This window comes from Pogona vitticeps, chromosome 3 (genome assembly GCF_051106095.1).
Source record: "Pogona vitticeps strain Pit_001003342236 chromosome 3, PviZW2.1, whole genome shotgun sequence".
NCBI classification, from domain to species: domain Eukaryota; kingdom Metazoa; phylum Chordata; class Lepidosauria; order Squamata; family Agamidae; genus Pogona; species Pogona vitticeps.
The window spans coordinates 84,755,495-84,814,009 of NC_135785.1; the positions used below are offsets into that span (position 1 = coordinate 84,755,495).

The window sequence follows — 58,515 nt, forward strand, 5'->3', positions numbered from 1 at the left end:
ATGGGCGATCTTCGCTGGACAACGAGGTAATTTCCCCATTGTAAGGCATTAAATGGGTTTAAATGCATTCCAAGGGAAACTGTTTTCGCTGTTTTTGCTTAACAGCGATTTCAGGGGAACAGATTATCATCATGGTGAAGAGCTAACCAAATCACTAGGGAAAGGCACAAGCAGGGCATGAGTGCCATACTACCTTTGCATTTCCAAGCCACTAATATACAGATTTCACACATCTCATTTACCTGAGGTGACAGAAAAGCACCATGACTCATAGCTGTAGATAGCCTTATCCTTCTCTCATCTGTCCATGTTTGTGGCTATCACTGTGAAAGCCATTTGCACTGGGTGAATATGGAGGATATGCTCCCTATTGTCTATCTTTAATTATTCTCTGTTCAGCTTCATTAGAAACAAAAAGCTGCCTCATGTTAAGCATAGAATATAGGTGGGCCGGGCTTCATGAGCTGGATTCTGAAAAAGGCCAAAATAATGTGACTAGTCTGGGCTCCTGTGTATTTCAATATGGGGAGAGGGCAGAAGAATGTTTTCTGCCACCCTGTCAGCATTGCTTTCCTCCTAGTTTAGAAGAGGAAAGCTCTTTTAAGGGTTCAAAACTTTAAAGACTTATATACTGATAAGAACTAGAAATGGGGGTATTCATATTAGTATATGAATATACTATTCATATTAGTATATGAATATACTATTCATATTAGTATATGAATATCCCAGCACAGCTGGAGTTAACCCCCTGGGGCCGGACTGTCCATTTACATGCCACTGGCAGCCTTGCTCATCCTTCCAGTCACTCCCAGAATCCCACTCTCTTCCTGCTCGGCTAGCCAGTCCAGGAAAGGGGAGGGAGGACAACTCTCCCTGCATGGTTGCTGAGTCACTGGCCGAGCAGGAAGAGAGCAGCACTCTGGGAGTGATTGGGAGGATGAGCAAGGCCGCCAATGGCAGCTGCATGAGTGGACGGTTCGGCCCCAGGGGGCGGACCCTCTTTAACTCCAGCTGTGTGTGGATATCTGTATTCGTATGCAAATACCCCCATCTCTAATAAGAACTGTTTGACAGTTCAGTGGTTTAGGCATCTGTCTGCAGAGCCAGAAGTTGGCTCCCACACTGTGCCTCCTTGACAGGGGCTGGACTTGATGATTCAGAGGGTCCCTTCCAGCTCTGCAGTTCTAAGAATATTATTATAAGATTTCCTCATTTTCATTTATATGTTTACATGTTTGCTGCCATCTGGTGGACCCTTTCATGAAGAACTGAATAAATGACACATCACTAAATCACTCTGGATAAAAATTATTTCACACATCACAGAACCATTGCAGAATATTTTGATCTTTTTTTGAAAAAAAAAATTAACTTGTAACACAGTAATTCAGCTCAATCTTTACCATTAAAATATGCCCAGAGAGGTTGACATAGACGAAAAGCCAGTCTGAGCTAAAGGTAAAATGGTGGACATGGAAAAGCAGATTGATTCAACCATGGAAAATGAGTAACTGCAAAGGGAAAACAGATTTTTGTTAGCATGTTTCACATGGACATCAAGAATGGCACAGTATGTTGCAGAACTAACTGCCTAAAGGGATTTAAACATCCTGTTAAACTGACCACAAGTGATTTAAAAGATACGTGGCTGCGGAGCCAGTGGTTAGGAATTTGACACCCCACTGTGCCTCCTTGACAGGGGCTCGGCTCAAAGATCCACAGGGTCCCTTCTTGCTCTGCAGTTCTAAGAGGATGGTGACAATGATGATCCCTTTAAATTTGTTTCAGACTTCAAGAAAAAAATGGCCTTGGTTTTGAATAAGGCTATTTGCAGTGAAAGACAGCATAAGGGCACTAAAAGTAAATGAAAGATCCAGATATGAAATTGCTGAATGAGCTTGTCTTTCCATGGTTGCTAAGGTCCCACGCTTGATGCTGACATTTCAGTGGATAAATTCTGGGCCCCGTTTTCTCATATTTTGAGGCAATGACATAGGATAAATTAAATCTAAACTGATTCCAGACAGAATAGCTCTTCTGTGTAAGAAAGCATGTTGTGATATCTCTGAGCCACCACCTTCGCTTTTTTTCCTGTAATAAATTCTAATTTCAAGTGCCACTTTGTACAGCAATCTGTATTTAAGTCCATGATCTCATGCTGCACAGCAGAACCAAGCGCACATAGCGTTATACCATGCTCATTCTCAAACCCAATGTTGAGTTTGTGTTGCCTTTTACATTCTCCATCTTAAGGAAACTGCTCTGGGCCATCTCTATTTTGTCTTTTACAGTCTGGCTATGATCCTACTGTTCATTCAACCAAATTCCCTAGTTCTTGCATTTGTGGAGTTTCTCCCCATCTTCCTTTTGAATGTTTTGGGCTGCTGTTTTTTAATTATTTCTCACTGACCCTGTTTTCTTAATGATTCTTTTCAAACCATGTTCACTATTTACCTCGTTGGCTAGTATTCTATTGGTGCTGCATTTAAGGCTGATGAGGTTGTAAAGCATTAGTCTTTTATCTCCATTAATTAATTAATTATTTCCAGTTCCACCTGTGTGAGCCTTTGGGAGCTCAGGATTGGGGGAGGGGTAATCTTTAATGTCCAAACCCCGTCACTATTGGTCCCGGTCCCAGTTAGGAAGCTTACAGGCAGGACAGTTCCCTTTCGTTTCCCATCAAATGATATTCAGATTATGGAGGCATTATTTCATTGAAGGCACTGAGGTTTGTGGCTCTATCCTTCATATTCTATCACCCCCTCTTACAACCTTCAAGGGCACATGTGAATACAAGGGTGGAAGGTTTGTGATCAAATCTGAGAGGTGTGTGCTTTTTTTAAAAAAATGGCAAACACAAGCTGCATTTCAGTCAGCAGTATAGCCCTTTCTCGCCCATAGCATCTTTCCTAGGTTAGGATGCTACAACTGATGTCCTGTGTTGTTGTTCATCCCACATACAAGTATGTGCTGCTGTATAGGTTGCTGGGCGAAGCAAATAGCAGTGTAGAAGTGAGTTTTCAACTTTAAAAAATTGTTGGGAGAATATTTTCTCCCTACCCACCATGGTTGCAGCCTAGTTTACCCTCAGTGATAGAGATTCTGCATAGGCCATGTGCCATCCTATCTAGTTTGGAACTAATCCTCTGGGAATCTTACAGTCAGTTTCTTGAATTCATTATGTATTGTGCAACAAAGGACTTTTGCCAGTCCTAATTTTTCTGCTAAGCAGACATGGAATTCAACTTTATGAAAAAGGAAGAAGTTCTTTTCTTTCTCTAACCCACCCCCCTCCAATCCCTGTGGTCACAGATCCTTGATTCTCCATACAGGAATGTTGTTTTACTGACATGTTGCAATCTGTGGTCCCCCCCTCCCCCGTCTCTAGTGAATTATTTTGTCATTCGAAGAAAGCGGCCACTCCGAATAAGATGGTGAAGCAATAGAGCACCATTTCTTTTGCTGTGAACTCTTCAAGCAGAAGTACTTCCTTCCAGTAAAAAGCATGATAACTTCATGGGGGATCATTCGTTCATTTTGTATCACGTGTAGGCCATCTTTCTCCTGGTGAGGGTGCCAGTTCTAGACCAAATACGGGTGCAGAAATAAAGACAGCCAGCCAAGTGTTGCTTGGAGGAGAAGAGAATGTTTAGTCTATACATATGCATATGCGTAGGTGCTCACAAAGGGGAAGTCAGAATGGTCCAATTACAAATCTTATATACTTTCAACCTGAAACAAGGGGAATGTAGCGTAATTGCCAAATAAGGACCTTAAGCCAATTGAAACGATCCAATTAGCTAAAGCCCACTTTTTGCCTTGCTGTTCCAAATAGCAACAATTAGTGCATGCACAAAGCGGCGTCCACCTTTTGACCTTCATAATCAAGATGGTTTTGGTTTGGTTTACTGTCAAGGGGATCCAAGGCAGCTCACAATCTATACTAAATCTCATAATACTAAAAAAAAACAAAAATTATGGATGAAAAAGCAATTAAACTACAATAATAATTCCAAATCAATTAATGAATGAATTAAAAGCACTTAAAACTTCCAAGGCAAACTTAGAAAAGCAAAATAATCAGGACTCAGGGATTCACATAGTTAAAGACTGCTTGAAGACGTGAAACAGACTCTTGTGATCATCCATTCTCTGGGATAATTCACACACTATTGCAACTGATTACAAAGAAAAGCTTATAGGGGAAATATTCATTCTGTAAATAGCCTGTCCAGTTAACATTCATGTTACTCTACCACGGTTATTTTACCATTGTTAATTTATAGAGGTTCTTCAGTTTAGAGCACAAACTTCTACTAAAGACCTGAATGTCAAAGACACTATCATCACTATGTTTAACACCCACTGAAGAAGTGGATTGTAACCTACCAAAGCTGACACTGAAATAAATGCACTAATTCCAAATGGCGCCACAATACATTTGGTTTTATTTCATTTTTCATGCAACTTTGCTGTCATATGTATACTTGGTGTAAAGTTATGCCTTCCCAGCATCTTGCTCAGATGCAAAACAGGGAGAAATACAATCACAATAGCTCATAAGTAATTAAAGACCTCCAGAACATGACCAAACAGCCTGAAAAACCTACGACAACCATCGGTTGTTGAAAGCCTTCGAGAATACACATTCACATATAGTTCATGCCTTTGACTCCCTTTCTGTGCAGCAGAATCTTTGATCCATACTGCTTGAAGAGCCTGGTGTTTTGCATGTAAATCAGAGTGGCACGTTTTCTTGGGAATGAATAACTCATTGCTGACAACGATTTTTAAAAATGTGTTTTAATAGCAGTGGTGGTAAGGGAAATTCCAATCTAAGTTAAGATTGCACCACAATTGCATCAGTTTGTGTCACTTTTCTTTGCTGTAGAAGAGTTGGCATTAACTTCAGAAATATTTGAACCACTTCCTTCTTCCCCCTTAAGCTTCATACAAGTACAGAGCAATAGCCAAACTAGAAGTACCATTATTAGCACAATTACTAATCCCATAAATGCAGATGCAAGGGGCCCAATTGCAACTATGGGGGTGGGGTGGGGCGGGGCTTTAAACCATCCTCTTCCTTGTGGTCCCAACCTGGACTACTACCCAATTTCATTTTTTATCTGCAGGTCACTGTGAGGATTTTGGCCTGGAGAAGGACAGGCTTTCAGCCCTGAACTCCTGATCTCCAGGGATTATTTTATGTGAATTGGAAGTGAGTTCATATAAACGCATGTGAGTTCAGTTTAAATAGTCTACCACTTTTCTTGATATTAAGTGCAAGCAATCTGGTTTCACTCTGGTACAAAAGTGGAGCCTTTCACAAAATCACAGAATAATGGAGTTGGAAGGGCTCTATAAGGCCATCGAGTCCAACACCCTGCTCAAGGCATGAATCCAAAATTTCCCTCCTGGGTAGACTTAACTTGTCTCCAAACATTAGTTAGCACCTAGCAAATAGGCGCCACACCATCATCTCATAATTTGAAACCACTGTTTGATCTCTCTTGTCAACCCTTTGAGGGGGACATGCAGACTTTCACATGCTACATCAAAACTCCTGGCTTTACATCTCCTTTCTTACACTTTAATTATGACTTACAGTCTTCATGACTACATCTCCCTGTGTCAATCTGTTGACACGCACCACCACCACCCCAATGCTGCCTAAGTGGGATTTTTAAATGGGTTGTTATGCATTATTGCTTTGACTGTGTTTTTAGTATTGCTTTTGTCTACCATTTCCCAGAGTGGTATTTGTTCCTTTTAAATATCTGTAGGCACTATCTGCTGCACATGGGATCATGCAATTTAATATGCAAAATATAATGTAGATAAAGCTTTTTTAACTTCTGGCATGTAATGTGATTTTCCCTGCTTCTCTGAATATTAAGATATTTCAGGGGCGTTTTAAAGTATTTCCTTATCAGAAGAAAACAACCAATAAATATGGTGCCTTTTCTAATAAATCATTTACATATTTACAGGCTGAACACATGGTTTTATTTATTTACACTACTCACAAGGAGAAGTAAAACTATTTAAAAGTCAATAGCAAAAGCAGATAAAGATCAAAGAGATGTGCATAGAGCAAAACAAATCCCATGGAATAAATAAAAGCAACTAAAACAGCTTAAAAGGCCTGGGAAAACACAATAGCCAGCAGCCCGTGCACTGCAGATGAAACATGTCACTCTGCACATACAGTTTCCATGATCTTCTCTCCTTCCTCAAACACAGCAAGCAGATGCTCCATTTGATTGCTTGAGTGCAGTTGCTCAGGTAATGGGAGGGGAAGCTGGCTGCAGAAAAGCTTCCACTGGCCTTAAACATATCACCCCCAATGCTTTAAGAAGGCATTGCATTTTTCACAAGGCGATAGAGAGGATGACCTCCTTGCACAAGGACTGAAAATACTCAGCAGGGGCCATAAAAGCAAGGGAATGACATATAAGTGGAGAGTAGCAGAGAAATGCAGAAACAGAGAGGATGATCAACTCTGAATAAACTCATATTCTATCCAGATTTTCATTGTTTTGAAAAAGCAGGGACATTTTTTGTTCAATCTTGTCAGCTGCTGAACGCAAGTGAAGTTTTCTGAGCGTGGTAATTAAAGCCCCATAAGCACCTGTTATCCCCTTTTCTTGGTACCAAAGTTCTAATAGTTTTATTTTTGCTTCAGCAGCATTGTTTTGATTATCACTTTTGACTACTTCTATGCGACTGGATAACACACCCAGTTTCCGGACAAGCCTTAGGACGTCTTCTAGGTTCATCTCTTCTGCAATGTCAGCAATGTGACTGCTTAAATCAATATCTAGAAGGGAAAAGTGGTGGAAATATAGTGAACATTAGTTTTTCTTTACACATGAATATGCAAATAACACCAACTATGTCAATTATCAGGCCTGTGCTAAATCATAAAGATGTGGACAAAGTTGCTGTAACTTTATATCATGTAAGATTTTCTCAGGTCCATTTTCACCATCACAGTGTTGCTGTCCACCTCTTATTAATGTATTTATGTGCTATCTTTTCAGCTCTCTTTTCCACTCAAAAAATAGGGCTCAAGATGGCTTACGAATGTCTTAAAACAATAAAAACAAAGACAAGTAAAATCAAATTTAACTTTTAAGAATTAAATAAGCCAACCCTATTGTAAAAATTGGTAACATTAAATAACTACATGAACACCAAAGGATGTACTTAAAAACTACACTATGAGGCAGATTAGACATTATACGGCAGTCTAAAAATATATGATTTTACTTTCTTTGTAAAATCAGTCAGAATGGAAACAGATCAGAATGCTGAAAGGAGTACGCTCCACACTCTGAACGCCACATAGAAGAAAGCTCTTGCCTATGTGCATGTTAGACAGGCTTCTAGATCTGTTGATATTTTAAAAAGGGCCTCTCCGGATCATCTTAATGTCTGGACAGGCTCATAATGAGACAGGCTGCAAGCCATTTAGGGCACTGAAGGTTAAAACCAACACTGTGAATCGGACCTAGTAGGCAACTGGCAACTAATGCAGGTCTTCCAGTATCAGGGTGATACGATCACAATACTGGGCTCCAGCTACATGCATCTCCCATCTACCTTTAACTTTCACAGTCTTGTTTTAAAAAAATATGACCTGTTTTCCCTAAATATTGCTTAGGGAAACTAATGCTATATGGTAAAAGCAGTAGCATTTAATTAGACAATGAAAACTTTAAAAAGCATAGAGAAGGCAAGATAAAAACATATATGATGAAAAAAAGAGCACAAGTAATAGCATCAATGTATTGACGAGTAATTATCATGTTACATATTCTTAAAATGGTGCAGAAACAAAGAAGTTACTGTGACTAGAAATGTATTTGTAAGACATTGGGAAATGACTGTTTTGTACCTGGGTATTTTAGTGGCACCATCTCCTAAAATGACACAAGAGGGGAAAAGGTGAATGGAAACAAAGCAGCCACAGCATATGATTTTTCTCAATGACACTGCTGGCACAAGGTCTCACTAGAAAGTACTGTACTGTTTACAGATATTTAGGCAGGGTATTCAATACTTCTTTGCTCCAAAAAAAGTTAAACTGCACACTGTCTGAGATGGAGCTACCACCAAAAGCAGCACCATCGTGTTTGAATTCTTTCCCACTCCCCCATGCCAGCTAAGATGTGTTACACTCTGTCCTCACATCAGTCTAACACAGTATACGTTGAGGTAAACAGCTCTCCTGATATGCTTTGGATTATTTCACAAATTCTACCCCACTTTGCTTTGCTTTTTGCTTAAAAAAAAAGGTACTCACAATATTATGTTTAGTTGAGATGGTGTGTTTCTTCTGTTGATTGTTTCCTGCAGTTACAATCACAAACAACTACTTACTGGCCAGTGTTGAAATAACAAGAGCGACATATTAGAAACAGACCTAGAATTTTGCACTACTGAGCGGTAGCCACAGTATGTGAAGCACATCCACTTAATAAACAATTATTAATTAATTGATAGTTACACACTTAAGAATGTTCTGTTTTATAATAATAGCTTAACACCATGCATAACAAAAGGGAGAAACAAATACTTTGTTCAGTTCATATTTTAGTTCAGCCTAGAATTTTAGTTTATCATTCTTTCTGCCATTATTTGATCCGTGCATTCAAAATCGAGCCTGAGGTAAAAATTGTTTCATGTAATCATTTGACTTGGTTTTTGCCACAACAGCAAAACCATATGCATGTGTTGAAATGAAACTGATGGTAATGGATCATTCATAATCATTTGCAGATGTCTTACTGAGAGAGGAGGCGGGCACTTATCTGGTTCACCTTTTGAAACTAACCAGCCTAATTCACACTATACAAATTACAACACAAACAGGAACACTATTAAGCCTCTATTGTTCCATCAATGTTGTGATACTCTTCTCTGAGCTTTATTTCAAAAAGTTATACATTAGAGAACTTTGCTTGGAAAAATATATATATATATACATTCAGGGAAATGGATATAAAAGGAGTACAGATTTCTGTGCACTGTGTATATTATTATATAATAATAATAATAATAATAATAATAATAATAATAATAATAATAATAATAATAATAATAATAATAATAATAATAATAATAATAATAATAATAATAATAATAATAATAATAATAATAATAATAATAATAACCAACTTGCAGAAGGAGTTATTCTAGACTCAAAGGCTGTGTATCAGAATGAGAAAAATCCCTAACTATGAACCAGATCAGATTGAGTTGGACTGATTTTTACAAGAGGTGAAGTGGAAAGGCCAGATCGGCTACTGAGGTGAAATAAAGTAAACTGGAAAATCATTTTGTGTCCAGAGCACAGATTGGAGCAGATGTGGTACAAATGGCTTCAACCATTTTATTTTTTCTAAACCAACAAAATCTAATGGCATCTACTATGCAAACTCATGAAGCTAGCTAGCTGAAATTTGGCAGGCCTATGTCTTTAATCCATGAGGCGTTTTTGTGATGTCTGGTTGGGCTTTCCCACATTTCTTTTCAAAAATTTAGAGCATTATCTTTACATGGGCCTAATTTCTTTTACTATGCATTTTCTCCTAGTGATGTATAGAACAATAGTTGATTATTTTGAAATTGCGTGTTTTCTCTATATTGTTTCAAGCTTCATCATATCTTTCAATTTTCTTTGCTGTAGCCACTGCTTTAATCCTTCCGTAGTTTCAATGATTGTTTTTCTTTCTAGATCATTTATTCAAAGACAAATTTTCCATTTTGGAGTGCCAGGAGTTTTCTTTTCTTTTTTGGGGGGGGGGGGGTGGTGGCGGCAGCAGCTTGTAACCAAGTTCCATGGTTATTATGGTAGCTGTGTTATACATGAGCTTGTTTGTTTCATTTAGCGTGTTGGTTGGGATTGTTCTGATGACTATATTTGCACCACTCAGTAGATCTTTTACTGGTTTACTTTGTAACTCGTGCAAATGGGGGAGCCTTTGACTTTCTGTGTTCTGGCCTAATATGAGTTACTATTTTTTCCCCTCAGTGATGTTTACTGTTCTGTCAACTCATAATTTCTGGGTTGTTCCTCTATTGATATATTTTCTTCAACTACCATGTCTACCTCTAGACTCTATTTGTCTTCCATACTATGGTCATTGTTCTGTGCTGATTTTTCTTTTGCCACCTTTTCTAGTTCTCACAATGCGAGTTTCGCAAACACTTTACTACAGGTGATAATTTAGCCACGCTGGCCACGTGAGCACAGAAACTGTCTTCGGACAAACGCTGGCTCTATGGCTTGGAAACAGGGATGAGCACCGCCCCCGAGAGTCGGACATGACTGGACGTAATGTCAAGGGGAGCCTTTACCTTTACCTTACAGGTGATAAGCCTTCTCTGGTCCATTAATTGTTGTTCAGTCATTATGTCACTGTTGGGTGTTTCCTTTTCCAAATTTCCCTCATTCGTTTTTTAAAACCACAGGCTATAGGGTTTGCCTCGCAATAACATTTAATAATTTCTTGATTTTTGGCAAGAGTCCAGGTTTTGCATTTACATTGTTCCAGTAGCTTTGCAGCAGCCTGTCCTAGTTCCTCAACAGGGTCTGCTGAGCCCTATAGCCCATTTTTCACCAATGCCCAGGGGCTATAGCATCTGACGCAGTCCTTGTTGAACCGGGCCATGACCAATTTGATATGGATTTCTTCTTTATTTCCTCTCATCATAACTGATAGCTGGTGGACACAATTGGTCTGGCTTCTCAGCTGAGACCTGTCTGGTTTGGGATACCCTTCAGCATAGCTCTTAACCTCACTGAAGCGCGCAAGCCCACTCCACCTCAACAAGGCCTGTGGCCATGGAAGGGATGATGCTGATGATGATGATGATAAAATACCATACACAGGCAATCCAAATTATAAAAAAAAATTGCTTGGTATTATATAACAAATACAAGTTTTAACAACAAAAAAAATCTAAGTATCTGTTAAATACCAGCTAAGTATATATGCTATTCCTAATACTGCTGTTTTTTTTGTAGCTCTGATGGTTTGATTTCTGAGATCTGCAACTGCTTATAATACTGTGTGAAATTTCTAGACATTGTTCCCAAAGCCCCAGTAACTACAGGGACCACTATTTTTTTTCCCAGAAGGGAGATGTTTGGATTGCCAGATTGTTGTATTTTGTTAATTTTTCCAATTCTTTATGTTCAACTCAGGCATCACCTGGAAATACAGTGGTGCCTTGCTTAACAGCGATAATCCGTTCCAGGAAAATCACCGTTAAGCGAAAACATTGTAAAGTGGAAAAAAACAACCCATTGAAACGCATTTAAACCCCTTCGATGCGTTCCAATGGGGTCAAAACTCACCGTCCAGCGAAGATCCTCCATAGGGCAACCATTTTCGCTGCCTGTCTTGCGAGGTATCTGTCCCAGAAAACAGCGGGGAGCTGTTTACCCGGCGGCCATATTGAAACCGCTGATCAGCTGTTTTAAAATCATCATTTTGCAAAGAATCGGTTTCCGAAGCAGGGAACCAATCATCACAAAGCGAAAAAACCCATTTAGACCATCGTTTTGCGATCACAATTGCAATCACAAAAATATCATCGTAATGCGGTTTCGTCATAATGCAGGGCAATCGTAAAGCGAGGCACCACTGTAAAATGTAAATGATTTACACATTTCTTCATTGTATTACTACTACATCTGGTGTCTTATGTTCAAGGTATCTATCAGTTTGGATCCGGAAATCTCACAAGATCTTGACTTCTTGACTGTTTCTTTATGTCTCACAAAGTGGGCATGTCCATGGAAAGCTCACATTAAAATGTAATAGTTAGTCTTTAAGATGCCACATGTTTTTGTCTTTTATTTTGTTTCTTTGGATATTGCCTGTATTTTGTTAGTTTTTTTCCAATTCTTTATTTTTGACTCTGGCATTCCCTGGAATTGCAATGTCAATGATCCTGACATTTCTTCATTCTATTACTACTACAGTGGGGTCTTGACTTAAGAACAGCTTGAGTTAAGAACATTTTGACTTAAGAACCGCTCTCATAGGAAAATATTGACTTGACTTACATACTTAGATTTGAGTTAAGAACTGAAAAAAACCATGTGGGAGGCAGGGAAAGTGCAAAATTTGAACTTTCAGTTAACTGTTGGCCAGTAAAAAGGGTGCCTGTCTGCTTCCTCACTCCTCCCAGCGTTTAGAGAGTGGATTGGGAGACAGTCTTCGGACTGCCTGGTAATGTACTGCCTGGACTGTCTTTTCCCTGCCTTCCCTGAACCTTTCTTGACCTAAGAAGAAAAGAAACAAAATATCCCCCTCTAGTGGTCGAAGGCGGAATAGCAGCTTCCCATTAGTTTCTATGGACGGAAAAGAGCAGATACGGATCAAATGGTTTTCAATGCATTCTTATGGGAAATGCAGATCTGACCTGAGAACTTTTTGACTTGAGAACCGCCTTCCAATACGGATTAAGTTCTCAAGTCAAGACCCCACTGTATGTCTGGTGTGTTATGTTCAAGGTGTTTATCCATTTGGATCCAGAAATCCCTTCATCATTTTCTGACACCTTCTCTACCTGATGTTCCCATGGGTTTTTGGAGGTTGACAAGTTGTTGTTATAAAGCATGCCTTTCAGTTTGCCAATGTAAGTTATTTAGCAGTTTAGAAGAAAGCATTGTTTTTAAAGAAGGACATCAGCTTACGTTTCTTTCGCAATAAAAATACCACCACAATCACCAGCACAAGAAGTATAATCACACCTATAATTATGAAGTGTTGGCGTGACTCTCCTGTTAAGAAAAACAATGTAATGTTTTATACAAGACTAAAAGCGAGCTAACAAATGCACCATAAACAATGCAGGTATAACTGACTGGTACAAGTGCAAACACAAAACTTTCAAAGTGATAATACTTAGCAGTGTATTCCCATGATTGCTTCAGAATATGTCCAGATTGGCCCTTTTGGTTATGGGCCGGTGCAGTCCAAATAGGGTTGGTTGAAGTTGGGGGAAGCAGTGACAGGCCATTTAGTGTGATCATCACATCCAAATGGCATATCAGCCTCAAACAACCCTATTTGTGGTGTCCTGAAGTAGCAAGTTTGTGAAAAGCTGGAGTTTAGGAAAAAGAAAAGGGGTGGATGAATTCAAGTACAGCTGAGAAGGGCAGGCAGCAGATGTGGAGAAAGAGAGAGGCAAGCTAGGCATGGAGGCACAAGGAAAGAAAACAGCCAATCATTGGCCAAAAGCAGACAGATACACAACTGGGAAGACAAACATTGTGCAAAGAAATACAGTGGTGCCCCGCATGATGACGATAATCTGTCCCAGGAAAATCGCTGTTAAGCGTAATCGTTGTCATGCGAAAAGCCTTTCCTCATTGGAATGCATTGAAACCTGGTTTAATGCATTCCAATGGGGAAATTACCTCGTCGTCCAGTGAAGATCCTCTATAGGGAAGCCATTTTGAGAGTGCTGATCATCTGTTAAAATGGCTGTCCTGCGAAGCATGGGTCTGGAAAACGCAGGGCAGCCATTTTAGGAACCCAACGATCACCTGTAAAGATCGTCGTCTTGTGAACAAACGGTTCGCGAAGCAAGGACCTAATCGACGTCCAGTGAAAAAATCCTATAGGAAACATTGTTTTGGTCACCATCCTGCGGATTCATCATATAGCGGGGTCATCGTCATGCGAGGTACCACTGTATTACAGTCATCTCTGATCCCAGGGCTGAGATCTGGTGAAGGCTTTGCTTCTGAGGAACAAGCCAGGATAGTGATTTTCACCAAATTTCCCTTTTTTCCTTGGACCCCCCAAGTACCCCCAAGTATCTCCAGAGGATTCCTCCAGAACAGTGTAGGAAGTAGCACAAGAGATTGTGGGAGGAGGAGTAATTTGCTTCACTCCACCCCTTCCTCCATTGTTATTGGAATTCCCTGAAGGGCATATCTGGACCCAAGCCTGTACCATACATTCTTACGAAGAGACTCGTGGCGCAGTGGTTAAACCACTGTACTGCAGCCAAAAAACTGTGCTCATGACCTGGGGTTCAATCCCAGGTAATCGGCTCAAGGTTGACTCAGCCTTCTATCCTTCCAAGGTCGGTAAAATGAGAACCCACATCGCTGGGGGGGGGGCAATGTGTAGCCTGCATAATTAACTTGTAAACCGCCCAGAGAGTGCTTGAAGCACTATGGGGCGGTATATAAGCAGCACGCTTTGCAGCACACTTTTTGGGCACCCACTCATGATCACTACATTTCAAGTGTCCTTGTTCACTGAACAGAGGGGTATACTTCAGATCAGGAGAGAGATGACATGTGACACATACGGCCTGTGGCTAAACACACAGACAGGTGGATGCAAAAGTGTGGTTCCCATAGGATGAAAACAGTTCTGCAAACATGACCTCCTTCAGCTCCAATTTTACATGATCCCCGTGAAATCACTTCCTTACTCAAGACACATTTTAGACCAAAGTCAAAGATTTTGATAGTTACCTGTCTCTTCACACTTGGTGTTCTTCGTGTCCGTGCAGGGTTCTAAAACTCTGCCATTTGCACAGCTGTCAAAATAAGAAAATAATTAGATGGTTTGCTAAAGAATCACAGACAAATATCTGCCCCTCCATGTCACTGGCTGAATTCTTCTAGTTGCAGTAATAAGCTGCAACTGGAGTAGGCCCACTGAACCAATGGAATTTACAGGAGGTGACTCACCAAATTCCCACTGATTCAATGGCCCACTCTAGTTGTGACTTACTACTGGATTTCAGCCATTATGATTTAATTTTTAAGTTCAGTTCTGGAAAAATATCCCTTACCTATTCCATTAGCAGTGTTCGGTCTGGCTGGAAACACCGAAAACTGTGCTTGCACCCCAAATCTACATTTTTAGTTTATATGTATCATGCAGCTACATTAATAATTTTTGTCTTATCAAAAATTAAATCTAGGGGGGTATTTAGGTTTAATGGGGAAGGACTAGATAATGGATTACATTGTCCTTGATGACTGCTCAAAAGTTCCAAACTCTGGGTGTCTAGTGACAAGACGCTTGCCAAGTTTTCATCACTTAAGCTGGCTCAATAGCTTGTTGAGCTGGAGTACCCAGGGGTTTTGCAGGAGAAGAGCTGTGTGGTCTTCTACAACTTCCCAGAGCATCTCCAGATGAAACCACTTCTGAGTACTCTGTCCCCCCTCCCCCCCAAAAAAAACCCTAGAAAGGCTCACTGTAAATTGGGATGTAATTATTATTTTAACTGCCTCAAATGAAGATGAGTTCAGCACCCTTACAGAACTTGCAACAGATAACATGGTGGGATAGTAAGGGTGCTATTCACATTGCCTGTTGCTACCTGCCAGCAGTCTTCTGGATCACTGTGGGCTGTAGGGCATCAAGACCTGTGCCTTGGTTGGGCCCATGGGCAATCTAGACATGATATTGAATATGCCTTTTGCTACCATAAGCAATTAGGAGAGATATGGCACACAGGTCCTTTCAGGTCTTTACTCCTTCCGTGTGAATGCTGCCAAGCATAAAAACCAAGGATTCAGTGCTTTGTACTAGTATTTTAATGAACTGCAAATTCTTGACCTGAAAACAGTTTGAGCATGAATACTATCACTGAGTGCAAAATTATAACCCTCATCACCCAAGCTGTCAATGTAAGGCATTGTCAGTATAATCAGATGCGACAAACTAAATAATATTCTAAAATAAAGTCATTATGTACAGATGCGGCAGTCCACCTAGTTATTTTTCATGCCTCTTTCACAGGCTTCTACTACTCATAATGCAGTTTCCACATTTTTAGTGATTCCAAAAGTGCTGAGGGTGCATCTTCTTCCTAAAGATGTACTGCTCAAAAAAGCATCCTCAAGGAATGGATTTAAATAGTCCAAAGCATGGCAACAGAGAAATACATATATTTTCAAAGGGCGCCACCTGGTGTCAGAAAAAGATTGTGCATTGCTTTTCCTCTGGGAGAGTTCGGAGCCAGTAGCTGTGTTATTGCAACAAAAAAAGAAAAGCACCAAAAATTACATTGCAGCAAAAGGATCAAAGAATGTTCTGGCACCTGAATGACTAACATTTTTTTTAATCTGGCATGAGTTTCCACATATTCCAAGCCTGCTTTTTCAGATGCCTCTAGAACAGGGGTTTTAAACTCAATTTACCTGGGGGCCGCTAGAGGCAGAGTCTGGGTGAGGCTGGGCCGCATCAGATTTTCCGCCAAGCGGAGCAAGAGACCGAGGAAGCCGCCCAGGAGTTTCCTTAGCCAACAGACAGGTGGGCTGGCTGGCAGGCTGCAGTTCTGGATGGAGGGTGCAAGAGGTGCTGTCTTGGGAGAGAGCCGGCGAGCGAGGCAAGGCTTTTTTTTTACTCTTGACAGCAGAGGATATGTGGAAACTTGGGGGGGGCAGGCAAGGCAAGGGCCACAAACTATCATCTGGGGGGGCGCAAATGGCCCCCGGGCCACATGTTTGAGACCTCTGCTCTAGAAGAAGATGCACCTGCCAAAGCAGGCTACTGTTTGTGAAAGCTTATGCCAACTAAAAGTTTATAGTTGTTAAGGTGTCAAAAATTCCTTGTTGTTTGCAGCAGAAAAGTGAACTGAAATGAGACTCTCCTAATATATATTATACTGCTTTTCTTCCAGATGGATGTCTTCGACTTTTGGACTTCCCTCAAGGACTGATTTGTGACTTGCACAACAGTTTAGATTATAACGCGAAGGGTCTCATTCATTTCTTTAGGGACAGGGGTCTAATTTCTGCTCAGATAATTCTGTCAGTGAAAACTCTTTGACTCTCCCTCCCCCCTGCTGCCTGCTTATTCACCACAAAATCTTGTGTGGTTACTGCAGGTAACTTTTCATATCTGCCTTCTATGGCCCAGGAAGCCTCTTACTTTCTGTAGCAGGTCGAAGCACTTCCGGAAGGAAACCATTTTTCCTGTTACACTGTCACAAAGAAACAGCTGCGTGGTACGTTTACATAGCCATGTTTCACAGTTTAAGTCTACAGTGACATGAAGCTGACATCACCTGCTGACATAAGGACCAGGCCTGTGTGTTCTCATCTCTAAGTACTAGGCATGAGCAGAAGGCAGTATTTGAATCTGAGTTTTTGCATTTGTGTTTGTATTCAGATACTTGGATATCTAAAAGCAAATATGGATACGAACACCAGATACGCCGCTCTTTTAACATGCTTCTATGGCCTCTTTTGCCATTTGCATTCATCAAAGAAATAAGTATTAGGAACTACCAACAGAAGCAAAAGAAATCTTGGGACAGGCCACATTACTCACTGGGGCTACTTGCTACCACTCCACTGAATTTGTGGCTTGAATTCTGTCAGCAATTGAGATGAATAACGATCAATTCACCCACTCTTTTCCCATGGATCTCTTTTTGGGGTAAACACCAGTGCTCAGATTATTGGATGAAGCAAGGTTAGCATAAACCCTAAAACAATAATGAAGAAAGCTTCCTAGGCCACCTAAACTGAGAGCAGATTCCCAGGTTCCAGTGTGAGATCTGTTTCAGAGATGCTTGGGTTATATATAAGAATAAAAATACTATTTTTGCTGAACACCTTGTTCTCTTTGATTTCGGCTGATTCAGCACAGTAAGGCATCTGAACAAGGAACTTCTTCATGGGATTCATTTTCTCCAGTGCAAGAGCGAGACTGGGGCAGATCCCCTCCCCGATCAAGGTTTGTCCCAGCCCCGGATTAACCATTAAGCAAAATAAGCATGTGCTTAGGGCATCAATAAGGGAAGAGGACACCACAGAGGTTTTTTTCAGTGCCAGTATTACCATGGACCATGATCCAAATGGTGCATCCTCCTTAACAAACCGCATCCATCCATCCGCTCTCTCTCTCTCTCTCCCTCCCTCTCTCAAGAGCCCCAAGAAAACCCTTCCCCTACCTAAAACAACGGGACGTGGTGGCGCTGCAGGCTAAACCGCAGAAGCCTGTGCTGCAGGGTCGGAAGACCAAGCAGTCGTAAGATAAAATCCACGTGACAGAGTGAGCGCCCGTTGCTTGTCCCAGCTCCCGCCAACCTAGCGGTTCGAAAGCATGCAAATGCAAGTAGATAAATAGGGACCACCTCGGTGGGAAGGTAACAGCGTTCCGTGTCTAAGTCGCACTGGCCATGTGACCACGGAAGATTGTCTTCGGACAAACGCTGGCTCTACAGCTTGGAAACAGGGATGAGCACCGCCCCCTAGAGTCGAACACGACTGGATAAAAATTGTCAAGGGGAACCTTTACCTTTACCTTTACCTAAAACAACTGAATACAAACCAGTAAAAACTAAAGGGCATAAAGATTCACCTAGGGAGAAAACTCATGGTTTGAGTGAAATGATCACCCATCATCATCATCATCATCATCATCATCATCATCTCCTGATTTTTTTTTTTTACTTCTGTACTTTGGGAGGTTGGGTGGGGATGAGAATAAAATGAGCGGCTGGTCTTTTAGACCTCTGGCCTCTGCTATACGTGCAAGCCAAAGAAATAACAGTCACTGTTAAAATGCCCCCAAAGGTGTTTTAAGCTCTTGTTTGAGCTCTTCAGTTTACAGATTTTGACAAAATCTCGTCTACATTAATCAAAGTGTGAAAGTGCAAGATTTGGCTGAAGCTGGTAATTGGACCGACGTATGATTTTGCACATGATACATGGTTCTTTTTTGTCACATGCTATGTTCTTAAACTACTGTATTTTTATGTATATAATGTGCTCATTATATGGTTCTTTTTCCAAGCAGTGGGACCTGCTATGCGTTATATTCGTAGGGGGCACCATAATCTTTTCACTTCTTACGGTTTCTAAAGGTCTTAATCTGGTCCTTCTTTGTGCAATACGTAACTCTGGCAATCTGTCTGCAAAAGACATGGCAAGCACAGAATAACTGGCTGACTTCCTAACATATCTGAAACTACTAACTAAAAGTCCAGGCAACAAGGCAGCTGCTACCGTAGTTTCACAGTTTGCTCAAGTTATGCAAACGGTGCAAAAATTGTCAAGAAGACACATCTTGGCCTGTTGCAGGGCAAGGAGATTTTTTTTTTTTTTTTTTTTTTTTTGCAGTTCCTTGCCATCATTTGTGAGGACAAGGCCAAGCAAAAAAGTACTCCATTTTTTCCCTTCATTTTTCACTCAAATCCAATTTAACTTTTAGGTCTTAGTAATGGTACATACCTATCACATGGAGCACAATGATGGCATGGTGCAGAATCACAAAAGAAGTCAGTTTTACATTTACATTTTGTATTCTGGTTGATGGTACAATTGTTCTCTATTTCCATACCTAAAATAGATTAAAATATTTTGTAAAATATTGCTTGGAGAAGACCTAGTTGTTGTTTTTTAAACCAAGTTTTGGAGATCCTTCAAGAAAAAGCAAACACTCTGCCTTGTCAGATAGGAAAAGATCGAGACTTATTTTTCACTATTCCAGAAGGAAAGACTAGATCTTGCATGCTTTTGCTGAACATTATGAGAAACATTTGGAGGTTAACAGAGTATGAAAGTGGAACCTAGTGAGTGATATGTTTGTCACAAAGTGTTTTAAAACATAGGCTTTTTAGCCATCCGGGGATGTGGGACTTTGTATCTCTCGATTTCCTGCATCAAACAGGGAACTGGAAGAGAAAGCGTATGAGAACTCCTTCAGATCTACAACTCTACAACTTCTGAAGGATGCATGAAATCCAGGGTGGCTTGAGGACAGGCTCAGGTAAGTGACAATGCAAGAATCCTCACTTTTCTCAAGAATACTTTTCTTCTGTTCTGTTGTGCTGTCTGTGTCTATATATATATTCACCAGAATAACATACATAAGTGCATTAAAGCGAAGTGTGTGCTGCTTATGTATCACCCCATAGTGCTGAAAGTACTCTCTGGGTGATTTACAATTTAATTATGTAGGCTACACATTCCATGCACCCCCAGTGAGTTGGGTACTCAATTTACCAACCTTGGAAAGATAGAAGGCTGAGTCAACTTCAAGCCAGCTACCTGAGGTCAGGATTGAACTCAAGTTGTGAGCAGAGTCTTCACTGCAGGACTGCAATTCAACCAGTGCATCACATTTTTTCTGTAGGGCTCTCTAAACAGTGAGGACAACCTTGATTTCCCCCTCCTATATGGAAAGCCATATGTACACACATTTTGGCAAAAAATAACCCTTTTCACACTGAACCAATACTGACAGTGCATCGCCAGGAGTGTGGACAATATACATAGTGGCATCTGTGCATGGGGCTGGTCTATATGCTTTGGAAAGCCTCTTCAGGATGTAAAGCTTCATGATCTTCTTCTTCTTGGGGTGAGCTTTATCATTGCTATTGTAATAATGTTGCCAATGAGAATACTAATAACGATAATACAGTGGTTTAGTGGTTAAGAGACTACTGCAGTGAAGATTCTGCTCATGGCCTGAGTTCGATCCGGGCTCAGGTAGCTGACTTGAGGTTGATTCAACCTTCCATCCTTCTTAGGTTGGTAAATTTAGTAACCAGCTTGTTGGGGTGGCAATGTGTAGCCTGCATAATTTAAATTGTAAACTGTTCAGAGAGTGCTTTAAGCAGCATATAAGCAACAGACTTTGCTTTGGTTTTTAAAATAAACTTTAGAGCTCATCATCATCCAACAAGCTAATATAGAGAACCTCCATAGGCTCCTAATAAGAATCCCATGTAGTGGATTATCCTGAACAAAAAATGCTCAAGCCTAGCCACCCTGTGAATATAGTAACCCACATGGTGACTTCAGCCCAGAACTCTCCATTCCAGCACTCTCACCACTATCCGTGCCAACTATTAGTGACAGCATATGTCCTGAAATATCATTATCCTTATGACACCCAGTACATGGACATGCTGGGAAATGTAGCAGAAGGTCTTCAATTTGCCATTTGTCTTTGGTAAGACACTTAACAACTGAGTGACAAGCAAAGCTTTGCTCTCTGGACTTCTCTTTCTCTTAACCAATTGAGCTGTTCTTACTCTTTCACGTCTTTTAGCTATTCCAAATTAACACAGAAAATATACATTAAATGCAGTGAGGCTAAGAGCCATGCGCTTCCAAGAATAAAAATGCAGAAACTGAGATCTACCTTTTAGCATCATGAATTTCCACAATTCTTGGCACAAGAGTGGTGTGGTGCTTGGTTATGTTTAAATATAGGTAAAGTGGTGCCTCACTTGGTGAGGCTAATTCATTCTGTTCAAATCGCTGTTAAGCGAAATCCTCGTCAAGCGAAATTGAAAAACCCATTGAAATGCATTGAAAACCGGTTCAATGCGTTCCAATGGGTGAAATACCTGCTCGTTTTGTGAAAATCCTCCATAGGGCGGCCCTTTTCTGGTGCCTGTAAAGCGAGGAATCCGTCCTAAAGCACAGCAGGGAGCCATTTTGCAATAGAGATCACAAAAACTTCATCGTAAAGCAGTTTCATTGTTTAACAAGGTAATCATTAAGCGAAGCACCACTGTATTGATTGTTTGGCTTGGTGAATATGTGTTGGGAGAGGGTGGAAAGGAAGCATGGGATGTAGGCAAGAATGATTCTGAGTGGAGTGTTTGGTGAGGCTTTTGAGTAGTCTGGGTGCAGAGAGATCAAGGAGAGGGTGATCAAAGAGAAAGACAGGAAATAAGTGAAGATTGTTAAAGATAACGTGTATTCCTTGTGGTGACTTAAAGAGTCTATTATGTAAACAGAAAAGTGATCAGACAAAGGGAGTTTTGACATCAGTATATGAGAGATGGGTGCAGCAGGTGGGATTCAATAAATTCTGTTTTTGAGATAGTGCCACTTTCATATAAGCTATAGTCTGTACACGGCCCTATTGTGGTGCATGGCTTCTGGTCTGCAGCTAGCAAGCAAAGGATGGAGATAGGCTTAGCACTGTGACACAGCTCAGCTCATTGGCTGCCCCTTCCCTGCAATAATCTAGCCCAAACTGGCTATAAAATGCTGCTCTGTGAGCAATGTGTGGTACCATGCCTCTGAAGCCACAAATTAGGCTTTCTGCAAAATGCAGCTGTCATGTTTTCTGTTGTGCAGATATAGTAATGTTGTAACAAAAAGTTATAGATGCCAAACATACCATGTTGTTCATCGCAACCACGGCATCGCAGACATTTTGTATTATAATTGTAATGATCCATGTACTCTTTCCCCAGTGTACACTTTTTACAACTGGTTTTAGGATTTTCCTTTGTGCAGCCAACATTTTCAGCAACATAACCTGTTAGAAAAGAAAAGAAGCATGAGGCCAATATAATCCTCTTCAGTATTCCAGATGTTTAGGAAAATCATTTTGCCAGGAAAACGAACACTGCTAAGTTAAAATAGGTGTCTACAGTATTTACATATCATTCAAAAATGTGTCAGGCTGAACTTGAAACAAAAATGATCAACAGTTTTCCTTTTACATGAACATATAAAGATACCACAGAAGACTGAACAGATTTTTCATTAGCAGATTTAAAGGAGAGAAGCCTAAATATTTAAGAACTAGGTGAGTTTGGACACATTTATGATAATAATAATAACCTTGGAACTGCAGAATTGGAAGGGACCCTATGAATCATCAAGTACAGCCCCTCTCAAGGAGGCACTATGGGGAATCCCAACCTATTAGTTGCCACATAGCCTACCTCTTGTTTCACTTGCTCATTTGGTGACATTACTGATGCATTGCCTTTATTCAGAATGGGAAGCAATGGATATGGGCTGGATCGATCCTTTCTATCCTGCCGTGACACAATGTGCTGTGAGAGCTTCTTGGAGCTTGGGATAAACTACCCATTAGTTAGGCTAATCTATTTCTGGTTTTGTGTGTGTGCATGCGTATGTCTGTGTGTTTGCAGTTCGCATTCCCTGAAGGGTCCTGGAGATAATAAAAGCCTACATACAGTCATTTCATGACAGGCAGGGGAATTTTGAACATGTTTTGGCAATGGTAACAAGAGGTATTAATATTTTAACTTCTCAGTCCATATTTTAAGAAGAAAAACAGGTGCACGTCAAGGTTATGTTCGCTTTCTAAGCCTATAAAAGAGCACCTACTGAATGTTTCAAATACTGTACTGTATCACAATGCTACATAGTCATTAGGGACAAATAAAGCTCCCCTAGACTAAACTGATAATAAACATAGACTGCAATTAGAGATGAAAGCAGATTAATGTTCCATAGAGGTTACGGTCTGCCCATGTTTCCAAAATCATGCTTAAGTCTGAGATCAATTGCCAAATGAAGCAAGCTAATTTATATATTTATATAATCCCAGAGGTGAGTGAAGTTTATGCTGTGACAATCACTTTAGTAAAGAATTTCCCTTTTCCAATCACACGCTTTCTCTAACATCTGTTCTTGGTCCCACTGGCCTCATTTTAATCCTATGGGGAGCACACATCCCTGTTTCCAGGCAACTGGATGAACACCCCCTGACCAGTCATACTGTATGAGCTATTTCATTGCTCACTAGTGATGTGTGGCAAGATTTTCTACCCTTATCTAACTCTGGTTGCACACATTTTTAATGTGGCCCTAAATGTGTATCCCACTGAAACTCAGGAAGGTATGGAAGCCAATTATTTAGTGGGATGTGCATTCAGATGGGACTCCAAAAATACATCCCCATGATCTCTATTCCACTCCAACTGGTTGACTACATGTATCTGGATAAAGACCAGAGAGGGTCTTCTTGGCTTCCTTGAAAACGGAGACCAACCTCCTCTACTCCAGCATGCTCTGCCATGTGACCACTGTCCGATCCTTCAGAAATGAGGGGGGAAATTACTGAAAAGGGTCAGTATTTTATAGGATTAAAATAATAAGACTTAGCTGCATTTTGGCAGCACATGCTGACTACAATCTCTTCTTTTACTCATGGTAATACCTACCAGGCGGACAAGACTCACAGCAAAGGACACCAAGAGATGTATTGAATAGATATTCTGTGTTTTCATGACAGCTAATAAGGTTCCGCTTAGAAACGCGTTTCACAGCAGTAAGCTTATTATACACACGGTGTATTCTAGGCACAGAATCATTGTTATGTGATGGTCCCGTAGCAGTGAGGCCACATGCCTATGGTCAAGAGGAAGAAAAGGGAAAAAAAGTGAAAATACTGAACTGCAATGTGTTATGGGTACAGTATACCATTTCATCTTTGAGGCGGTACCACAGCTTCCATCTAAAACCATAAACCTTTACTTTACTTTTACTTCTTTATATAAGATATTATACCCACGTATACCACATCATCAGTGCTATGACATATGATTTATGCCGCGCCACCAAGAACATTGTGACTTTTAGAAGAGCACTGTGGCAGTGTTACAGAAGCAGTGTGTGAAGGAACGCTGGCTTATCTGCCTGTGTTAGTGACAGGGACAATCCAAAGGTAAATGGCAACCCCAAACTTGGTGGAAGGATTTGGGGCTGCTTGTCATTTGAGGAGGGTGGCACTTGGAGGTAGAGATGTTATGGGGAGCCACCTCAGGCCTCAAGAGGACTTCTGTTTTCCCAAGATGGCAGCAGGAGCTTAATTCCTTTTTAAGGCCCATTTTCCATACAGAAACTAGAATAGGTCCAGATATGAAATGACGAGGGAGCCAATATGTTTTTGAAACTAACTCTATTTTGCATATGTCCAAAATGTGACACAGGCTTTGCAGTAGGTTTCCAGTTGTCATGAGCTGAAGGAAAAAAACTAAATGCCACCTTCATAAAATGAGACATCTCAGCTTTTTCTATGGTACACAAACATTTTATCAACCTGTCACAAGGAAGGAATTATACACTTTGGCAAAATGCATTTGGCATTTTAATATAGCCATTTTGAGCACTCTATTTCTCTCCTGCTGTTGTTTATGGCTCACATTCACCCACTTTGACTCTGTGAATCTTGTCCCAAATTGCTTCCCGGGGCTTGCGTTTGAAGGACCTCAAAGAAGGGGATGGGGGAGAGAAACAGAAAAAAAAAAAAAAAAGACAGGCACACACCCACTTTCAAAATTCATTCTCTTAAGAAAACAAAGATCCTACACAGACAGTCAATACAGAACTGGGGTTTTGCCCAGACATGTCTCTTGTGGTTAGCACTGTTAGAAATAAAGAAAACTGAAGCTCTTAATACATTCTGTCCATAACTGATTTCTCAAAATCTACAACAGTGGTTCTTAACCTTTTTGAAAGAAACACCCCCTTGAGCCATTGAGGAAGTTAGCATCGCCCCCCTCCCCCGTGGTGATGATATCTTATTTATTTATTTATTTATTTATTTATTTATTTATTTATTTATTTATTTATTTATTTATTTATTACACTTAAATCCAATGACCCCTGAAAACAAAATTAAATTCCAAGAAAATGAAATGCCCCCCCAAAAATAACATTTAATGATTTAGTTGCAAGTGAATTTTTAAGACGCAAAAAGAAATATAAAAAGGGCATAAAAACAAATGCAGGAACTAAAAATTTCAAGACATAAAGTCTGAAACAAAATTAAAATTGGAGGAAAATATATACATTCATGCACACTGTAAAAAGGCTGCAGCCATCTTCACAGGTTTGGCTTGCTCCAGTGCCCCCCTACCACCCCCCCTTCTGCTCCAGCGCCCCCACGCTGCCCTTTTTGGTTTTACCGCCCCCCTGAAAAATGAAATCACCCCCTGGGGGGCATTATCGCCCATGTTAAGAACCACTGATCTACAAGATTAGTTATCATTTTAGTTATCATTTGTGCATTTTAGCAATTCTATTGGGCATGGATTTTATATATATACAGGTGGCCAGACTGGCTACATCTTTGCTGTTTTTCTGCAAGGAGGCAAAGAACTTTCTCTTCAGACAAACTTCTCTGAGTGACTGGCTGCCTGAGTGGGGTTTTTAAATAGATGGTTGTACCTTTCTGCTTTGAATGTGTTTTGGTGTTGCTTATGTTTTTTTTAAGCATAGTATTCATTTGATCCTTTTTTGTATTTGTATACTCACTATTGTTAGCTTTAATTTTTTTTCATGAAGTAAGCTGCCTTGGATCCTTTTAAGGACAAAGCTGAGGTAAAAATATTTTAAATAAATAAAAATAAAGCACCTGTGGATCATTTTGTCCTCAAGCACCCACTTTCAATAAATTAATTTTTGGAATCTATCATTGATCTATGTATTATTTCAGCCAGTCACTCAGGGAGGTTTGTCTGAAGAGAAAGTTCTTCACCTGCTTGCAGAAAAACAGCAAAGATGCAGCCAGTCTGGCCTCCTGTGGGAGGGAGTTCCAAAGTCTGGGAGCAGCAACAGAGAAGGCCCTCTCCCCACCAAACACCCCTGTGAAGATGGCAAGACCGAGAAAAAGGTCTCTCTTGATGATCTTAACACTCATGGAGGCTCACAAAGGGAGACGCAGTCCTTGTGGGCCCAAGCCATTTAGGGCTTTATAGGTTAGAATCAACCCTTTGAATTCAGCCTGAAAACAGACCAACAGCTGGTGGAGCTGCTGTTATAGAGGGGTTATGAGATCCCTGTAACCAGCCCCAGTCAGCAATCTGGCTGCTGCATTTTGGACCTGCTGGATGTTCCAGATAGATTTCATAGGCAGCCCCATATAAAGAGTATTACAGTAATCCAGCAGGGATGTAACTAAGGCATGCACAACTGTGGCAAGATCAGATCTCTCCAGGAATGGGTGCACAGCTAGCACACTAGTTTTAATTCTGCAAAGGTACTCCTAGCCACCACCAAAACATGGGCATCCTCACCTGAACTGAATGCATCCATTACAAAATTTACCTTTTTTGGACCACAATTCCCAAAATTCCCCAGCCACCACTGCCAAGTGGAAGTCACTTCAAATTATAGTTCAAAAAAGTAACTTTTCCAAACTCTGACTAAATAGAACACTCATCTGGAGTTGACATTCACCGCAGGTCTTCCCTACGATTCATTTGGAAAAAGATAAAAATGCCAAACAACTGTCTATACTGAAAACAATGACCAATTTCCTGCTCACAAAAGTTACTTTGGGGTAACAGTATGTACATACACAGCATACTGAGATTCTGCCATAAGGGACTGGGAAAACAGTAATGTATTTTTTATTGCGCTGATATTTGCACAACTTCAGTGAGATCTGAGGTAATAAAATAAACTTTTACTCTTCACCCTGCATTTGATACCTATGAATTAACGTTCGCAACGGGTGGGGGCGCTTTGGCAAGCATTCCAGAGGTAAAAAAACAAACAAGCAGACAAAACGAAAGCAAAAGTCCTGGAATATTTTTTTAAGACTAAACAATTACTTCCAAAGTGAGCTTCGGTGTCTTACAACCCCCTTCTTCAGAGTTTATAAAAATCTAAACTCAGAAGAGTCCTCGCTTCCTCTCCTCCCACGCAAGCAGCAACAACGGAACTACTTCTGTTACTTTGCCACTCTTAAAAGCCCCGAGAAATGTCAGAGCTCGCTATCAGATCCTCAAAGTTTTCCTGTCAGACGCAAAAGTGGCTTCCGTCCTCTTTTCTTGGTTTTACCAGGAGAGTAAAAACAAGAAACCTGGAAGATCATTCTACCAGGACTGAACTACAAGAGTCAACTCTCTGTACAGCAGAGATGTGTGCAAAACTACTCACAGGACCCACCGTTAACAAGAGGCAGAGAAGGAGCGTCTTGATCATGCTGCGTTCAGGCTGGCTCCTGGTTGAAATTTCTGTATGCAAGTAGCAGCTACATGTCACCGTTTCGAGGAAACACCCTCCCCTTTTCTGTCAGCCGGGTGACACACTCTGCCCAGGAGAACATGTGTGATTGTAAGACGGGGGGGGGGAATGCCCATACGGGGGAATTCTCCTGCCCTGCTGCTTCTCTGTAGAAGCATTTGTTGCATCTCAGGAAGTGGGCAGAAAGTTTATGCTAAATCAAACTTTATGCTATTTAGTTTATGCTAAATAAAACTAGCCTTCAAGGGGCTACATGGCTCTGTTGTTGTTGCTTGCTGCCACATGCTAGCCTTCTCAGGAGAATCTAGTCAATTTGTCATTTCCACGGTGTGTGTGTGTGTGTGGGGGGGCGTTGTAATGGAATTACTCAAAGCAATGCTTAAAAGAAAACATTCCTAAATCTATCTTTGAGCCAGTACGGTTATCCAGGATGACAAAACGGTGTGCAAGCTTTCAAGCTTCTTCCTAGCATGCTTCATTGCCACCCAGAATAGACCTTTGGTCTAGATGGGTGGGGTATAAATATAATAAAATAAATAAAATAAAATAAATAAGGAAAGACAGTAAGCATGGAAGAAGAGGAAATGTACATTTAATTGCAGCAGGGCGGGGGAAGCTCCCATTTATAAGCCAGGTTTTGTGTGCCTGACCAGACCTGACCATTACTATTCCCTACACTTTGAACCAAGATGAGCTCAGGAAAGGAAGGGACAATGACTAGGGGCTCCACTGATTAGAAATGGAGGAGAATGCAAACTGTCTATGTACTTACTTGCCACTCTAGCCTGAATGACTGCCCTGCAATGGTTCTTAGGCATAGTTAATATATGAATATGCTTATCTATGCAGGCTACTTAAATAGCTCAGTGAGTTGGGTACCTGGCTGGAGAGCCAGAGGTTTGGAGTTTGATTCCCTACTGTGCCTCCTTGGGGAAGAGCTATCCTGTGTAGCCTTGGACAAGCTGCATAGTCCCAGGACTCACTCAGAAGAAGGGAGTGGTAAACCACTTCTAAATATACCTGATGGGGAAAGGGGCTCCGTAAGTCAGAACTTACCTGTCAGCATGAAATTATCTTTACCGGTTCAGCTGGTATTCCAGCCCTAAGATTTGCTTTCTAAGCAACAAAGTTCAGGCCCAGGAACTTTCCCAACAGGACTTATTGGTACTGCTGTGCCTAAAGAATACTTCTGAGGACCCACATATTGTACTTCCTTTGTTCCAAGGCAGAGGCAGAGAGAGAGAGAGAGAGAGGGTTAAGCCTTTCCTTGGGCAGCAAGAAAAGTGGAGAAATTGAGGGTATGACTAGATAGCGCCATTACCTTAATCTAAATTATTGTGCTAAACAGAGTTGGAGGTGCAGTATATCATTTGAAGCAATTCTTGTGTGTGGACCACACTGTACCTGTGGTGAGCCTGCTGAGCACAGTCTAAACCAACCAATCAAACAAAAATCCTCCTGTTTAATGATCTTGAGAAATGTGAAGCTTTCTTCCTGTTCCCCTGTGATGGGGACGGGAGAAGAAGTTTTCCATTTCTTTTTAATTGCTGATCTGACACAGCAGATCAGCAATGAATTGAAAGACATTTTTAAAGCAACAGTTAAAAAGAAATGGAAAACACCCTTTCCCTTCCTCTCTGCAGCTGAGCAGCCAAAAAAACTTCTCATTAGGCAAAGGGACAATTTCAGCCATCTGTTTTGGTTCCATCCCAGTGAGCACACATGCTAGAACCAAACCAAAATGGAACCATCCTACCCCCCCCCAACATAAGTAGCCCCTGAGAGCGACCCAAAATGTGTGACTAGGCATCAGTCAGTATGGACTGCTTTGCAATGGCACATATATGATGTGGTCACTGAGAAAACGAGTAAACCAGCCCATACCCAAGCTGGACCAAAGAGTGGGACAAATGTCTGTCTAGTCACACCCTGAGTCTTGAAGGTTCCCTTAAAACAGTGGTCCTCAACCTTGGGCCTCCAGAGGTTCTTGGACTACAACTCCAAAAAGCTTTCATACAGACTGCTGCCAGAAGGCTGTATAGAGTATTTACCTTAAAGGTGGTGTGTCAGTTCCATTATGAGAAATGAATAGACCAATAAAATGAACTGCTACTCTTGCTTTAAGTTCTTCTGTTGTCTGCTAGTGTTTCTTGAAGATTAGACAAGGATATAGATACGCTGGATGTCCCTCTCAGCAGAAGTAAAAATATCCATAGAATGGTACTATCCTTTCACGCTGGTTTTATGTGTTGTCTGCACAAAATTCGACAAAGTCATAACATGAACCTCGAAAGCACTAAAGGATGCCTTTAATTAGCAGCAATCTGATGCTGTTGATGGATGTCATTCCTATCATACAGGCACAGCTGCCCAACAGAATTTCTGCAATCAAAAATAATGAAATGTGCTAATGAAAAAAAAGGAATAGAATACAAAAATATTTATCTATGCATAAGCTTCAGTGACAGGCATTCCAGTGTCCACAAAGCTGTCTTTATTCCACATGTTCAAACACTGAAAGGGCTGTAAATTTCTCATTCTGTTGAATAATAGTAAGCAAGCATTTAACTTAAAAGCATTGCCGTTTCCGCCACAGTATGTTGTTTGATAGCCATGCTTCTTCTGTTATTACTTTTTCATTTTTCTTTAATTTGAGATGAATATCAACAACATGATCTGAATGTATGCAAGCAGCCAGACAAGTTTTCACCAGTTTAACAAAACATCTGATTAAATAGGATATAATCTACAGTATTTGCTATCTTACAATATTGCTGCTGGTGCCATCTTGTGGGAATGTCCATGGGGACAGTCAGTCTCCTTGGTAGTAACTGGAATTTGGTATCCGTAACAAAAAAGCCTTCTTCTTCACTGCATAATCCACCATCCATCTTCATTTCCTAATCTATATTTTCCACCAAAATCTTCATGGTTTCCTTTGCCTGTCTTAGCATAGACACATACACCATCACAAAATCTAGGTGTTGCTTTTTGTGGGATGTGTGTGTATGTGTGCTTGTGTATGTGTCATCAAGTCAATTCTGACTTCCAGGGTTTTCTAAGTAGACAACATTCAGAGCTGGTTTACCATGCCTTTCATCTGGTGTTGCCCTGGGACTGCATGGGTTGCCGGAAACACAGAAGGGGAATTGATCTCCCAAACTCTGTCTCCTGCTTTGTGTGATTTATAGAAGCTTTGAATTCTTTATTTCCTGTGCTCCCTACATGTTTATCAGCAATTGGGATGTCTTGCCACTAGGTGACCCCATACCTCAGTTCACCAAATAAGTACAGTATTTCATTTGAGGAAAATGTGCACAACTAAAAAACTGAATTACCTGACAGAGGGTCAGCTGCTTCATCATCAAGGATCTGTAATATATGATTAACATATAATTTTGATACAATATATTGCTGAGGAGCCAATATTTCATTTCATCTCTGTGTCTGACTCCTTTTTTTTAATGGGGCAAGGAGACACAAAGGTGGAGGAACCATCTTATCCAAAGCCCCTACCCCCAGGTTTGTAAATAAGGACAGAAAGGAGGAACAACATTTTTCTTCCTTCTTTTCTTTCCTCATTTTCAATGCCCACCCCCTTCAATTATATCTGTTCTATTCATTTCAATGGAAGAAATATTTACTATGGTGATTCAAGGGCTTGTGTAACTCTTCTCATGTTCTGATGGTGTGCTGGCGTATAGGTGGGCATTAGAACCTCTCTAAGACTCCTTACACAATATGCAGAACTTGGATGTAACACATTAGCAACAACACGACTTATGGTAATAATTACACAGACATTTATCCCACTATTTGGTCCATTCTGGGGACAGGCTGGATCACTCCTTTTCCCAGTGACACCATGATATAAGTGCCAGAGCAAAGCAGCCCATCCCCAGAGTATTCCTACCTGCACCTTTTTGGCTCCCTGTCAGGCTACTCTTTCTTGGGTGCAGATGGGATTACAGTATTCCATTTTGGTTCATTTCCAGTTTGTGGAATTGCTGGGATTGAACCAAAAGAGGATGTCTTACTATCAATTTCCCATCCACTTTCAATTTCCCAATATTGTTAAGTGGCTTAAGAAGACAGCTTAGCCACTTCATGATACCGAGAAATTAAAAACTTTTTCTGCTGTTCCATGGAGAGGGAGAGGAAGAAGGCAACGTTTGTTTAAAAACTTGTTGGGGTAATATTGAGGTACTGCACCGTTTAGAAAAAAAAATTATAATAAAGATAGTTTCCTCCCAGTGGGAAGAAGAGACAGACAGGAGCAAAGAGGAGTATTTTTTCTTTTTTTTCTTTTTTTTTCTTTTCCTTTAAAGAAAGATGGGCCAAATAGGATGATTTGAGGTGTGTATGCCATGTGGATGCAAGGACTGCACCAAAAGACATAGCACAACTGTATGTGATCTTAAGTAACCCTTGTTAGCCCAATCCAATTTAGCCAATTAGCCAAGCCTGAAACTTTTATGTATTGTGCTAATTCTGGGGCTTGGGTGGTTCTTTCCCGGATGTGGTACCGTGCTTCCCCAAAAATAAGACAGGGTCTTATATTAATTTTTGCTCCAAAAATGCATTAGGGCTCATTTTCAGGAGAATTTTTTTTTCATGTACAACAATCTACATTTATTCAAATACAGTCATGTCATCTTCTTCTGGTTGCTGCACAATGGTGGAGGGCGGGGTTTCACTTAACTGGGGCTTATTTTTGGGGTAGGGATTCTATTACAAGCATCCTAAAAAATCATACTAGGGCTTATTTTCAGGTTAGGTCTTATTTTCAGGAAAACAGGGTAGCATGTGTAGACATGGGAAAGCAGTCAAACCTACTGATCTATAACCTGCCCAGGGAATACTCTTGAAAGACACAGAGCTTTGATACAACATCTTATTTCTTGGGTATCAATGCTATAGATATCATTATTTTTTTAAAGGCAGCAATGACTCTTAATGTATTTTTTCTGGGGCATAATATGTAAGGTGTACCCATTACTCCTAAAATATTGTTTTTTAAAATGATTTTGTTTATGTGTGTGTATATATTCATAATATTTAACTATATTATATATAAAAAACTATATGTAGTTAATATATATGTGCGTGTGCATATATAAACTGTGTGTGTGTGTGTGTGTATAATATGCACACACATATATATTAACTATAGTTTCTATAGTTTTTTATATATAATAATATAAACAATAGTTAAATATTAACTGAAAACTACTTCATTAATGATAGCCATTGTACTGAGACTTTTAAAAAATAAGAAGTGACAAGTAACATGTTAAGATGGACAAGGTGCTTTTAAACCCATGTTAAACATTGTTAAACAAACAGAAAAGAAGATCTTTCCTATCATGTTGAGACAGAGAAGGTCATGATTCCTGGTCCCATCACTGCATTTCTTGCTGGCTGTCCCCACCTATTGCTGATATATTGGACAGAGCTGCATCTAATAGTTTTGGGACCCAAAGTGAGTGGTGCCATGTGTGGTACCCCATCAGCACACACACACCACAAGTAAAAGGAGGAGGAGAATATGGCGGAACACCCCCCCCTTCAAAAAAGAGAAAATATTTTTATAGGGAAGTGAATGCTGGTGGGAAATGTTGCCATTTATTTTCCTAATAGTCAACAACAGATTGTCCTTTAGATTTCAGCAGCCCCTTAAAGAATGACACCTTGGGGCAAAGACCCACTTGCCCTGCCTTAGTTACAGCCCTGGTATCAAGAGAGGAGAGATCAGCTGCTCTACAGGAACAAGCTTCCCATGTGATTTGGAACCCTAATTGCACAAAATGTCTCTCTCTCTCTCTGTTTGTGTGTGTGTGTGTGTCTGTCTGTCTGTCTGTCTGTCTGTCTGTCTGTCTGTCGAATGGGCTTCCTGCTTCAGAGCTTCCTTTGTGAATGGATATGAGTGGGGGAAGCATTAGCAGTGGGGGCAAAAATATGAACCGTCCCATCATAGGATTCTCGACATGAATCATAATGCCTGACCAGGGTGAAGGCCATTAAGGTGTGTTGAGCTCAAGGTTACACAGCTTCAGTCCCAGCTTGTGAATCTGAGGCCACTGACCATGGCACCCTCAACGTCAGCCCTACTGTAAGAAAAAGTGAGGCCTGTGCCTCAGGCAGCAGATTTAGCAGGAGAATGTCTTGGGGCAGCCTTTAGTCCCTCTGAACTCCGTGCAAGCGAGAAACCATGAAAAACTATGTTGTCCTTATTTGGTCCCTTTTGGGGCCAGACGATGGGTGGATCCAATCAAATATCCTTACCACTCTTCTACTGGATAAAAACTAAACTGAATCTATGTTGTGTGGTCTATTAAACTTCTTTGCTTCTAAAAAAAAAAAAACACCACAAAAAACAAGCAAACCACCACAACACTTTATAACACAATTCAGTTGCACAAAGTAGAACTGACTTTTTACGCCAAATAGCCCAAGTATTTCTTTAGACTGGAAAAGCAGTTTGGCCTAATGCCTGTATGCTTACAGCCAATCACTGCAGTGTTAACCATAAATGTAAATTCCTTTTCGTTTCAGAGTGGTGGACTAAAAGATTATTTATTTTTAGTCGTGAGGCTCCTTTGCACCGTTTTGTGTTGCAGCAAAGAACCCCTCCCTGCTTGGGTTTTTCCAACGACTGCAAGCTTTGCATTTCCCACCAGAAAAGTACCATTTTGTCTTAAAGCTCAATGAGCCTCTCTTTAGCCTTGCTTCTCAGAAAAGCAGACAACACAATTCTTAATACTGCAGCAAATAGCTTAAAATGTGCAGCAGTCTTAGGCAGGGCTGCTGTGTGATAGGACAGTTTGCTCCAGCAAAGATGTTGTCCAATCACCATCTGTAGGAGAAAACTGGCCTGTCCCTGCGGTGGACCAAACAGCGGGTTAAAAACCCATGTAGTCAGCCTCTTAGTCTTACTAAGAGCAGGGCTGGTCCTGGATATGAAGATAGTGAAGTGAACATTTTAGGTCTCAGATTAACTTAACTGGAAGAGGAGATATCCTATTAGATGAGGCTCCCTGCAATTTCCTGCATGTTTAAAGGGTAATGTATGAACCCTTCTGCACTCTCCCTGTTTGTGTCTTCTTGGGCCGTTGTTTCTAGTGGGGATCAGTAGCTGGAAGTATTCTCTTCCCTTATAGAATTAAGAAAAGGAGAAGAAACCTGAACAGAGGAACGATTGAATTCTTTATGCACCTAGTTTTGTAAGGGTTTTGCATAACCTTGACATCATGTGATGTCTAGTTTAGTGATGTGATGAATTCTTACAGAACTTCTCATTCTCAGTGTTCTTCTCACCTTGACGGCTTCCAGCCAGTGGAATATACTCCCCAAGAACCCAGATTGGACCCTTCCAGTCATCCTTTCACTGCCAGACAGAGGCTTCCATTTTAGGCAGGCTATTAATTGCCTTGGATAAGTAGGGACATTATGGGATGTGTACTTTCTGAATCCAGATGATATGTTTTTAAGTGTTTTTTAAGACAGGGTTTTAATATTGTAGCTTAGTTTAATTGTATTTTTCATTGTATTTATTACATAGTTTCAATTAACTGTCAGTCATCTAGAGCACTGGTTCTTAACCTTGGGTTACTCAGGAGTTTTGGACTGCAACTCCCAGAAGCCTTCACCATCAGCTGTCCTGACTGGGGTTTCTGGGAGTTGCAGTTCAAAAGCATCCGAGTAACAAAGGTTAAGAACCACTGATCTAGAGCAGCGGTCCCCAACCTTGGGCCTCCAGATGTTCTTGGACTTCATCTCCCAGAAATTCTGCCCAGCAGAGGTGGCAGTGAAGGCTTCTGGGAGATGTAGTCCAAGAACATCTGGAGGCCCAAGGTTGGGGACCGCTGATCTAGAGCACTAATTCTTAACCTTTGTTACTCAGATGTTTTTGGACTGCAACTCCCAGAGGCCTTCACCATCAGCTCTGCTGGCTGGGGTTTCTGGGAGTTGCAGTTCAAAAACATCTGAGTAACAAAGGTTAAGAACCACTGAGATTCTAGAGTTCCAATTTGTTTGAAATACGGTACCGGAGAAGAGCTTTTTAGTTACCCTGGCCTGCCAGAAAGATGAGCAAGTATGTCCTAGAGAAAATCAAGCCTGAACTATTTCTGGAGACAAAAAATGATGCAACTGAGACTGTAGGCACCTCATGAGAAGGCAGGATTCTCTGGAAAAGACAATAATGTTGGGAAATGTTGAAGGCAGCTGGACAAGAGGAAGACCAAATATGAGATGGATTGAGTCCCAAAAGGAAGACAGAAGTTTGAGTTCAAAACAACTGGGTAAGAGTGTTATTGATAGTACATTCTGGAAGTCAGTCAGTCACAGAGTTGCCGTAAATCTGAGATGGCTTGAAAGCAGATAACGAAGATCTGGGATGTAGGTGGTTGTGATCCCAAGCTATGCTGCAAGCTTATAAATGGGAGCAATCTCTGGGGCTCCCTTCTGGATAGACATGCACAGGATACTGCTAAATCTAGATTTATAGAGCTAAACTTTATGAAACTGTAAGAGTTTCTTCTCCATTTCTAGATGCATGTTATTTGTTGTATATCTTTGTTAGAATTATGTTGGTGGTTCTTTTTTTAAGGGTTCTTTTTTCAAAGGCATGCAGTCTCTGTTACCACTGTGTTAGAAATCTGTTGTAAATTTCTAAACTATAGTTTAGCTGCTTGAAATGTCTCTTTCTCCTGAATGTGGCATTCGGCTTCCTTACTGATGGAACTTTTAAGAAGAAAGATAGGACTACCAGGCCCTATGGGGTGTGTTGGGTTGAGAAAGAATCCTTTTAATTGCTGAGGCACATGGGAATTCTGCAGGATATTTGCCTGTCAGGAGGCAGCAGCCCCTCCACACCCACACCGACAGCTGCTACATAGGTAACAAGTAGGGTGTGGGGTGACTCATTGCAGCCAGGGGCTGCCTGTCACTTGTGGGCTACTCCAGTAGTTCTTCAGCAGATATCCTGAATTTTTTAGCCATGTTTATCTGACAGACAGTTGGAAACCTCCTCCTGCCTTTTTGCGAACTGCTGAATGGAATGCAGAGTGGAAGAGGAACTCAGAGCTTGTGGCCACCCAGATCAGAGAGGTTTTTGTGCAAAAGCCCCTATATGGTTCTGTTTGACAGAGACACAGAGACGCAGCCCAGGACTGCTCCTTGTTTGGGAAGCTAGTGGGAGGGGTACAGGGCAAGGAGCTATATAACCAGAGAGTGTCTTGTTTCCCACTGCACCAGCCCAGAGCAGCTCTCCCCAGCCAAAGCACTCACAGCAGGGTAAGTGGCACTGAACTCAAAGTGAGAGAGAAAATCGCAGATTTGCCTCATCTCTTATGATAACAGCTTCCTTGCAGCTTTGAACAAGCATCAGAAACCTCATCCCGCAATGTATGAGTATACGCATTGTCCAAACCATTACACTCAATAGGCATTTGCTGTTTACTTCTGTGGGATGTGAAGTCTTAGTTGCAACCCTAACATCTGATGCTCTCGTCACTGGTATGGAAATAAGTCCCATTAGACTGTGTAGGGCTTACTCCCAAATAAGCATGGAAAGGTGTAAGAAGCCTTTGGATACAGTGGGACATGCTTCAGTTGTTTGGCATGACCCAGGCAAGAACTTTTAACTCTCATGGATTATGGTGGGAGGATTTAAGCACTGCTATTGAAATCAGTGAGACTTGAGAAGTTAATTTTGTTTTGATACTGAGTTTGTTTTGTTACCTGATCATTGTATTTCCTATTCAAACTGTCAAGAGGAAATGGCTGTAAAGTCTATATGCTGTCTCACTTTGGGCCAAGATTTTCTACAACTTGTCTGTGCCTTCCTATCAGTGTTGTACCTCTTCTGCTCCTGGTTCAGTGCCACTGAAAGGCATCTTTGCTGGGCTTAGTTATTCCTTCAATGATTGCATTGTGATTTTTTGCTTCCAGTGTGCACTTTTTCTCTTTAGATGTTGTTGATTTCAGTTGTGCAGGCATTTCCTTCTACACTGTGTAGCTGGAAAAGAATTTCTCACCCACCAAAGGCTTCTGATAGGTTCTTTTCAAACCCACCCTGGAGCTCCTAAGACCATTGGCTTAAGGTCTAAGGCTGTAAACAAACTTTATATTTTGCCACCTTGATGCTTTGCCATGGAGATGGGAGGTACATTTGATTTTAGTTATGCGCTGAAATTTAGAGCAAGAGGAGCAATGGAATCTCTTTGGAGCAGAAATATTGGTGCTTATACAAAGTTATTACCTATACTGTATTCATGTTGCTGGATGAATAATAATAATAAGATTGATGCTGCTGCTGCTTATTACTATCACCTGGAAACAATGTCTAGCAGAAATTAATTAGAGGTAACTAGAGCTTGAAACATTACTCATTTGTCTTCAACCCTCTGAATCCCTAGCCAGCAAAGTCCATGGCTGAAAGGAGGGATTCTGGAAGCTGCTATAAACAAACACATGCTTAAACCAATGTTTCCAAGCTCAGGACATGACTTCAGTCTGTCTTCACTCAATGAAGTTCAGACATCAACTGCCTAGAGTAAAATTAATTATACAGAGTAAATGCAGCAAAAATGTAATGGCTGTGGTTTAAAAGGGTGCACTTGGGTTTGTGGGTAGTCCTGTGTCATACTAAACCCTTCCTCTGACACTCAAGGGCTAGTTCTGATCACGGCAAACTACTTTCCTTTTCTCTCCTTTGAGTTGAAATTCAGTGGTTGTTCCACTTCTAAACAGAGAGGCGAGGGGGCATTGGAGGTATATGAGCAAGATGGACTGAATGCACCAGTGTTTGAAGTGAGGCAAGGGCTGTCTTGTAGGCTACAGTGTTGACAGTAGAGTGTCTTCAGTACTAAACTGGCATTGGTTTCTTCTGTGTGGTTTTGGAGATGCTCAATTGGAGAAGACCACCCTTTGTAATATACTACGAGCAATATAGTCCATTACATCTCAGTTCCCTGTCAAATCATCCCCTTGGTTTGTATGAGAGAATGCTGCTATCAGTGATAAAACTGCCTCCCTTGAAGTGATTGGGAAAGTCCTCTTGTTGCAAGTACTTTTTCCTACTACTTTTTAATGTTTGTGTGTGAGAGACAGAGAAAGAAAAGCCTGGGATCTCATTTGTAAGTGTCCTTTCAAAATCCCCTTCCAGTATAAGCTCAAGCTGACTTGCATTTTGGATTGGGAGAGACCTCCTCAAAGAAAAACATTCCATAGTGTTGATCACTTCAGAAGTGCTAATGTTGGATTGTTAGTGAAGTTAAGGGCTAGATCATTAATTCCAGCTGGAGTAGACCCATTGAAACAATTCGTAAGTCAACGTTTCTGACAGTGCCAATAATTAAATCGGTTTACTATAGCTGGAACTATTGGATTCTCCTTCCTTCCTTCCTTCCTTCCTTCCTTCCTTCCTTTCAAGGGTAATTTCAAATTGCAGCCTCAGTAGATTTTTGCATGAATTACATAGATGCAATGGGAACTTGTCTAGCTGAAAAATGGGGTAAAATAAAAGGTACTGTAATTGTAATATTAATAATGTTGATAATTATGTTAATATTGATTACAATATTAGTATAATATTGTATAACACTATAATAATAATTATGATGTTATCATGATAAGGCATGCTTGCTACAGTCTGTTTTGGCTGACACTTGGTTTTGTTTTTATATAATGTGGAACTCTTGCACTGGGACTATTGTAGCTCTGCCCAGTAGCAAAATGATGAACAGTTAATGGCATACTTTAATCACTCACAAGATTGCACATTACAAGTTTATTGCCATGTTCTGAGTTTAATTAGGTACTGCAGATCATCATCTTGGCACTCCAGAGCATCCTGGGGCTTTAAATCACTGCTTGGCTGCCATCAGAAAACCTGTCTTAAAGGCTGGGCTTCCCAGAAATTCTGAAATTTCACTGGTTACTAAATATGGCTTTCATTTAGAGTTCACCATGTTCAGGCAGAAATACCACATCCTCTCCTCCCCCTCTTCCCCCCCTTCCAAGATTTCTGGCTCAGTTAATTTAAGTTTGATGGGAGGGGGAAAAAGCGCTTGACCTCTTCATCTCTGTTCCAAAAACAGACTTTTGAAAGACTTTTCTTCCTAATTAGGAAATGATTTGTTCTAAACAGGCTAGAGTCACTCACGTTAGGTAATATTTCTGTGCCTTTGAGTAAAAGCTTAAGCCTAAATATCCCAGATCCCCTTTTAATATCTGCTTCTAAGTCTTTTATTTTCCCAGTGAAAAGAAGACCAAAAAAAAAAAAGTAAGGGTTTTTATTCTTTTCTGTGTAATGATTTTTTTAAAAAATGAAGGTTTATTCCCCAAGAATTTCAGACGAACTATAACAAATATCCATTGTCCAGCTTCATCCAGCCAGTAGCCTGCAAGGAAATGTGACTTAATGGAAGGGCACACAACAAAGATAAGTTCACATAGGAAATTCTGAGCACAAAGTATATGTACGACAAAACATAGCTATGTTAAAATTGCATCTATCAGGTAGACTGAGCTTGATGCAAGCACACATTTTCTCTGTTTGTGAGGAGAGAATTCCCTTTTAAATGCTTCTTATGTAAGTATAGATTTAAGTATTTCTTATCTCCTGCTTGAGGAGGTGCTTGGTTTGTGATCTGGTGATTAAAGTATATTTACTTTGATGGGTGTCTTTTCTCTCATCCAAAGTAAATACACTTTAATGGCCAGATCACAAATCAAAGCCATTGAACAGTGGTTGTTAGATCAAATTTCTGAGCTGCAACTTACCTTTATGTGGAAGGTTAATAGCAGAGGCATTTTGCTGAACCCAAGCACATCTAGGGCGGGATGGGAAGACCCCTTGCAATCCCATGCATTTCAAATTCAGTTGCTCAATGGAAGAAAAGGCATTAAACTAGAGATGGGGGACATGTAGTCTCCCAAATCTTGCTGAATAGATGTCATCCCCAAGTGTTAGATGACCCTATGAAACAGTGATCGCCAAAATGTCCTGTCCTCAGCAGCCCTGCTCAGCAGGTGTGATAACAAACCCAAAATCACTGGGAAACCTCTCCCAGGGTGTATATCAACCTGTGTGGGATATAGAACAGAAACCTGAGCCCTCCACTTTCTGAGTTTGCCCCTTCAGGAACGACTGGAACTGCTGCAAAACAGAGCATCCCAAGTCCCATTTCAGACAGATGGCCCAGAGGAATACCATGGTTAATGGCACTGAAAGCTGTTGAGACCTCCAGCACAACCAACAAAACCACACTCGCCTCATACAGTTCCTTGCGTAGGACACCTACACCAAGGTGTCCAAAACCATTGCCATCCCGTAGCAGACCTGAAGCCAGATTGAAACGGATCTAGATTATCCCTTTTACCTAGAAACACTTGAAGCTAGAAACCACTGCCTTGCTCAGGAATGGAACACTGGAGACGGGCTGGTCATTGATTAATACGGTGGGATTCAAGGAGGGCCTTTTTTAAGCAGCAGCCCTACTACTGCATCCTTTAGGCTTGCTCAGACTTTTCTCTACTGTAAGGAGATACTCACCATTCCCCTTCCCTCCACGGCCAGTCTCCTTAGTGTTATGAGCTAAGTTCCAGGTTCCAACACACATAATGAATGCACTCGCCTCTCCAGGGATCCTGCCCACATTGTTAGGTTGTAGTGAAACCTGTATTTACTAGCACTGGACAAGTAGGGGCTAAAGTGGCATCCGCAGGACCTGAGTCAGCATCAGCATCCGGGTTGCAGCAGAGCTGAGCAATGTTGTCTGTAGAGTGTCACATAAATTTATCACATTGGGATGCCAAGTGGTCTGCATTCTCGTCTTGTGAGCCAGAGGGTAATAGGCCCTTGATTACATGAAACACAGCTATGCTGGACAACTCTGTGCACATATCAATGGTGGTAGAGAACAGACCTTTTGATAAGCTCTACTCCATGTTCAATCAGATGTGCTCCAGTTTTTCTGCCAACATCACTCTAGTCTTACTCGTTTCATCACTGTTTTCCAGGAAATTCCAAACTTAGTTTGGCTAGAATGAATTCCATGGAGTGCATTCTAGAGCAATTCTTTCCACTGCCCTGGTCAGTTCCCCATTCCAGGTGTCAATCAGGGCTTCGATAAAAACTTCCCAAGAGCCACGGTAAAAGCATTCATGCTCATCAGTATCCTGGGGCAAACTGCCTTATTTACACCCCATGCCCACACTGAGACTCTTTGAGTTCTGGTGATACTAAACCATCTGTTTATGACAGTGGAACTGCAGAGAGTTGCTCCATACCCAAATCACCATCATCCCATCTCATTAAAAAAATTCTGAAGTTCCAGAATGTCCCTTGCAACATGAGTAAGGGCCAGGTACCATTTAGGAGAGATTCAGGGTCTTTTTGGAGAACAAAAAAGACCTGACCCATTTCTGACAGATCTTACCTGGCATGGATGGGGAGGCAGATACGATCGGTTCCAGGCCCCCATTTTCAGATAGCTATGCTAACTTGACAAACTGGGGAACATGGTGCTTGGTGAGAGGGAGGGAATCATGTTAGACATCCTGATGGATCAATGCAAATTCAGCATCTGTCCCCAAGATCCTGCCTGCTGGGTGCTACAATGGACCCTCGATTTACAGAATTAATCCATATTGGAACGGTGGCTGCAGGTCAAAAAGTCTGTAGGTCGACACTCCATTGACCTACAATGCATTGAAAACCGATTAATCCATAACCGCCCATTTTTGTTCCATTTTGGGGTTTTTTTCCGGTCTGTAGGTCGATTCTCTGGCTGCAAGTCGAACCTAAATTTTGCAGCCAGAGAAGTCTTTAACTCGAAAAGTCTGTAAGTGGAGCCGTCTGTAAGCTGAGGATCCACTCTATACTGTTGGAAATATGAGATATAGGTACTGTTACAACACATGTTTCACCATCTCTATAAGGTTTATCTTAACTAGTACCCTTAATCCTATGTTTGCTGAGTCATGCTTCCCAGCAATTTTGCCTGTGCTTCATTATAACACCAAGGGCTGAGTGAGGCAAGTGGGAAGAAGGCTACTTCTTCTACACACGATCAGTCACATTTGACCATTGCATAGATTGCCCTCAAGGACAATTAATGCCTTCCAAAGTCACATTCTAAATGAGTGTAATAGAAATCTTACACTTCTCATGGCTGCAAAATGATTTGGGTCAGCCCTGAGAAACACTTAGTGAGAACTTCAAGATCAAGGGGCAAAGGCAAGGATGTAATCCATCCTGTTATTTAAATCAAAAAATTATAGGATGTGCAAAATGTTGTGTTTCTAGCTTATACTGTTTTGGAGAGCTGGCAGTTTCAGTACTACTGAGTCCTGCAGCCAGTATAGCCAGTTGGAACATGTGGCCACAACCCCCATCATTCCTTGCCATTGGAATTGATGGGAGTTGTAGTCCAACAATACTTGGTAGAACCTCATGTTCCCCAGCTCCGCTTTAAGTCATTATGGGGAGCAGGATGTCAGGACAGTAGAGAGGGCTGGGTGAAGAAGATAGAAAGAGCCTTTCTGGTAACACCATGACTGCAAAGAAGAAGAAAAAACTACATGAAGCCAGTTCTTCTTTTCAGCCATTTTACCTTCTGAAAATATTTCATCCCATTGCAGTGGATCTTCCATGCTCTCTTTCTAGGACTGCAGCTGTGTCGAAGGTCTGAGGAAGTCACCCTAGGAAGATGTGTGAGGAAGAGGACAGCACTGCACTGGTTTGTGACAATGGCTCAGGGCTTTGCAAGGCCGGCTTTGCTGGGGATGACGCTCCCAGAGCTGTTTTTCCTTCCATCGTGGGACGTCCCCGGCACCAGGTGAATGAATGAATCCTCCAGCTGTTAAAGCACTGCCTGGCACATAGGGAACAACCGATGACTTAGACTGACTGGCATGAAAACCATTGCCCTCTGTCCTTCTTGAAAGTTTTTTAAAAAAGGATCCATAACTTCTGCCCCCCCCTCAAATATCCCTCCATTTTGGTGCAGGGTATGGCCTCCAGATTTCAGGACTTTGCTCATCTTTGTCCTAAAATGTTATGTCCTGTCACGTCAGACAGTCCTGTAGCAGCCCTAATAGGGCTTTCGAGGTAAGCAAGTTACTCAAGCGGTGCTTGCCATGGCTGAGCAGGAATCTGAACCCAAGTCTCCCAAGCCCTAGTCTGCCGCTCTGTCCACTACACGGCACTTTGTGTCTCTCCAATTGTCCATAACGTTAAATAATTTGTATCTGATACACCAAATATAGTTGATGAATTAGTGGCAGATCCTTGCAGGAAGTCCCAAGTTCAGCCTGAGCATCTCTTTGTATTCAGGAGCTGCGTACCCTCAGGAGCTGGCACTGATCTGCATTAAAAAAATCAGACAGTTCCAATCCTTTTGCACACTTTCCAGTGGGAAGGCTCCCCGGTTGTAGAACTATGTACTGTCTCACTTGCTTTTTTTAAATGTACATTGCTTATGAGCCTGAGGTCATTATTTTTTCCCCTTTCATATATGCTTTTCAGGGTGTGATGGTGGGCATGGGTCAGAAAGACAGCTACGTTGGTGACGAAGCTCAAAGCAAGCGAGGAATCCTGACACTAAAATATCCCATTGAACACGGAATCATCACAAACTGGGATGATATGGAGAAGGTATTTTAATCGCAGATGCAAAGGTAGTCGGGATATTGTACCAAATTAATGGCAAGCCTAAACAGACTTTTCTTTTCCTTTTTTTTGCACTGGGAGTGCACATTATAATTTCTTGAGTACAGTTGGCATGTCTTCTGCTGCAGGGATTTTTCTGGGCACTCAAAATGAAGTATCTGAGAGGGGCTTTTAAATGGAGTGTTGTGCCTTGTTGCTTTGAATCTGGTTTGGGTGTTGATTTTTCTTGCCATTTTTAGTGTGGTACTTGTTTGATTCTTTCTCAATATTGCTATACTTACTCTTTTTAGCTTTTAAATATTGTCTTTTAATGATGTAAGCCACCTTGGGTCCTTTTTAAGGAGAAAGGTGGACTTAAAATGCTTTAAATAAATAAATATTTTCTACCAGAATAACCTCATAGTTTAAAATGATGCATATCATGCGTGTGTGTAAAAGAGAGGGGGGAGGGAGGGAGGGAGAATCAGTTTGGATTGTTCATATCGATTATTTCATAATACTTACTTACAAATTCCTTTAATTCTTCCAACATCTGCTAATGAATGGGCTTGCTCAGTGGAAGTAAAAATACAGTTGTTTGAGAGTTTGAAGTAACTACAGTCGTGCCCCGCTTAATGATTGCCCTGCATTACGATGAATCCGCTTTACAACAATGTTTTTGCGATCGAAATTGCGATCGCAAAACGATGGTCTAAATGGGGGAATTTTGCTTAGCGATAATCGGTTCACTGCTTTGGGAACCGATTTTCGCTTTACGATGATCAAAAATAGCTGATCATTGGGTTTTCAAAATGGCCACTGGGTGTTTAAAATGGCTCCCCGCTGTGCTTAGTGATGGATTCCTCACTATACAGGCACCAAAAATGGCCACCGTATGGAGGATCTTCGCTGGACGGTGAGTTTTTACCCCATTGGAACGCATTGAACGGTTTTCAATGCATTTCAATGGGGTTTTTTATTTCGCTTTATGATGTTTTTGCTTAACAGCAATTTTCCTGGAACAGATTATTGTTGTTAAGCGAGGCACCACTGTACTCAAAGAAGTCTCCCCACCCTGGTGTGCAGGATGTGTACTATGATAGTGAAATTTATGGGAACAATTTAAGAAGGCATGAACAGTAATTCTGGACAACAAGAAGCTTTCATTTCATTTACCTGGCATAGTGTGGTTTCTGTCACACCACTACATACTGGTGACTGTTTCTTGCTCTCCATCCTTGAAGTCTCCTTTGACAGATGGACAGAACAATTAAGAACAGTTCCATGCAGTTGTGATAAATACTGCAGCCACACAAGCAGCTAGACAAACAAACTCTGTCACTCTCCCCCAAGGTAGACTTATACTGCTGGTATATCACAGGCCACTTTATAATATGAACAGAAATCATACTTGTTACCTGTTGCAAACAAAGGAGGTCAGCATAGGAGATAATAATACTGGCATCAGCTATTGATTGCTAGGTAATTTAGAAAAGGCACAATCCTTAGGCTTTTTTGTGCAGTTTTATTTGTTTCACCATTCTCTGCCTCAGCACCTTAGAGAATAAATGAGGAATGTGTGACCTTCTAAATGTTGTAGGATTGACATTTCCATTGTCCTTCATCTTTGGTTATTATGGCAAGGGTTGGTGGGAGCTGTAAGTTCTGAAGGTTCTCTAAAGAGGGTTCCACAAACGTCTGTCTGAAGTGGTGAAATCCTCAGGTAGTAATATTGCCACTATATTTTCCTGTGTAGAACAGGCACTACATGGAGAGGTATGAAAAGACCCTGACATTTGTTATATATATACGATGCCTGTGTTTCCTTTTTTTCATGAGAAACCTATGCTTTCTACATGAGAATGAAGTTAAGTGACTCAATGAGACCATTAAGACCCCAGTTGGGACTTAGGCCCAAATTACATTAAACAGATAGTCTACTTTTCATTATAATAAAATGTTGACATTTTCCAGCACTCCTCCATGTTCTGTAGCAGCTACTGCAGCTTTCAAAATACTGTCAAGGTGGAGTGATGTAGGATTTTGTTGCCACCCTGTGGTGTTTGTGGTGGGATTTATTACAACCACAGTAACAATCTTTTTTTCCTTTTTACTACAGATTTGGCATCATTCTTTCTACAATGAACTACGCGTTGCCCCTGAAGAGCATCCAACTCTGCTGACAGAGGCTCCTTTGAATCCCAAAGCAAACAGAGAGAAAATGACACAGGTAATAGGATGCTTCCATTTTTATTGTGAACCATGCCCTTGTTCTGGTGCTTTAATGCCACTTTAGCTGTCAGGGTCCCATCCTAAGGAATCCAGGGAATTCACAGTTTAAGTGAGAAATATATATCTAGGGGCTGCTGTACACTCATCTTTAGCTACAGATGGTCAAGGCTAGGGATTTAAATAAATAAGTTTTTGTCCTTGTCAGTTTTGGCTGTCTTTACTCAACAAGGCACCTTGATCAATAATTTTCAAGCCCATAAAATTCCCTGCCTTCATATGAAAATGAGATAAGGGCTGATATATATTTAACATTAAAGCCTCCATCATTTACATAAACCTATGCAGAACTGGTGCCTTTTCCCTTTGAGAAGCAAAACAGGGAACACACAACAAGAGCAAAAGGATTGGCTGAATGGGCTAAATCTTTAAAAAATGCAAATAGCCCCTCTGATGCTTATAAATCCTTAAAAGATGAAAAGTGAACAGCAGCCAGACTTACTTTGTACTATGTGCGTTATTGGCACTAAAGTAGTATTTGGGTTATTTGATATCGTTCATAACAAATTATGCAATTTGTGCAAACACAGTACTTGTTCTCATTGCTTCTTGAAAAGGCTGAAAAACACCTACCTTTTTGCAAGACAATGGAAGCAATTCTAAGGTTCCTCAAGGATGAGATAAGTTAAAACCCAGTTCCAATTCACTGATGCTTGTTGGGGGAGTTCTAGCAATCACAGATCATGCCAGTCATGGCTCATTCTCGCTTAAAGTCTGTTGATTAGCATGGAACGCAGAACTCTTGACCTTCAGATGTCTGGGAGTATAATCCCCATAATAGTGTTGGCCATGTTGACTAGGATTTTAGGAGCTGAAGTCCAAATAGCTGGAAGACCAAGGTTTTCCACGTCTAGATTAGAAGGATTGGGGGGACCCCTTGAAGTGTGTGTGACTAGTGATAAATAATACACGCCCCTCTGCGTTCCCACTGGTTTGTCTCTTGCATGAAGTTACTGACAACATTGCATCATCAATCCAATACATACCTAGTTTTATTTGTAATTTGTTTTCATTGTTTTTCAGATTATGTTTGAGACTTTCAATGTTCCAGCCATGTATGTTGCTATTCAAGCTGTTCTTTCCCTCTATGCCTCTGGACGTACAACAGGTAAGCAAGTCACATTGGTTTTGAAACTTCTGAAAATGAAGAAAGAAAAGAAAAAGAGCTTTAGTTGAGGCCAAGTGCCGCTTCTTTGTTTTATTTTGTCTCAAGGGATTGTGCTTGACTCTGGGGATGGTGTCACCCACAATGTACCCATCTACGAAGGCTATGCTCTGCCTCATGCCATCATGCGCTTGGACTTGGCTGGCCGTGATCTTACTGACTACCTCATGAAAATCCTGACGGAACGGGGATACTCATTTGTTACAACTGGTAAGGAAATTTGTGTATCGCGGTATTCCATAATCTATTTTTCTTCGTTTGTTACTTACCGAGGAGCTTGGCAGTCATTTGGCTGCCATATTGCTCTAGTGACAGTGTATTTAGTACAATTATCATCATACTTTTATGCTTTTGAAGTATCCTTTCTACATGCATTTCTGCTGGGGAACCACTCCGTATTTCAGGAAGTTCTCAAGTTCATTCTTAGTTGCCAGTTCTGTGTAGGGATGAATCTTGTATGCAGATTTCGATCCAGTAAATGGATCTGAATGAGGAAGACTGCTTCAGTGCAATAAAGAGAATGAATTATTCTGTTTTTTCAGAGAATAGAATATGAACAAATGCTGCTCAGTTGAATTCTGAAATATTTTAAATTGAAGGAGAATATGTTTATTTGTTTAAATCATTTATAGCATGCCACAGCTGCACTCTAGCTGGAACTAAGAATTGGATTTAACCTTAAATTTTTAAGTATTTTTAGTTTACTTAAAAATTTAAGGCTAAATCCAATTGCTAGTTCCAGCTAGAGTGGAGCTGTTGAGTGAATGAGTGGGACTTTTTAATCCAACTCTTGAGATAAATCCTGCTAATTCCATTGGTCTCCTTTAGGTGAGACTAACAAATGGGCTTAGCTCTTAGTATTACATTTATTTTGTTGCAATAGAATATACATCATAAATCTGTTTTGTGTGTGTGTGTGTGTGTGTGGTTTTTAAAAAGATTTCCCAGTTGCTGAAATAATGCAAACATAGCAAGAATATCCAATGCCTGATATATGTATTCAGTAACCATCTAAACTACAGTGGTGCCTCGCAAGACGATTTTAATTCATTCCACGAAAATCGTCGACTTGTGAAAATATTGTCTTGTGAGATTCCCTATGCATCGGTCTCCAAAAAAAGTCTTGCGAAGCATCGGTCTAAAAAAAGTCTTGCGAAGCATCGGTCGTAGAAAAAAACATCTTGCAAGGCACCACAGTTATTGCAAAAATCAAATGTCTTGTGGGTTTTTCGTCCCACGAGGCAATCGTCTAGCGAGGCACCACTGTATTTTACACCTTCAGCACATTTTTAGGCTCACAAGGGGAACAGATGTCTCTTATATATCTATAAAAGAGACATATGTATATTTAGAAACTTCCATATTGCAATCTTTAAATCCCCCAAATCCTCTTCAGTAAGTATAAATATAAAAAAAGTTTGAACTTTTTAAAATTGTAAACGTAAGTAGTCTGCGATACTATATAAAACTTTAGGCATCCTTCAGTCTCGAAAGACTATGGTAGCGTGCTCTGTGTGGAGGACTTGGAACAGCGTCTAGTGTGGCTGAGGAGGCCAATTCGAGAGTGACAATCCCTTCCACACTGAAGACAAATCCAATCTGTCCCCTGTCCAGCTCCCTGGTTTTGCTGCTTTTGTGATTTCCTCTTTGCCTCGGCCTGCTGGGCAAGGGTCGCTTCAAATTGGGAGAGGCCACGATGCAGTGCCTGCCTCCAGGCTGAACGCTCAGATGTCAGGGTTTCCCATCTGTTGAGGTCTATTCCTAAGGCCTTCAGATCTCGCTTGCAGACGTCCTTGTATCGCAGCTGTGGTCTCCCTCTGGGGCGATTTCCCTGCACTAATTCTCCATACAGGAGGTCCTTTGGAATCCGACCATCAGCCATTCTCACGACGTGCCCAAGCCAACGTAGACGTCGCTGTTTCAACAATGTATTCATGCTGAAAATTCCAGCTCGTTCTAGGACTACTCTGTTTGGGACTTTGTCCTGCCAGGTGATGCCAAAAATCCGTCGGAGGCAACGCATATGGAACGTGTTCAGCTTCCTCTCCTGCCGTGCACAAAGGGTCCAGGACTCGCTGCAGTACAGGAGTGTGCTTAGGACACAGGCTCTATAGACTTGGATCTTTGTATGTGTCGTCAGCTTCTTATTGAGCCATACTCTCTTTGTGAGTCTAGAGAACATGGTGGCTGCTTTGCCAATGCGTTTATCCAGCTCGACATCCAGAGAAAGGGTGTCAGAGATGGTTGAGCCAAGGTACACAAAGTCATGAACAACCTCCAATTCTTGTGTAGAGATGGTAATGGAAGGAGGTGAGTCCACGCCCTGGCCCATGACTTGTGTTTTCTTCAGGCTGATTGTTAGTCCAAAGTCTTGGCAGGCCTTGCTGAAACGATTCATGAGTTGTTGGAGGTCTTCAGCAGAGTGGGCAACGATGGCTGCATCATCTGCGAAGAGGAAGTCCCGCATGCATTTCAGTTGGACTTTGGTCTTCGCTCTCAATCTGGAGAGATTAAAGAGCTTTCCGTCTGATCTAGTCCGGAGATAGACACCCTCGGTTGCAGTTCCAACAGCAAAAAAAATATTGTGTATTTGTTTTTTAAAAAATTAGGGTCATGCTTAGCTCTCTGTTTTCAATCCCATCTACAGCTGAACGTGAAATTGTCCGTGATATCAAGGAGAAACTTTGCTATGTTGCTCTGGATTTTGAAAATGAAATGGCCACAGCTGCTTCTTCATCGTCTCTAGAAAAAAGCTATGAGCTACCTGATGGTCAGGTGATCACAATTGGAAATGAACGTTTCCGATGCCCAGAGACCCTCTTTCAACCTTCTTTCATTGGTAAGATGATACATATACTCTCTTGGCCAATTATATTTTATGTTTCAACATAAAAATTTGTCCGCCAGTGCCAAAGCAGAACACCAAGTTCTTACTCTGGAGCAGAGGTGTGACCTCTAGGTGATGGATTTCAACTCCCATCAGCCCCAGCTACAATGGCCAATGATCCAGGGTTATGGCAATACTAGCAAAACTTCTGTAAGGCCACAAGTTCCCCTCCTCTAGGCCAGGGGCAAAAGGTAGGTTTCCGGTTATTCTTGGCTTCCAGTTCCAATTCTGTATTTCAGTTTGCAGCTGGCATGTCCCATAGTTAGGGTTTCTGAAAGCTGGAGTCCAAAAATCTGAAGTTTTGCCCTCTCCCCAGTTCTGCTGTAGACTGAAAAGAATAAAGAAATCTTAAACAAGTGTTCCTTGATTCACTTCATTTTTCATTTGTTAACATGCTCAAAGTAATGAGGGACTTTTTACACAGAACTCTGGATTGCCATCAAGTGTAACTATCAGCAGGGAGCCATGGACGTTCCTGATTCCCTGACAAACTTCCACAAAGAACATAAATGAGGACACACTTGATGAACAAATGTTATTCTAAGCAACAATGTTTTGGATTGGTTGCTTAAAGAAGAATCAGTGTGTGTGTGTGTGTGTGTGTGTGTGTGTGTGTGTGTGTGTGTGTGTGTGTGTGTGTGTGTGTGTGTGTGTGTGTGTGTGTGTGTGTGTGTGTGTGTTTTGTGCAGCAGCTTACTTTGCCAGGGAAATGGTCCAAAGAACCACATACCTACGGATTAGAAGATATGTTTTGAGAAGTCGAACTCAAAGGGGATTCACAGTGTTCCCAAAGACAAGTAATTTAAATAACCATATAAGGAGTTTTTAGCCTGCTGGAAGCTAAGCTGAAAATTGTTAAGGAATCTCTCTAGTCTTCCTTCAGCGAAGTCATTTCCTTCCAATATGCACCCTTAAAAAACTGGGCTGTTGAATGATGACTTCAATTGTGTATCAGATTGTTGTGATTTTTATTACATTGTGCACTGCCCCAGACATTCTTTGGAGGAAGGCAAGGAACAAGCAGGACTTTGAATAACAATTCCTCTTCACCTTATCTAACCAAAAGCTATTTCACTACTGTTCATTCTAACATCCCACCCAGGTCTTAACATAATGTGTGCAAATAATATTTTAGGTGGCCCTATCCTCAGTGGAAGGAAAGGTCTCTACCAGCTCTTCTTGGTCCCGTGTGTCAGACTCTAGAATGTCCTCTCCAGGCATATCTGTCGAGCACTTGCTAAACATTGCCACCTATCAACAACTTTTATTCTCACACATTTTGAACAGCCATTGCAATTTGACTTTTTGTGGCATTGCTCTTGTTGTTTCCATATTAAATTACCTATTGCTTTTTGGTCTCTCTAAGTTGTTTGATATTTATTATGATGGAATGATATTAATGTTTGCCCATCACATGTCTTAACGGAGGCAGTTCAAAAAGGTGGGGATTCTTAAAAATGTTTAAGAATGTTTAAATAAATACTTGCTGAAACCATCACAGGCATGGAATCGGCTGGCATTCATGAAACCACCTACAATAGCATCATGAAGTGTGACATCGACATCAGAAAGGACCTTTATGCAAACAACGTCCTGTCTGGGGGAACCACAATGTATCCTGGCATTGCAGATCGTATGCAGAAGGAGATCACTGCCCTGGCACCCAGCACTATGAAAATCAAGGTTGGTCTTTATCTGGTTCACAGGGGCAAAGAAGGCCAAGTGAGGGGGTTTCAGCTGATTGGGCAGTTATTGTATTGTATTGCTATGAAGGTCATGTCAAAAAGAGTTATGTAATAGAACCCTCTGATGCAGAAAGCTGGCAAAAGCACATCAAACAAACAAGATTCGTAGAGTGAGTAGATCTTTTATTAGGGCAACCAGGAAAAGGCACAAAAAGGGGTACAAGTGTTTGCTAAGGTTTCTGCTGAAATCTAAAGATCTTGAAAGCTTGTGTAAGTTTTTCTAGTTAGCCAATTAACTTGGAAAAATGATTTTTCTGGACAATTGCTCTCATTAACCTTACCTCCTTCTCCTCAGTAAATGAGGGATTCTGAGATCTTTAGTCCAAAAATGTAACTTTTCCAAGCTCTACTGCAATATGTAGTTTGGAATTTTTTTTATGGCCAGTGTGGCTATTTCTCCCTTTTTGTATGGCAAAGAAATAATTAGACTGTGTAACTCTAGAGAACAGCCCTGGGGAAAATCTGTTCATTTTGATACAAAATTATTTTTGTTAATTTCTTTTAAAAAGGAACACAACTTTTAATTCTTGTTCTGTTACTTGGGATTGAGGTTTTCCCTCCAATTTGTTATGGAAAGTGCTGGTGGGGACCTACTCTGTGAGCAAGACCCTGATCCTGCCCAAATCTTTAATGTCAAATGAGCAGCTTTCTTTTCAGTCCCCACTAGTCACTTTCAGTGCAGGTTTTTTGCCCCAGTGAAAATCTGCGAAAATAATACTAGCAAATAAATGCAAAGCATTTGAATTTACGCAAGTACTGCAAACCTAAATTAAAATAAAGCTGAAAGAGAAAAAATAATAATTGGGAATTCCTTGACTTTGATTAATTCTAAATTTGGATTTCTTAAATCTGTACAGGTGAGCCTCTTTCAAATTAAAATGTTCTTTTAAGTGAAATGAATGTACATTCTTCATCTCAATTCCCTTTGGAGAAAAAGAGACATTACAGGAAGTAACGTTGTTAACTTATGGGGTTCCTGTCAGAATAATCCTAGATGTTGGAACAGGGTACATATTCCACCCCAGGTAGAATTTAGACTAAAGATTTCACTACCACAAACAAAATGTCATCAGATAGTTTCCTTTACTATCACAGTTAAGCTTATGAAAATAGCAACCCCGTGAGGTTTTACAGAAAATCTGCTTAAAAATTCAACTGCTTTAGATACAAGGCAAAAAGTAAGTCACACCACATACAGTAAGACTGCTTTTGCAAGAAGGTTGATTGCTCTAGCTCAGTGGTTCCCAGCCTTGGGCCTCCAGATTTTCTTGGCCTGTGACTCTCAGAAATCCTGGCCAGCACAGCTGGTGGTGAAGGCTTCTGGGAGTTCTAGTCTAAGAACATCTGGGGCCCTAAGGTGGAGGAGAACTGATCTTGGCGAAAGAAACAAGCCCTGATTTTTCTCTGTCAAAAATCATTTACATATGTGAGCTCCCTACTAGACAAGTCGATTGCCTAAGATCATCTTTAGATGTGAAGAAAGATCTGAGGAGCAGCTTCACCTGCCTGTGTTGGATGCACAAGTATGAGCTGATACAAATTCTCTGTTTGCCAATTTTGGAGCAGACAGTGGTAGGCAGCACACTGGAAAATTAATGTGCAAGTCACAATATATAAGACAACTGTGGCATTTCAAGTGTTCTTCATTTCTCTTTCTTCCCATACAGATTATTGCTCCTCCTGAGCGCAAGTACTCAGTTTGGATCGGGGGCTCTATCCTTGCCTCTCTTTCCACCTTCCAGCAGATGTGGATCAGCAAACAGGAATACGATGAGGCTGGCCCATCCATTGTTCATCGTAAATGCTTCTAAGTTGGTTGCCCCTTTAGCTCTCCTTCCTTCCTTCCTTCCTTCCTTCCTTCCTTCCTTCCTTCCTTCCTTGAGCACATTACTGTGAACATATATAGGAATAGTAACCTCTGTATGATTCCATTCTGAATAACGATGTCTCCAGCTATTTCCAGTTAAGAGTTATATGTAATTTTGCAATGTGTTTTGGGGTGGGGGGAGGGAATAAACTTCAAACATGCTAAAAAAAGTTAGGTGCTCATAATTTTATTAATAAAACACCTCCAGTTTTTTCTTACTCTAATTATAGGAAATGGAAATTGTTTTCTTTTGAACCAAAATAAGCTGACACATGAGATAAACACTATAGCAGTCAATGTTTACATGACACATTCATGGAAGACAAGTCTAGCTAGAGCTTGGGAAAGTTACATTTTTGGACAACAACTTCCAGAATTCTGCTGCTACTGTGGCCAGCAGCCATGCTGGCTGAGGGACACTGGGAAGCCAAATAAATAAATTTTGCAAGCCCTAGATGTGTAACTGCAGTTCAGGATACCTTAATAGAGTTTCTATTATCAGAATGACTATCCTGGAATACAAATTTGGGGGAGGGGGGACACCTGGGAAGTGTTTTTGCTTTCAACCCATTTGTAGGTCTTTCAGAAGAACTTAACTGGTCACTGCTGGAAATGAAAAAGAAATTTATTGGTTTTGTATTTGCATAAGAAAATATGCATTTTGGCTTCCCAAGACTGTTTATAGAGTGGAACATTATTTGCCTCAGGCAGCTACATATTTTATAATCTGCTATGGAACCAGGACAGAATAGAAATGCTGGTGTAATACTGACAAACAAATGAGAACAGATGTTCATATCCTAATTCGATATAGGTTGCTGGGTTTATGCTTCTGTAGGCTGTTGCTATGTTCTTTTGACAAAAGCTGGAGCAAACTTAAAATAAATGACACTGATTTATGCTACTTCCAGTATTTGGTAAAGATGTAACAAATGCTTGCAAATTTTCTCATCCTCAGTGAAAACATGGCCAAGGTCTAAGATTTTTTGTTCTTGCATGAGAGGCAAAGATAAGCCTGTTCTTGGTGTATGAGCACCATAGCCAAAATAAATAAATAAGTATATAAAAAAATGGGGGGGGGGACTTTTGCAAACATACTGTAATGTGAAAAAAACGCTAAACCCCTTGTGGTCTTGCACAGGAAATTTTTATAACCTTTCATTCTTACCTGCAAGAACAAAATCAGCGAAGTTTTACGTCCCTGATGCTTGGATGGACATTCATAGCTAAGGATGGATTCCAGAACTACAGAGAGAATCATCAGGCGGGATGGGATGGCCCCTCTCATCTTGCTTTGTGTGACCACAAAAGATGTGGTTCTGCTAAAGTAGTTCAAATTTCATATCAAAAGCAGTTTTAAAAAGTTGTGTTCAAATATTTTTGGAAAAGACACACACAGTTTAATCCTTAGTTTTCTGCCTCTCCTGACCCCAGTAACATTCTTGAATCTGCAGCCATATGCAACCTACCTGAGAACAAGCCCACACTTTCAACTAAACATGGAATTAATAATCGGGTTGCAGTGACAATGAGCGGTAGAGTTAATCCCAGGGAAACGCTGATAACTCAGCACATGCAAATGTGTTAATCATGATTGAAATCATTTCATGGGATACCCTCACCACTGCCAACAGCTGAAGTTTTTCAATGCATGATGAAGTCACTATAGGCAAGAGAAGGCAACAGACAATAAAGGCAAGTGCCACAGTATACATGGAAGGGAATACTGAAAAGGACAAGCTTTTATAACAAACAAAAAGGTTATTCATCCCCAACTCTTCTACCTTCTATTATTACTACAATGTCGTCTTAGGCCCAAAACATGTGTTTAAAGAAGCAGATGGTGGTTCCTGTCCTACCATCAGATCTGAAGTGACTCTATAGTTTGTCAGCTGCAGTGGTGCTGACACAGTTAATACTTACATGGATGCCATGAATGTCATTTTGTCTTGATTCCACCATTCACCTGACATTGGCAGCTAGCTATAAGAGAACAGCCGCTTCAGTGGCATTAATGGTATCTTACCGAGTACACTCTTGCAGTTTTTTCAGCTTCCTAGAAAGTAGCATCAAGTCAAAGCATTTTGAAGGTAGTTTCAATTCTCGCACTAAATTCCTAGTGTCAGTTCCAGTGAGAGCAGGCTTAATGAATTAATGGGATTTGTTAAGTCAGCACTTATGTATGTTTCATTGAGTCAATGGTTCTCTTCTAACTGGGACTAACAATGACACATGGCACCTCATGGTCGTGAACTATCTGAGAATCTGGAAAAATGAATAGTTGCTCTACATCAAGATGGCCTAGGCTATAAGAAGATTGCCAAAACCCTGAAACTGAGCTGCAGCACAGTGGCCAAGACCATGCAGTGGTTTAACAGGGCAGTTTCCACTCAGAACAATGCTTGCCATAGTCAACCAAAGAAGTTAAGTGCCCGTTCTCAGCATCATATCCAGAGGTTGGCTTTGGGAAATAGATGTATGAGTACTGCCAGCATTGCTGCAGAGGTTGAAGGGGTGGGGGGTCAGCCTGTCAGTGCTCAGACCATATGCTGCACACTGCATCAAATTGGTCTCCGGGCTGTTGTCCCAGAAGGAAGCCTCTTCTAAAGATGATGCACAAGAAAACCTGCATACAGTTTGCTGCAGAGAAGCAGACTAAGGTCACAGATTTCTGGAACTAAGTTTATCGTGGTCTGGTGAGACCAAGATAAACTTATTTGGTTCAGATGGTGTCAAGTGTGCGTGAGGAGTACAAAGACAAGTGTGTCATGTCTATAGTCAAGCATGGTGGTGGCAGTGTCATGGTCTGGGGCTGCATGTGTGCTGCCAGACTGGGGAGCTACAGTTTATTGAGGGAACCATGAATGCCACCATGTACTGTGACATACTGAAGCAGAGCATAATCCCCTCCCTTCGGCGACTGGGCTGCAGGGCAGTATTCCAACATGATAACCACCCCAAACACACCTCCAAAATGGCCACTGCCTTGCTAAAGAAGCTGAGGGTAAAGGTATTGGACTGGCCAAGCATGTCTCCAGGCCTAAACCCTATTGAGCATCTATGGGGCATCCTGAAACGGAAGGTGGAGGTGCACAAGGCCTCTAACATCCACCATCTGTGATGTCATCATGGAGGAGTGGAAGAGGACTCCAGTGGCAACCTGTGAAGCTCTGGTGAACTCTGCCCAAGAGGGTTAAGGCAGTGCCGAAAAATAATGGTGGCCACACAAAATATTGACACTTTGTACCCAATTTGGGCATTGTCATTTAGGGGTGTACTCACTTTTGTTGCCAGCGGTTTAGACATTAATGGATGTGTGTTGTGTTATTTTGAGGGGACATCACACTGTTATACAAGCTGTATACTTACTGCTTTACAGTGCAGCCAAGTGTCATTTCTTCAGTGTTACCACATGAAAAGATACACTAAAATATTCATGAAATGCAAGGGGGTGTACTCACTTCTGTGATATACTGTATGTTTCCTTGAGGACTTCATCACTGTTGTCTACCTCCAAGATGGTACTACAGGTGAGGTAGTGAGGAAGCATCAACAGTTCTGTGGGTCTGTAAACAAAGTCCATCTGTGCCCCCACCCACTCTATGCTTCCAATTCCTGTCCTCCCTTCTTTGCCCAAGTGACAATTCAGCTATGAGGCACATGGCAGAGAAAGCATAGAGGAAAACTGTTCTATTTAATGATGGCCTGGCCAGTATTCTGTTCAATTTATTGTTCCAGTAACTGCGAATGTGGAAGTGGCTCTGGTGATGAGGTTCAGTCACTTGCTTGGCCCCATAGCAACCTATATTGGCAGCCCCCTGACCAAGCATGCAACTCAGTCTCTTTACATCGCTATAGCTGCTTTGTTGTTTGCAGTTATAAGCATAGAATACTGAACAGGATATTGCCTTCTTTCTGGAGAATGGAACTCGCTTCTCCATTGGCATGCCATGGGGGACTTTTCTATTTCCATGAGCCCAGGGCCAAGGCTCCTCTTGTAGACATTAAAGCCTAAATCCAACTGCTAGTCCCAACTACATGTAGCCCCATTCAGTCGCTGCAATAAATATGAACATTCAGCAATTTGTTTAGTTGGTTTACTCCAGTTGGGATTAGCAACTGGATTTAGGCCAAGA

At 41.1% G+C, this 58,515-nt stretch overlaps 2 protein-coding genes across 6 annotated transcripts; one reads left to right on the forward strand and one right to left on the reverse strand.

Moving 5' to 3' along the window:
- Window positions 1-5,986: 5,986 nt before the first annotated feature.
- FAS (Fas cell surface death receptor) lies at window positions 5,987-27,926 on the reverse strand. 5 transcript variants are annotated; one of them, XM_020801301.3, is made up of 9 exons: window positions 27,689-27,926; window positions 23,956-24,142; window positions 22,152-22,292; window positions 19,241-19,349; window positions 14,519-14,583; window positions 12,719-12,805; window positions 8,312-8,358; window positions 7,904-7,928; window positions 5,987-6,823 (listed from the first exon to the last, which is right to left on the reverse strand). In XM_020801301.3, exons 1-9 carry the CDS (start codon window positions 27,722-27,724, stop codon window positions 6,516-6,518), a joined length of 1,005 nt encoding a protein of 334 aa, XP_020656960.3. In that variant the 5' UTR covers window positions 27,725-27,926; the 3' UTR covers window positions 5,987-6,515. The 5 variants fall into 5 exon arrangements, with proteins under 5 accessions (XP_020656960.3, XP_078247467.1, XP_020656961.3 ...); XM_078391341.1 differs by lacking the exon at window positions 12,719-12,805 and adding an exon at window positions 11,372-11,428 and having other exon boundaries at window positions 27,680-27,828; XM_020801302.3 differs by having other exon boundaries at window positions 12,776-12,805; window positions 27,680-27,828.
- A 9,008-nt stretch (window positions 27,927-36,934) lies between these two features.
- Window positions 36,935-54,603, forward strand: ACTA2 (actin alpha 2, smooth muscle). The gene is made up of 9 exons (XM_020801276.3): window positions 36,935-37,063; window positions 43,443-43,614; window positions 44,304-44,432; window positions 46,546-46,656; window positions 47,739-47,823; window positions 47,929-48,090; window positions 50,528-50,719; window positions 52,269-52,450; window positions 54,180-54,603. Exons 2-9 carry the CDS (start codon window positions 43,486-43,488, stop codon window positions 54,321-54,323), a joined length of 1,134 nt encoding a protein of 377 aa, XP_020656935.1. The 5' UTR covers window positions 36,935-37,063; window positions 43,443-43,485; the 3' UTR covers window positions 54,324-54,603.
- Window positions 54,604-58,515: the final 3,912 nt, after the last annotated feature.

Excerpts from the sequence above, each read along its gene's own strand:
- FAS (XM_020801300.3), bottom strand. The coding sequence starts at position 27,724 with ATGATCAAGACGCTCCTTCTCTGCCTCTTGTTAACGGTGGGTCCT. Across the intron at positions 14,584-19,240 it reads CATTGTGCTCCATGTGATAG|CTGTGCAAATGGCAGAGTTT; the intron begins GTATGTACCATT and ends TTATTTTGACAG. Across the intron at positions 8,359-12,718 it reads ATTTTTATTGCGAAAGAAAC|GAAACAATCAACAGAAGAAA; the intron begins GTAAGCTGATGT and ends TTGTAACTGCAG.
- ACTA2 (XM_020801276.3), top strand. The coding sequence starts at position 43,486 with ATGTGTGAGGAAGAGGACAGCACTGCACTGGTTTGTGACAATGGCTCA. Across the intron at positions 43,615-44,303 it reads TGGGACGTCCCCGGCACCAG|GGTGTGATGGTGGGCATGGG; the intron begins GTGAATGAATGA and ends TATGCTTTTCAG. Across the intron at positions 47,824-47,928 it reads TGCCTCTGGACGTACAACAG|GGATTGTGCTTGACTCTGGG; the intron begins GTAAGCAAGTCA and ends TTTTGTCTCAAG.